This window comes from Miscanthus floridulus, chromosome 6 (assembly GCF_019320115.1).
Source record: "Miscanthus floridulus cultivar M001 chromosome 6, ASM1932011v1, whole genome shotgun sequence".
Classification (NCBI taxonomy): Eukaryota; Viridiplantae; Streptophyta; class Magnoliopsida; order Poales; family Poaceae; genus Miscanthus; species Miscanthus floridulus.
This window is the reverse complement of record NC_089585.1, coordinates 7,012,453-7,080,520: the sequence shown is the minus strand read 5'-3', so window position 1 is coordinate 7,080,520 and position 68,068 is coordinate 7,012,453. Positions and strand designations below refer to the sequence as shown.

Below are 68,068 nucleotides of genomic sequence, written 5' to 3'. Positions count from 1 at the left end.
AGGTTACATCTAAGAAGCGCAAGTACCCCAACATAGAGACAGCGAGAGCAACAGCAGTCGCTGAGGCCGCAGAGCGTGCCGAGAGAGGAGGTGCTCATAGTTGTGTTGTCATTGTAGATCAGTAGCTTACACCAGCATAGAGGGCAGCAGTTGAGGAGGCTGAGCATCATCATGGTGGTCCACCTAGGACTATCATGATGGCAGGACATCATCTGGCTATTGAGGAGCCTCAGCCTCAGGGGGAGTCCTAGCAGGAGCCACAGCAGCAGCCCCCACCTGCAGAGCTTCAGCCAGCTTAGGAGACTCAAGAGGGCCAGTAGGCCGAGGAGACCGAGCTGACACCCTAGCTACATCGCTCTGGTCGTACCCATGTTCTAGTCTCACCGAGGCCACCGACATAGCGGAGGGGATCGCGTCCACTGCCTAGACCATAGGGTCCACCTCCAATGGTACATCTTGACTTGAGGGTTGCCATGGCCAGGCAGGTTCGGTAGCTGAGGTTTATAGAGTTTGAGGTGTGGTTTCCTCCGAGGAGGGATGAGAGAGCAGTAGAGGGTTTCTACACGCCACTGCAGGAGGATTTTTACAATGCTTATCTCAACAGTGGGGCAGTGTTTAGATCTCAGAGAGTCTATAGTATTGAGGCTATTGTGGCAGCAGCTGGAGAGCATATCCGCCCTTACTTATCATATTTGCTAGGGCTAACAGATCTGATTGGCCGGATAGGATTGTATGTACCATCTTGGGTTCAATAGTTCTATGCTTCGCTCTACGTTGACCCGTAGCATAACTTTATACACTTTGCATTCAGAGGCAGAGACTACAAGGTGATGAGTTTTAGGGCCAGGGAGATACTGAGGCTATAGGAGCAGCCTGTCAGGTTACATGAGGTATGTTATGGACAGCAGGAGCCTCCTAGGTGTCCTCATAGAGGGATGGTGCCCCTACAGATCTAGTGCGCCATTACTTCAAGGAGCCCTTTGGTGAGGGGTCAAGGAGGAACCCTAGTGACCTTACTCCTATAGCTCGTGTGCTAGAGGCTATCATCAGGAGGACACTTCTTCCTAGGTTGGGATACAGAGAGGGTCTGACTTGCCTACAGCTCTGGCTCCTCAATGCCCTAATGTAGCAGACCGTGTTCGATATTTGGGACCTCCTTCTATCAGAGATGAAGGATACTATAGCTGAGGGCTTCAAGGATCGTAGGCAGCTTCTATATGCACATTGGATCACATTTCTGATGCTCAAGGTTGTGCAGGTTAGGACCCCAGAGATGGTTGCCAAGTACAAAGGTGCCACCACAGAGTTTCTAGCTTATAACATGGCTCAGAGGATCAGGCATAGCACACCACAAGCACCCACTCAGCCTAGCTATCATCCAGATGTTCTAGAGTCAGCAGCTCAGCAGGACGAGATTATTAGAGGCATAGCCGCTACTAAGGAGGAGCAGCTTGAGGCACAGCAGGAGGTGACAGAGTCTAGTGATAGTTTGGATGACGACTATCTACCGATTCCTCATATGCCTCCATGTAGACATGATGCAGAGGCCAGTAGTTCTAGCTCAGCTCCACCTACACCACAGACGGACCCCACCTTAATTGCTATTCTTGAGCAGATGCAGCAGGATCAGGCACGATAGGCTCAGGAGACCACTACAAACTTTGCTTAGTTTTAGGCTCGTCAGGACAAGTTCCAGCGACAGCAGCAGATCCTCTAGCAGCAGCAGCAGCAGATGCATCAGCAGCAGTTACTCATACAGCAGCAGCTTATGGGTTTTATGCAGCATGTAGTAACAACACTTGGGGCTCCACTGCCACAACCTTCACCCTAGCTTGCTCAGCCTGCCACCACTTCGACGACTCCAACAGTACAACCTAGTGGGTTTCAGAGTCAGGGACAACCTCTAGCTCCATTTGCTTCTCCCATAGTATAGGTGTCCCAGTGGTTGTCCTCACCTGTAGTAGCCTCGCAGTTCACACAATATCATACAGGCTTCTCACCGGATCAGTCATCCTCGCTATTTGTGCCTGACATGTCGGTCTCCAGGAGTCTTGGAGCATCCTTCAGCGAGTTGATAGGCATACCTACATCGCCACATATGCATACCGATGGTCCTTCTACAGCAGCCCCTATCACCATGACTACTCAAAGGCTCCCTTCGTCTGTCGCCTCTTTAGATCCTATGACAGACATACCAGCAGCATCACAGACCGCACCTGCCCCAGCTCAGACCCAGACCGCTTTAGAGACACTTCTAGCCATAGAGGGTCAGTCAGTACAGAGCTTAGGGTCCGATGATGATGGCGCTCAGTTTCATCTTTCTCCTCGTACCTCAGCGCTCGGCTCATCTGCTGTAGCCCTGCTGATTGACCCCTAGGTTTTGGTGTTTGACGCCAAAGGGGGAGAGGGTTCGAGTATGTAGACTCAGGGGGAGCGACATTTAGGGGGAGCTAGTTATCTATTATTAGCTTATCTATTACATTTAGAGTTTCTATGTGTGTGATACATTATGCATCCATGTTTACTATTATATCTATGTGATTGTGATATATGACATGTGTGCTCTCTACTTTGAATTATTTATATGTCATATCATTTGTGTTATGCTCATTTGTCTTTGCTTTTGCGTTTATACTTCGATACAAATGAGCTTTATTACTTGTACTCATGCTTAATTCATATCCCTTGAGTACATTGTGTTGGCTTGGGTCATATAAGCTTGACTAACACTTTTGTTCTTATTAACAAAAGCTTATATGAATCAAGCCCGTCAAAAACCTCGCTCTTTCACATACTCGAGGTGGTATTGTCATCAATCACCAAAAAGGGGGAGATTGAAAGCATATAGGCCCCTTGTTGGGTTTCGGTGATTAATGACAATACAAGATTACTATGACTAACGTGTGTTTTGCAGAGGCAATTAAGTTAGATCATGGTAATGGAAATCAATTGGGCAATCAAGGTTGTCATGCCCCTACGATGGAAATTGGTTCGGTTTTCAAAGGATGGACGACAAGGTTAAGGATGACTAGTTCTAAGTGTCGATTGGAGTTGGAGTGACACTTAGAGTAGTTTAGGACTTTGTTTTTCCTTTGGCCATACTTTAAGGGGGGTATGGATGGGTAGCTTGACCTAGGTGAGTCTAGTGAGTTAGGTGTGGTGCACACTTGTTAAAACTAGCGCTAGGTAGCTCCACACCAGCCCTATGATCCTATGGAGCAAACTTCATTCTCATATGTTCAAGAGTTGGAAGTGAATGGAGGGTCAAATGCTGACCAGACGCTGGCTCCGGTGCGACCGAACGCTGGCCGCAGGGTCCAGTCAGTTCATTTGATCAAGAGACTACATTCGATATGACCGGACGCTGGAGTGGTCAAGTGATCGGACGCTGGGAGGCAGCGTCCGGTCGACTCTAGTAAGGTTCCAGAGAAGGAAATCTACGACCGGACGCGTTCGGTCACTACTGACCGGACCCTGAGGATCCAGCGTCTGGTCAAGTACAGTAAGCATCCAGTAAGGGTTTAATGCGACCAGACACATCTGGTCAGTGGTGATCGGACCCTACCAGCGTCCGGTCAACACTTAAACCCTGGAATACGGGTTGAACTGACCAAAGCGTCCGGTCAACATGACCAGAGCATCCGGTCACCCCGCAGAAGCTCATAACGGTTCGTTTTTCAGGCTGCCTTATAAATAGAAGCTCCACTCATGTGTGGAGTCACTTTTGCTCATTCCAATAGCTGAGAAACATGTTTGTGAGTGCCAAGAAGAGCAAGGTCCTAGTGAGGTGATTGAGATTCATGAATCTAAGAGAGTAGCCTCATTAGTGAATCAAGAGTAGCCAAGTGTTAATCCACCGTTCTCATTAGGCTTTGCGTGGTCAAGTGAGAGTTCATGATTGTTACTCTTGGTGATCGCCATCACCTAGATGGCTTGGTGGTGATTGGGAGCTTGGTGATCATCCGGCGGAGCTTGTGGGTGACCCAACTCAAGTTATGAGTGGTTTTGGGTGATTCGCCGCGATGGAGTGTCGAAAAATCAACCTGTAGAGAGCACTTGATCCTTGCGTGGATCAAGGGGGAGCTACACCTTGCGCGGGTGCTCCAACGAGGACTAGTGGGGAGTGGCGACTCTCCGATACCTCGGCAAAACTTCGCCGTGTTCCTCTCTCCCTATTTACTTTGAGCATTTACTTTGAGCAATTCAATACTTATCTTTACATTCATAGAATTACCATGCTAGAGTAAGTTTGAAACATAGGTTGCAAGTCCGTTGTGCGTTAGATTAATAGAAATACTTTTCTAGGCACAAAGGGTTAATTGGGCTAACCGTAGGATTTAATTATTGCAAGAAAATTTAGAATTAGCCCAATTTACCCCCCCCCCTCTTGGGCATCTTGATCCTTTCACTCCTCGACTAGCATCTCTCCACCCTGCCTTAACACCAATGGGTCTCCAAGCTGTTTGGCTATGACTTCACCATCGAATTTCGGCCGGGGCACCTGAACATGGTGGCCGACGCGCTGTCCTGGCGTGACGAGGCTGCTAATCATCTTCACGCCCTATCAAGACCATCCTTTGATCTCTTCATCAACCTCCATCATGAGCTTGAGGGGGACACAGCCATGCACGTGCTGCGGGACTCGATAGCCATTGACCATGGTGCCCCTTGGCATGTCGTGGACGGCCTCATTCTCCACGGCACCCGCGTCTTCGTGCCGGCGTAGTCGGCGCTGCTGCCCATAGTGCTGGATCTTGCCCACTCAGTGGGGAATGAAGGTGTTCAGAAGACCCTCCATCGTCTGCGTGCCCAGTTCTACATTGAGGGTGATCGTGCATAGGTGTGCGACTTTATGCACGCCTACGCCGTCTGCCAGAAGAACAAGGTGGACTCCCTTCGGTAGGCGGGGCTGCTGCAGCCCCTGGAGGTGCCCTCATAGGTGTGGTTCGACATCTCGCTCGACTTCATCGAAGGCCTTCCACGTGTTAATGGCAAGAGTGTCATTTTGACTATGGTGGATCGCTTCTCCAAGCATGCGCACTTTATCGCGCTCAGTCATCCGTACACAGCGGCATCTGTTGCCAAGGCATTCTTCGAGGCCATCGTTCGCCTACATAGGTTCCCCAACTCCATTGTCAGCGACAGGGACCCTATGTTCACTAGCAATGTGTAGCGGGATCTATTCAAGTTGGCAGGGGTCAAGCTCTGCCTCAGTACAGCGTTCCACCCACAAACTAACGGCCAGTCGGAAGCAGTCAACAAGACCATTGCCATGTATTTGCGCTACATCACCGGCGACCACCCCCGTGCATGGTTGGAGTGGCTACCCTAGGCAGAGTACTGCTACAACATGTCCTACCACACTGCCTTACAGACTTTGCCATTTCAGGTTGTTTACGGCCGGCCTCCGCCTGCCTTAATTCCCTATACTACAGGCACATCACGCACCGACACCATCGACGCGCTTCTCCAGGATCGAGACGCCTTCCTGGCTGAGGTGCGCAAATGCCTTCTCCAAGCCCAGGACTATGCCAAGCGCCACTACGATGGCCACCATCACCCCTTGGAGTTTACAGTGGGCAATTGGGTGTGGCTCCGCATCCTTCATCGACCGGTGCAGTCGCTGCTGCTAGGGCCATGGGGCAAGCTTAGCCCATAGTTCGCCGGCCTGTTCTAGGTGACCAAGCGCATTGGCAACGTCATGTACTGGCTATTGTTGCCAGAAGGAGTGCGCATCCACAACGTCTTTCATGTTGGCGTCCTCAAGCCGTTCCAAGGGACCCCTCCAATAATGCCCCCGGCCCTTCCTCCACTGCGCCACGGCCATTGCCTCCAGCAACCAGCACGTGCTCTACGTGCCTAGCTTCAGTGGGGCACTTGGCATGTGTTGATCCAGTGGGCGGCATTGCCTAAAGATGAAGCCACCTGGGAGCCGCTGGATGAATTCCGTGCTGAGTTCCCTACCTTCCAGCTAGAGGATGAGCTGTTCGTCGAGGGAGGGAGTGATGTTATGGTAGGAAAGGTGTACCACCATCGTAACAAGAAGAGTGGCTAAGGTAGTTGGGTGAGGGATTGCACCAGAGTGCGGCAACCAGGGCCAGGCATGGGAGCTAGGTTGGGCTCCAGCCGGTTCAATAGGAGATTAGTTATTAAGAGAGCTATTTTAGTTGGAGTTTGTTAAGTCAAGTTTGTTAGCCCTTAGATTTAGGAGAGGTTTGTTATTGGGTTGGTATAAGTGTCAAACAATCAAAAGGAATAAAGATCAGCCTGGGATTGAGTTATCTCACCTTGGGCCCTCGGGCATTACTATTCATGGTCATCTGTTGTCACCCAGTTCTAGCCAAGCACCGAACACGGCGCCGCCAGTTCGTCGCCGAGGTTTCAAGCCCTGGCCTTCCATCTCCCACTCCTATGCCCTCAGATCCTTAAGCTCCAACATGCATTCTCTTCATTTGCTTTTAGGAGAAGCAACGAGTCATCTGCAAACAAAAGATGAGTAATACTAGGAGCTCTTGTACATATAGATACCCCCTAAATTCTTCCTCTTGCCTCTACATCATTTATCAAAGCTGAAAATCCTTCAGCACATAGCAAGAAAAGATATGGGGACAGTGGATCCCCTTGCCTCAATCCACGAGATGGAATAATCTGCTCTGTTAGACCACCATTCACCTTAATTCGGTATGTAACTATTGAAATACATTTCATAATTCTAGTGATTCATCTCTCATGAAAGCCCAATTTTCTCATTATCTTCTCCAAAAATTGCCATTCCACTCTATCATAAGCCTTATTCACATCAAGCTTAAGGGCCGCATATCCCTCCTCTCCACTCCTGTTTTGCATATAATGGTTCATCTCATAGGCAATAAGCACATTATCCATGATCAAACGCCCTGGCACAAAAGCACTTTGATTTGGAGATATAATATCCAGCAAAATAATCTTTAGACGGTTTGGTAAGACCTTCAATGCAATTTTATAAACCACATTGCAAAGACTAATTGGTCGAAGATCTTTAAACCTTTCTGGGTTCTGCACTTTGAGAATAAGAACCACCACTCCAGGAGTTCGGCATCGGTCTACCCTCCAGAAAGTGCCACACCTCCCTGGTCACATCAGCCCCAATTGTGTCCCAGAAATTTTTGTAAAATATAGCCGGCATACCGTCATCTCCTGGTGCTTTCAGGTTACCAATACTTTCTAGTGCCAGCTTGATCTCTTCATCTAAAAATTCCTTCAGCAAAATATTATTCATCTCCGATGTGACACGAGCTTCAACACATTGCAACAAATCCTCCATGCGGCTTCTTGCATTATAGGTAAATAGCTCATGATAAAAAATTAGAGACAGCTGTTAGCACATCTCCTTCTTCCTCCATCACCCGACCGTCATCGAAGATAGCCCTCCGAATTCTATTTCTTCTCTTCCTTTCTATGGCATACTGGTAAAAAAATTGGTGTTACGATCACCCTTTTGCAACCAGTGCACTTTCGCCCTTTGTCTCCAATACATGTTCCTTTGTTCTTCTAGTCTTCCAAGTTTAAACTTCAATAGCTCCACTTTATTTGCAAGATTTTCAACTATGGCCCCCCTACGCCTCTCCTCTAAGGCCTTTCTAGTTCTCTTAATTCTCTTCTCTAAGTCACCCAGAATATTTCTGCTCCAATCTTGGAGATCATGGGCTACATCTTGCAAAGCCTCAAGTACCTTCCCTCCCCAAACCTCCAATGACAACTTCCAAGCATTGTTAACAATAGCCCCACACTTCTCCTCTTATATCCTTTGGGGTGTGCTCGATGGAACTATCCGATGTAGCCAATTTTCGGGGTGCTTAGTGTCTAGCAAAAGACGGTGCCTCCGAAGGTGTGTTATTTTGGGCGGTTCTGCCATAGCCGAACATCCCTTAATAACATAGCAAGATGGATTGCAATTGGATTAAGAAACGCTAGCATCTTGATTGTCATTTTGGTGAGGAGGACAACTCAAAGAGGCAGGTTTTAGCTGACTTAAATTCATTCTCCTAAACCCTTAATGGCGACTAGCGAATAGTGCAACTTCAAGTTTTGGAATGTTCTAGATAAATCAATCTTTGACTTGGTTAATGTCACCGTCCACAATGATTTTAGTCTTATATATGTAGAGACTAACATTTTTCTTCAAGTGCTAATCTTGATCTGCTTTTTGATTTGTGCCCTAACAGGCTCCTCCAATACTCTAATACCACGGTGGTTCGTACTTGGAAGAGGTTCATCAGTTACAGTCAGCATGAGCACCAGGGGCGGATCAAGAAAAACAAGTTAGGAGGTTTTTCATTATCTTCCATCTCTAATCTCTTCTAACAACCTTCCATTGGTAGCAGGGCTTGAGTCCACCCCGCCTCGGATCTCAGTGGTAGATTCGCCCCTACTAAGGACAAGTCTGCAACACCAAGCTACAAAAAACAAGGTCATTGAATGGTACGGGGATCACTCGAGAGTTACACCCATCACCATGCATGTCAAAGTATACTAATGGCTTATTTGGTTTGTGGGTTTGGTTCATACGGCATCGGTTTCACTTGGCATGTGTAGAAAACCCTCAAGAATGATTTGGGATCCCTTTGACTGTTTGACTTATGTGAGATGGCCGCAGTCATATCATGATATGGGAGGAGAGGCTAGAAACAGTCCCATAGCTCCATGAGCCATGCCATTAGCCATAGTAAGGGCAGTGAATTTGGTGCCACTCCAACACCAAACCTATTAACATGAACAACAAATTACAATCAATCATTGTCCATGCTAGTTTTTTATATATGCAACATCTTTGCAATGGTAATGAAACAAATAGACACATAAGAAATTTATACATGTAAATAATGAGGACATAACATAACTTGCGCCAATCTACATCCTCTAGTGCAATTATATCCACCATTTTAGCATTATATTGTAGGTCTAAAACTACAAATCCTAAGTACAACAATACATTACGAAACAAAGAAAATCAAGAGAAACAATTGAGGGGAATGGATACCATACCTTGCACGTGCAATTTCTACTCAAGATTATTAGGTTGATCTCCACCATGGCCAATTAGGCCCTTGATCCATGCCCTAATCGGGGGCGCTCAGCCTTTCTACTGGCTGATGGGCCCCCATCGCGCAGTGCCATAAAAGGACGGTGGGGGCTAGGGCACAAGATACGAGGTTCACCATAGCCGCTAGTGCCCTATCGTGTCCTAACCCTAGTCAGATCTAGAAGGGCACGCTATAAGCGACGGGAAGCACCATCTCCTTCGACGCCATCACTAGACCGCGTCTCCATGTCACTGCTACCTCGGCGGTGGTGCCATGGCCACAATTGCGCTCGACATGAGGTACACTCAATAAGTTTCCCCATCTAGCTAAGTATGACCCATTGATCTACGCCTAGGAGCACTTTCAGTTCCTGTCAATGGTACCAGAGCCATGGTTGCTAGTGGATAGATCCAGTTTGGGGTAGAAAAGAGAGAAGCAAATAGAAAGAGAGGATTAACCCTAGCAAAGAAGAAAAGAAATGGGTGGGCTCACCTTGAACCCGCCACACCACTACCAATGCCTCGCTAGCGCGTGGAAGAAATCAAGAAAGATGTGATCCAAATCAGACTAGAAACCCCAACCCTAACCCTAAACCTAACCGTAACCCTAACCCTAATAGAGAGGTCAGCGACGGGAGGGACCTACCCATTTTTCCTCGCCGCCGTCACCACCGTCGTCGTGTGGGAAGAAGCTCCACCGCCACTGAACCGGCATGTGGGGATAAGCCAAGCCGCGCTCATCGCCGTGTGCGTGAGCCTCGGCCGAGGGCACTGTCATAGGACCGCCCGACGACGGCACGCTCACCCACTGGGGAGCACACGCTCCGGTGAGGTGACCCATGGCGGTGCCGCACTTCGATCTAGGGTTTAGCGTGAACCCTCACTGCAGTGTCTTTAGGGACCAAGAGCACCACCATGGTGCCGCTCGACGGCGCCGCACAGGCGTAGGGCACCACGGCGACGCCGCCACCTCCTGCCTCGACCTTGAGTGCGGCGTCTATGGTATGCAGCAAAGAGTAGCTAGGGTTAGGGTTAGGGTTAGGGTTAGGGGAGCAGAGCCACGTGGGGTCAAGGGCGACGGCGCAAGGCCGCTCAACGGTAGCGCGCTTAGCCTCGGGCGAGCGCGCTCACCGGTGAGGGGCCCCATGGTGGTGCCACCATCTCCTACCGCTAAGGTTCTAGAGAGAGAAGGGGGAGAGAGCCGACCATCGTAGGCGAAGAGAGAGAGGCAGGGGAAGAGAATGAAGCTAGGGTTCAGAGGAGCGGCCGTGTTTTTGTCCAGCCAAAATCAGCGCGTGGCCATCGATCTCAGATCAACAGCGCACAACAGCCAGGCCAAAAACAGCCTAAGCGGGGGCAAACGGTCGGCTGCTTTCCTGGCCCAGGCCTATGTTGTGGCCTGAAGCGCGGGAGCGCGCAGAGCGAGCGTAGTGGGCCGGGCTGATTCCAGCTCGAGCCTAATGAACAATTTTGCTTTGAGCCTTTTTCCTTTTTCATTCTAATTTTGCATAATTTCTAGAAATGGATTAATGGCTCAAAAAAATTAGTTAAGAGAATTTTCCTATGGGTAAAATTCACCAATTATGTTTAAGTTTCCACTATAAAGTTTAATGTTTATTATCTTCTAATTAAATTTAAACCAACGGGATAATTTAATTCGAAGAGCAGTTATATTTAGTAAACTATGATTATATTTATCCTCTAATTAAATTAGAACCAATGGGAAAATTTAAATTAGAGGAATAGTTTGTTTTTTGTTTAAGTAAGATTATGGTATTGTTATTTTCTGACCAACGTTGATGATGACAATATTATAATGAATTTAAGTTTAAAGTTTAAATCTCTGATAAATTTTACACCAACGTGGTCAATTTTTCAAAGAGTAGATAAGGACCAAGAAATGCTCCTGAACTAAAAGAATGTATTTCATTATCAAGTTTCCGCTGCAATGATGTTGATTATCTTCCAATTAAATTTGAACCAACCAGAGAATTTAATTTTGAAGAGTAGTTATATGGATTTCAAGTTAATTTATGAGTTTTATGCATTAATTCTGTTTTCTGCCCAATGGTAATGTAGAATTGATGTAGAAGCATATTATATGTTTTATTTTTTAACCGACGAGATCACTCGGCTGTATGCCAATGGGCTGCAATGCTAGGGTATGTGAATGAAAAAGGCTTGAGTCAAGCCAGTTTAGGACAGTTTTTTAGTTAGTTTACTAATTTTCTGATTAAATTGGAACCAACGGGAAGATTTAATTAAAAATAAAGTATAAGTGAATGTTTTAGTCATCATGACTAAGTTTTCATATAGATTTATCCCGCATAGGGAGAAGTTTTGCCACAATACTTATGCTAGTCAATCCTACATGGCGGGAGAAGTTTTGTGATGATTTACATGTTTTGTATCCCGCATAGCGAGAGAAGTTTGGATGGCTCTTATGTTGTCCTAGTATTGATCGTGGCACAATAGAAATGCATCGTCATGGTCAATACTAACTTAAAGATAAGAAAAGATGCAAGCGTGACTTGCAAAAGTTCAGCTAATGAAAGTCCTCGTTGCGTTCTTGAAGTGAAATAAGGAAAGTGTATTCCTAAACGGATCAAGAAATAACTTTGTTTACATGACATAATCATGTGAATGAAGTAAGTTATAAGTGTCTCCTCGTTCATAGGCTTTCTGAATAGTTCTCAAAATTATGGTAGTAAAGTTTATGCCATATTTCGAGGGGGTGAATATTAAGACCAATTAAGAAAAATACTCTTTATTAAGAGTGAGATAAAGATCAATTAAGAAAGATACTCTTCATTAAGAGTGAGATAAAGATTCATTAAGATAAATGTGACCGTCGGAGGAGTACAACAGTCACAATAATGATACTCCTAAGCAGAGAAATAGCTAAATTCCTAGACCTTTTAAAGTTTTGATAGAAAGATAGTGTAGTTAGCCTCAAAGATGTTGAGGTGGTGCTTAAAGCGCCATATGAGGTTTTAACAGATTAAACCCAAAATAAAATATTTGAAGATACACTATCTTTAGAAAAGATAGGAAGACCTGGGGGGCATGGTATGTAGAGGTATGTAGAAACCTAAGACTTGAAGAGAAGGCGTGCCCACTCCAGTAACTCAGGAGCAACAAGTTTCTCAATACCTATTGATGTTATATGACTAATACAACACCTGTTGTTAACTCTTCGAAGAAGATAAATAATGTAAACAAGGATCTTGTGACACAAGAGCCTGTAGAATCAATTGCCTCTTGGCAATAAAGAGCAACAACAGTCCCATATGAAAGTGCCAGTAGCTGAGGCCCCAGAAGGTCTCGAAGAATTAGTAAACCTGCTTTCTGATGACTATGAAGTCTATGTTAGTAAAGAAATTCATATGAAGAGTGATCCCACCTCATTTGAAGAAGCCATGAGAAGCGTTTACTCGTTTAAATGGGAAGAAGCTATGAAAGGTGAAATAAATTCGATGAATACCAATGATGTTTGGGACTTAGAAGTAATTCCTAATGGAGCCAAAACAGTAGGCTGTTAATGGGTCTATAAGATAAAATATGACTACAAAAGGAATGTAGAAAGATATAAAGCACGACTTGTAGCAATATGCTTTACGCAAAGAGAATGAAAATATAACAATGAGAGTTTTCTCTCTAGTCTCATGTAAGGATTCTTTTAGAATTATAATGGTGTTCATGGCACATTACGATTTAGAAATACGTCAGATGGATGTAAACACGGCATTCCTCAACGGGGATTTGTATGAAAACGTTTACATGGCATAACCCAAAAGGTTTTATCGTGGAAGAAAAGAACATATGGGATGCCGCCTGTAGAAATCCATTTATGAGTTAAAAGTATGTCTCTAGAGAGTAGTATTTGAAGTTGATGAAACGATAAGAAAGTTTAGGTTTTAAAAAAATGAGAAGGACAATAGCGTTTATGTAAAGTTTAAGAATGGAAAAATCTTTTTCCAGATCCTGTGAATAGATGACATTCTACTCACTAGTAGTGATGTTAATCTATCATTGGAGAAGAAGTTTTGTCCTCAAGTTTCAATGTGAATGATCTTGGTGAAGCGTCATAGGTTTTAGGAATCAAAATTCACCGAGATAGAAAAAAATGGGGTATTAGGACTATCGCAAAGGCATACTTAAAAAAGATTCTAAAGAAATAAAGTATGCATGCGAGTAAACCTACTCCTACTCCTATAGTCAAGGGTAATAGATTTGAGAACTTTAAGTGTTTCAGGAACCGATATGAGATCGATCACATGAACATGGTTCCATATGCTTCAGCTGTTGAAAGCTTGATGAGTGTACAAGTACAAGTGAGAACTTACCCTGACGTAGTGTACGTATCCGGGATATTTTGGCAGAAGTCCAGTCCAGATATAGATCACTGGAATGGAGTTGAGAATGTCTTGCAATTTTGCAAAGTATCATAGGCCTCATGCTGAGTAAGAAAGAACAAGTACTCTCAAATTGTTGAGGGTACAAATATTAAGTCTTGGCGAGATGTGTAGTGAAATCCACAGCAGTTGCTATCACTCGCTGTTGGGGTATTATTGTGGAAAAGCTCCAAAGAAACAATTGTGGTGTCATCAGTGATGCATACCATAGTATAGCTTGACGTGAGGTTTAAGGAACAGGCAAAAGAAGTTAAGGGAATTTGTACTCGATTTTAACAATGGTAGACAATAGCAATAACCATTTAAAGTAAGTTAATTTCTAAGACAACGGGTCAAGTATGCTGCCAAACATATTGACACTAAGTTCTATGTTATAAAGCAGAAAATCCAGAATCATTTTGAAAGCATTGAGCATATAAGTACCAAGCAAGTACTTACGAATCCGCTTACCAAAGGTTAACCCAGTATGTTTAGAGAATATACGGTCGACATGGGTTTACGAAAAAGTCACACCACCCAATATGTTGTGACTATGGTATGGCAGTGCTCATGACGTGACTGGTCCTGCCACGAGTTACCTAGCTCCACAACATGCCAGCGCGTCAATTTAAGTCACGGCTTATGCAATTATGCGACGCTACTGTCTAGCCTAGTCAGCAGGAGCGATAGCACGATAAGAAGAGTTATTTCCTGACAATATAGTTGTGGCCATGCTATTTCTAACACTGTTGTATTTTTGGCTAAAAAAATCGGTCAATCATTAACACGCGTAGCTCAAGTCATCCTTAAGAAAACTATATGCCAGTCAAGATAAACATGTGGATGGGGAGGAACGTATCGTCAGATTGTAAGGTACATACACTGTACGTATCCGGCACCACCCGAAAAACAAGTATCCACAGACATTATTAACAAGTGCAGCCCGTGCCTGTACATGCGTCTGCATCGTATTTTGTATACTCCCGTGTATGCAGGCCTAGTTAGAATGAGTATGCAAATATAGTAGTAGCACACGTTACACGCCACAGGACGCCACTAATCCACCAGTAATCCCGCGCATAATGGCATAGCAAAATGGATTCATAAGATTTAAGAAATCGCTCGCGTCTTTGTCATTTTGGAGGGGAGGAAGAGGAGGCGACCAAGTCAGACAGCTAGCCAGGTTCCGGCTGACTTAAATCTATTCCTGATGGCGACGTGCGAACCCAGTTTCGCCCTTCAAGTTTTGGGAACATCTCTGTCATCGATTGACTTGATTAACGTCTCATCAGTCTCTTATGCAGAGACACTAATAAACGTTTTAATTTCCTTTCAGTTTTTGTTTTCTCAGGCCGGAACTCCGATTTGTTTGTTTCCTGGCCAGGTTCGCTTGTGAGTGGTGAGTGGTGACTGTTTGGAACACAGGGAAAGCCTCGGTCGTTTTGGTAGGGGACACACACCAAGCCGCTGCAGAACCAGGAGCCGGGCGATGCAAGTTGCTACGATGAAAAAGAAAAGCATGGCACGTGGCTTTCTCCTGCCGGAACATTGAGAGAGGCGGGCGTCATGACAAGGAGCCGGGCGGTGGAACCTCGCTGTCGACCGCCGCAAGTCCAGTCCCCTTGCTTAGTTTAAGCGTAGGAGAATATGTTACACTATAAAACATTATTAGGGTAAATCCAAAATGGAGCTTAGCTACGCGCCTTTTATTGGCGGCTTCCCTGCTCCATTTGATTGACATGACCTGTCTAGTTTAACAAGGTCTGGTGAACTTTCGGGTCTCAGAAGAAGCTGGGGTGCTTGTTTGAGTGGATATGATTACTCGAACGCCGCTCCTCGCAGCAAAAAAAAAAGAGGAAAAGCAGCAACAGCAAGTTCAATTTGGCTTTCCTTTGGCTCCGGCGAGGACTGACCACCGCGGCCAGGCAGCCGGCCGGCAGGAGTGCAGAGGGGCCAGGATCGCGTCGGGCAGAGCAGCGGCCGGCGCAACCGATTCTCTGCCGGACCCGGACTGCCAGACTGCCACGCCCGCGAGCAACGGCCGGCCGGACACAGCCTGCTGCAGCGGCAGGGCATCTCATCGTCATCGTCTCTTTTATGTATCCAATGCACAGCCACCAATCCTCGTGCATGGCTTGCCTACTGATGTCTCTGGTTTCTCTCAAGTTGGCTTCTGATGTTTATCCAAGGCTAAGGAAAAATTCAAACAAAGGAGTAAGCAAATGACCGTGCTTGGTTATTCAAAGTCCTTTGGTACATGCGATGCTCTCTTTCTTGCCTGCTCATGTCAGCTGATGCGACCATATAATTCCTTGGCGGATCAAGCCAAATGCAGGTCATTAGGATATACACTAGCCCTCATTAGGATCAAGCCACATGCTCTTCATCTGTCCCTTTGCAGTTGCACGGGCCCCACCCCCGTGCATCCAGTGTCATCTGCTCTTGTTCTCCCTCCGGTGGCCCCTTCCTGATTTTTTTCAGTTTCCTTTCAGGTCCAAAAGAGAAGAGGACCGAGATGGACGACGCCTCGCTTCCCTCCTTGTGATGTCTTTTTCACCAGCCCATGGACAGGGTCACAGGGAGTACCGGAGTAGTATGAGCAGGTACTGCACCGTCCAACATGCGAATTCTGTGCTAACATAGGAATTGACACCGCCATTCATCACTGATCCAGTGATCTGAATACCTGATTCGCACATCACGCGTTCACGCCACTATGCCAGGCATCACACAGCACTAGAAAGACACCAACATTCACAAGATGGAGAGTGAATGAAAGTGAAAGTGCGAGTGAATTGCCTTGGTAACTGACAGTCAACGAGGTGAATTTGAGCATCCATGCATGGTGCCCGGAAACTGAAGCTTGCTTGCTTGCTCCCAGCCCATCGCTCCGACTCCGACTCCGACTGGCAAACCAGAAGCCATCATTTTCATACGGGAAGGGACATGGAAAGTTAGCCATTCATCCTGGCCTAAAGAACCAGTAATTTTACCCAAAAATGTGATCTTTTTTTCTATTCTAAGCGATGGAACATATATCTGGGCTAAAGAACTAATAATTTTACATTTTCCAGTTATGGAGTCACACCTAAATCTTCCAAAGCAAACGAGTTAATAAGCACGCAAGAACATATATTTTTTCCCCTGTTTGTTTCTGGAATTCTAGGCGCAAGAACATCTGCATGAGTGTGAGAACACAATTACGCAACCATTAGTACCAGCCACGTTTTCAATCACAGGTAGTTTTTTCTTTCACCGGTGGCAACTGGAAATTTTAGTTTCGGCTGAAATTTGTGGCGAAGACAAAACGCGCGCGGCTAGCTTTGCTTTCATGCAGCGTCTGATCACGAGGCGACGACCCCGACTCCCGAGAACATGCACCATGGTACTACGGATCCTACCGATATCACGAAGATGCTATACCGGCGACAGGCTTGGATCGAGAGGGTAGTAGTAGCCGCCGGGGAGCTGGATCTGGTCAGCGGCGGCGCCGCCGAGGTCGGGGCCCGCGCAGAAGTCCAGCAGGAAGAGGGACGCTTCGCCGGCGCCGTTGTCCGCCGTCGACCAGTTGGAGGCCGACGACGCCGCGGAGGCGGCCGAGGTGGAACCGTCAGCGGCGACGTCCGCGGCGGCGAACGGGTCCCCGAGCACCGGCGCCAGGAAGTCGTCGCAGGTGTACGCCTCGGTCTTCACGGTCGGTATGGCGAGCGACGGGAACAGCGACGACGCGTGCGCGGTGGAAGCTGCAGGCGCTGGCAGCCGGGCGTGGGGTGGCGGGGACGGGGCGGAGGCGGCGAGGAGGCGCTTCTTGAGCTTGGTGTTCCAGTGGTTCTTGACGTCGTTGTCCGTCCTCCCCTCCATCTGCGAGGCTATCAGCGACCACCTGCGCGTCGATCGGTCAAAGAGATGCTTGGCATGCATGCCATCAAGAAAATCAAAGAATCGGGGAGGTCGAGGACTCACTTGCTACCGAGCTGGGTGTAGAGGGACATGATGACGGCGTCCTCCTCGGCAGTGAAGCCGCCGTGGCGGATGTCCGGGCGGAGGTAGTTGAGCCAGCGCAGCCTGCAGCTCTTGCCGCACCTCTTGAGCCCTGCATGCGACGCGACCGGCAACGACGACCCGTCGTCAGTGCATCTGTTCATGGTAGTACGGCACATGCACTGCAGTGTGCAGATACCAGCCGTTGAAATAGGAGGAGGAAGGGGGAGCACATGGTCGATCGCTCACCGGCTTTCTTGGGCATGGCGATCCAGTTGCCGCCGCTGCCGTGGCGCTGGACGTAGCTCCGCAGCGCCTCGTCCTCCTCCGGCGACCACGGGCCCCGCTTCACGGCCGCCCTGTCGCAGCACGGCGTCCGCCCCATGGACGACACACGCGCACACACCTCCCTGTCGGCCCACGTCCACCAACGGACCAGCCCGCGGCCTCTTCGTGCTCCTCCTCCTCTCTGCTAGCGCAAGACGAAGAGAACGAAGAGAGGATACAGGCCGAGGCAGAGGGACAGAGACGGCAACAAGACTAGAGGGCGGGCGACTGGCAGTTGTGTTGCAGCCTCTAGGTCGTACTTGTACCTGTCCTGCGTTCGTTGGCGCCATGAGCCATCCGTCGGTCCCTCTCTCTTGCTCTTTCTCTACCACTGCGGAAGTGCGGCGTGCAGCACACAGGTGCTGTCGTGCAGAAATGGCACGGCTTGGACAAACGCAGACGGCCAGCTGGGGGTGAAAAAGAAGAGGAAGAGGACGTGTCGGGGAAAAGACGTGTGGTGTGGATGGACTGGCCGATCTCGCAGCGTCGTTTCCTCTTTCGAAATCGATTCTCCTTTCCCTTCTCAGCTTCTCTCTCCCCCTGTCTCCTTGCCTGGGCTGTTTTCTGCCAGTTTCAGACACGGCCTCCTCTTGGCTCTTGCTGGTGCAGGGCGATCATGAATTCAGGATTCACACAGGACAGGACTGGACTGCACTCACAATTGTCGATTTGCTACCGCTGCTGCTCAGGGATTCGCCTTCACCGGATCAGCTTTCAGGGCCCACAGTTGATCAATCACAAAGCGCCAGCCCCAAGAGGAAAAGTGTTTCGGCCTCTGTAAATTGTAACATCCCTTTTGTTTTGTTGTAGGAAAAAGATGGTAGGGACTGTGAACCTTTATATTACAATATAGGAGAGAAAGTGTTGTCACTGCACGCCTGGACGAAGCTAATCCTTTATCTAAATAAATTTAAAAAAAGGGCGGGATGGTTTTAGGGTACGGTATCAACTAAAGTACTAGCTCTATTTCAGAGTAATTGACAACTTGGGTTTTTACTTTCTGCAAGCCTTGACTAACCGTGTCTTGGTTAAATAAAGCGAGAAAAATACCAGCAGATTCTTTTTTTAATCAAAAGCACTCCAGGCATGCTATACATTTCCGGCTGACTATTATGTAAACATATGTGTAAAAGACGAGCAGTCAAATTGAAGGTTAGTACTTGAGAGATACTAGTACATCAGTTCTAAAAAAAAAAGATGCAATTCTAACTCTATCTTTAATCAAACTTTCTAACGATGCTTATTCTATATTAATATTTGTTATAAACTTGATGTAAAACTTAAGTAAATAACTTGACATGGTATGTTTTGGGGGTGGGGGTGGAGATCAAGGTTAAAGCTCGGTGCATGCATGCATGTCTGAAGGACCGTGGGCCGTGGCACGGCTCCTGTGCGTGCAGCCTGCAGGCTGCTCTCAGTTTCTGCGCCTCAACCGGACCAGACCAGAGGCATATCCTTTGCTCCGTTCCGTGTCCACTGTCCAGTGTCCTCCTTCCTCTATCAGTCTATCTCATCGCTCATCCACAGTTCCACACACCATAGCCACCAACTGTAAACACGAAGCATCGCCATCTTGTGTTCTGTTCTTCGCGCGGTCACAAATTCTTCTCTTTTATTTTTTATGAAGCTGTGAAAACGCGTTAACGCGAAGCTGTTAGCATGAATACGATGAAATGAAAGGAAATAAGAACGGTGACAGATGTACATTTTCTTTAGAATTCTGCGGGGAGAACCCCTGTGTCCTGAGTCCATATCATCATTTCCTTGCAAAAAAGAAACCCACGTTTTCATCGCACGGTTTTTGCAACGGAATCACACACACACACGCACACGACCTGGCACCGGCAGCAGTGCAGCACATACAAGTCCATACTCCAGCACAGCAAGGCCCCAAGTCCTGAAGTCCCGACAGAAACAAACGACTTTTAGGTACGATCGAGAGTGATTCGTCAGCTAATCAATGTAGTGTGTGATTCCGTCGGGTACCATAAGAAGGGGTCCCCTAAGCAACAACTGAAAAAATCGCTTAGACCCCATCAAAATCAATGCCTAAGAGACAAACTATTGGCTAACCTCTGGTCTTGACCGAGACTACCGACTCTCCGCCTCGCTCAAAGCCTCGCACGGAAGGCCTCGAACGGCCTACCAAATCTCCACCTCGCTCGAGGCCTCGCACGAGAGGCCTCGGACGGGGAACTGATTCTCCGACTCGCCCGAGGCCCCGCTCGGAAGGCCTCGGACGAGTTATCGATTCTCCGCCTCGCTCAAAGGCTGGCTCGGCAAACAACCTCGTCGCCTCCGCCTCGACCAACTTCTCGGACAAGATGTCATGTCCGACCAACGCGTTCAACTGCTACCGCGATATCAGTCGAACGACGGCTCAAACGGAGTGGTCGACGACACGCCAGTCGCATCGAAGCCATGCCGTCCGAGACAGGACAAAGCAGGGGTTATCGGCCGGTGTGCTTAGCACTGTGCCCACGACTGACACCCATACCGCACTATGCTGCCTAACTCCAACTGCTCCGAGGACAACGCGGCATGGGGAGTTAAGCTCGGGTCCCTGTAGCCACGGAATCAGTGTACGGGACCAACTACTCCCTCCGGCCTTGGCAAACCACTTCAGGGCCTCGGCAGCCTTGGGATTCGTGCCCGCCGAGCCCCCCACGATGGCTCGGCCTCGGCACCAATTGAGCCTCGGCTCTTCACGCGGTCAACACACAGCGACCGACACGTCGCCCGCCAGGCCCTACGTCAACCTATCACTAGAGTTCCCACGTTGCACAGGATCGGATGAGATCGGCGCATTGCTCCAACACTTCAAGGACAAGACCACTCCATCGACCACGCCGCCACAGTAACAGGCTACAGGGCTCGGACATGCCGCCTCTGTTCGCACGACGCCACGCAGCTAACACATGTATCACCTCTGTCCCCCCCCTTCAACTATAAAAGGGAGGGACCAGGGCTGTTTCCGGGGGGGACCCGAGGTCACGATATAGACGAACACGTACAGGAGGACAGACTCACTCCCACGCTCGCACGCACCCAGGCATAGACGGGTTCACAAGGTAGACGAACATATGCTCGATACTCTGTAATGTGCACGCTTCCCCACCGCCTGAGATCAACATCTCAAGCAATCCACGCCGCTCCACGCAGAGACCTAGGACTAGCTCCCTCTCTCGCCCCACTTGTAACCCCCTACTACGAGTATTTCAGTGCAAGGAATACAAGATCGATCTCTCAGACTGGACGTAGGGCACCCATTGCTCGAACTAGTATAAATCTTGTGTCTCTTTGCATCACCATCCGGGATTAGGGGCACGCAGTACATTTTTACTAGTTGGTTGAGGGCCCGCCGGCCCAAGACACCTACAGTTGGCACGCCAGGTAGGGGGCTCTGTGTGTCAGCTTCATCATCCTAACGAGTTCCAGATGGTAGACCCCGTACGACCACTACGTCTCGGCACGGTGATCTGGTTCGGGAGCCTAGAGTTCATGTCTCTAGGATGTGAGTACGATATGATACTCCTCACACCCCGAGCCCCATCGACCGACGACGACATCACACATCAGCAGCCCAGTCACAGACGGTGCCCCGGTGGCCGCTCTCGTCGCGCTCGCCAAGCACGACGCGAGCAGGGCCACCCCAACACTACACGAGCTCATGGCAACGCACCACGTTCCGCTGGTATCCCATGCCCAGCTATTGGTACAAGGTCCCTGATTGGGGACCTGTCTAGCCTGAGCCTGGACAAGGGAAAGACGCCGATGGCGCACGGCGATGCCCCATCATCAAGCTCTGCCCCGCCACCTCCTGAGGAGCCGACTTCGGCGGAGCAAAGCCTAACGATGGCACCATCCCCGTACCCCTTCAGGTTGAGAAATGCCGCCACCACCTATGCTTCCACCTACGCTTCCGCTCACACGGAGCCCTCAGGGCACCACCAACGTTTCGCCCTCGACTTCGACACCACGACTTTGACCCACACCCACGCTAACTCCTCGGAGGAGGACGAGGCATGGGCCAGAGTGGACTTCTCTGGACTTCGTGACCCTGAAGCCATGCGCCGCTTCCTGGCCGCGAGCGACTACTGCTTCGGCTACTCCGACTCTGACGACGAAGGCACTTATGATCCCACTCGTGAGTGCTTCCACGTCGGACTCGAGATGCCAAGTACAGGCGATGAGGATGAGGGGGCAGGCAACCGTTCCCCGCTTCATCAAGGGGGCAGGCGGCGCCACACCTCCACGCGTTGTCCCACCGGTAGCACGGAACGGGAACCTTGCCCCTGGACAACTTCGACGCCCGGACCTAGAACAGCTCCGAGAGCTTCAGGCCAAGGTTGAACAAGACTGACTCCTCCTACAGCAGCTTCAAGACACTCTCGATCAGGAGCAGCATGGTCGCGGTGATGGTGGAGGAGCCCGGTGAAGGGCCCGCGACGTCCACCACCGCATTAACGACGACGAAGGGGGTGAGCAACCCCCAATCTTTAATTGCGCTAACCAGAACGTCGCGGCTGTGGCGATGCTAGTCCGAACGATGCTCGAGCCCTCTACCACGGAGGGGCGATGGGTCCGCGGCGAGCTTTGGGATCTCCTCGAGACCACTGCGGTGTAGCAGGCCAAGAGTTCCGCCTCCCGACGGCGTGGAGGCGCCTCGGACCTTCCCACGGCACCGCCTCGGTAGGATAGGGAGGCCTCGGTTCGTCCCGAGCCCGCTCGGGCACCAACAATCAATAGGGTTCCCTTGCTGCACGACCGCCTCAGCAACCGACGCGAGGCGTAGGGTGACCACGAGGTGGTCAGTAGGCGATGGCGCCACGACAATGAGGGGCCCGCCCGAGGCTACCATCCGCACCGAGGTGGCCGCTACAATAGTGGGGAAGACCGCAGTCCTTCCCCTAAGCCGTCTGGTCCTCGAGTCTTTAGCAGAGCCATCCACGCTACTCATTTTCTGGCCTGGTTTCGGCAACCGGCCAACCTCACGAAGTACAGCGGTGAAACTAATCCCGAACTTTGGCTGGCCGATTACCGCCTGGCTTGTCAGCTAGGTGGCGCGGACGATGACCTGCTCATCATCCGCAACCTCCCGTTGTTCCTGTCAAACTCAGTGCGAGCCTAGCTTGAACATCTCCCTCCCTCATAGATCCACGACTGGCGTGACTTGGTAAGGGTCTTTGTCGGGAACTTTTAGGGCACATACGTGCGCCCTGGGAACTCCTGGGACCTCAAAAGTTGTCGCTAGGGCCCGGACGAGTCACTTCAAGACTTCATCCGGCGCTTCTCCAAGAAATGCACTGAGTTGCCAAGCGTTGGCGACTCAGAAATCGTCCAGGCTTTCCTCTCCGGCACCACCTACCGAGACCTGGTCTGAGAATTAGGCCAGAATGTGCCAACCTCGGCGGCCGCACTCCTCGACATCGCCACCAACTTTGCCTCCGGCGAAGAGGCCATTGGGGCCATCTTCCCTAACAACAACGCCAAGGGGAAGCGGAGGGACGAGGCCCCTGGGGCCTCGGCTCCCCACGTCCCCAAAAAAAAGAAGAAGGGTCGCCAGGGGAAACAGGAAGTCCTCGAGGCCGGCCTAGTCGCGGCCGCAGAGCGCAAAAATCCCTGAGGCCCTAGAGGCCCCAGGCTCTTCGACGATATGCTTAAGAAACCCTACCCTTACCATCAAGGCCCAGTGAAGCATGCCCTCGAAGAATGCACCATGCTCCGATGTTACTATGCCAAGCTCAGGCTCCCCAACGACGATGCCAAGAGGCGGGGCGCCGGTGACAAGGACGACAACAAGGACAACGGATTCCCCGAGGTGCACAACGCCTTCATGATCTTCGACGGGCCTTCAGCGTGCCTCATGGCACGCCAGTGAAAGAGGGAGCACCGGGAGGTCTTCTCAGGTGAAGGTGGCCGCTCCCTGGTACCTCAACTGGTCTCGAGAGGCAATCACCTTTGACCAGGACGACCATCCCGATTATGTCCTGAACCCCGGGCAGTACCCACTTGTCATCGACCCCATCATCGGCAACACTCAGCTCACCAATGTATTGATGGACGGAGGCAGTGGCCTCAACATCCTCTACGCCAACACCCTGGAGCTCCTAGAGCTTGACCAGTCGTAGCTCCGGGGTGACACCAGCGCCTTTCCATGGCATTGTGCCGGGGAAACGCACACGGCCCCTCGGGCGCATCGACCTGCCCGTCTGCTTCGGTACTCCCTCCAACTACCGCAAGGAGGTCCTCACCTTCAAGGTGGTTGGGTTTAAGGGAACGTACCACGCCATCCTGGGGTGGCCGTGCTATGCCAAGTTCATGGCGGTCCCCAACTACGAGTACCTCAAGCTCAAGAGGCTAGGCCCCAACGGCGTCATCACTGTCGAGTCCACGTACTGAGCATGCATACGACTACGACATCAAGTGCATCGAGTATGCCGAGGCTATCATAGAGGCCGAGACCCTCATCGTCAACCTCGACCGACTCGGTAGCGAGGCGCCCGACTCCAAGCGTCGCGCCAGGACTTTCGAGCCCGCGGAGGCCGTCAAGCGTATCCCTGGTCGACCCCACCTGCCCCAACGATCGGGCACTGAGGATTAGTGCCACCCTTGACATCAAATAGGAAGCCGTGCTCGTTGACTTTCTCCACGCGAATGCTGATATGTTCGCATGGAGTCCCTCGGACATGCTGGGCATACCGAGGGAGGTCACCGAGCACGCCTTAGACATCTAGGCCGGCTCTAGGCCGATGAAGCAGCGCCTATGCTGATTCGACGAGGAAAAGTGTAGGGCCATTGATGAGGAGGTGCAGAAGCTTTTGGCGGCTGGATTCATCAAAGAAGTATCCCATCCTGGAGTGGTTAGCTAATCCTGTATTAGTTAAGAAGAAAACTGGGAAGTGGAGAATGTGTGTAGACTACACTGGTCTAAACAGAGCATGTCCAAAAGTCCCTTTCCCATTACCTTGAATCGACCAAATCGTTGACTCTACTGCAGGGATGTGAAACCCTATCCTTCCTTGATGCGCATTTCGGTTACCATCAGATCAAGATGAAAGAGTCTGACCAGCTCATGACTTCTTTCATCACACCATTTGGCATGTACTGCTATGTGACTATGCCATTCGGCCTCAGAAACACAGGGGCCATATACCAGCGGTGCATGACCCATGTCTTTGGTGAGCACATCGGGTGGACCATCGAGGCCTACGTGGATGACATCGTGGTCAAGTCCAGGTAGGCCAATGATCTCGTTAGCGACTTGGAAATAGCCTTTAGATGCCTTAGGGAAAAGGGCATCAAGCTCAACCCCAGAGAAGTGTGTCTTCGGGGTCCCCCGAGGCATGCTCTTAGGATTCATAGTCTCAGAACGCAGCATCGAAGCCAACCCGGAGAAGGTCTCGGCCGTGACCAACATGGGACCAATCCGAGACCTCAAGGGAGTACAGAGGGTCATGGGATGCCTTGTGGCCCTAAGCCACTTCATATCACGCCTTGGCAAAAAAGGCTTGCCCCTGTACCGCCTCTTGAGGAAATCGGAATGTTTTTCTTGGACCCCCGAGGCCAAAGAAGCCCTCACCAAACTCAAGGCATTGCTCACCAATCCTCCCATCCTGGTACCGCCAGCCAAGGGCGAGGCCCTCTTACTCTACGTTGCCGCAACGACCCAAGTGGTCAGCGCAGCCGTAGTGGTCGAGAGGCAGGAAGAGGGGCATGCTCTATCCATCCAACGACATGTTTACTTCATCAGTGAAGTGCTCTCCGAGACCAAAACACGCTACCCCCACATCCAAAAATTGATCTACGCAGTGGTCTTGGCTCGACGCAAGCTGTGTCACTACTTTGAGTCCCACCAGGTGACCGTGGTATCATCTTTCCCCCTAGGAGAGATAATCCATAACCGGGAGGCATCAGGTAGGATAGCCAAGTGGGCCGTTGAACTCATGGGGGAGGCTCTATCCTTTGCGCCTCAAAAAGCAATTAAATCTCAGGTCTTGGTCGATTTCGTGGTAGAATGGACCGACACCCAACTGCCACCTGCCCAAGTCCAGGTGGAATGCTGGACCATGTACTTCGACGGGTGCCTAATGAAGACCGGGGCGGGCATGGGTCTGCTCTTTATTTCACCCCTCGGAGTACACATGCGCTACATGATTCGGCTCCACTTTGCTGCCTCTAATAACGCAGCCGAGTATGAAGCCCTCATCAACGGCTTGCAGATCGCCATCGAACTTGGAGTATGGCGTCTCGACGTACGCGGCAATTCATAGCTCATTGTTGATCAGGTGATGAAGGAGTCGAACTACCATGACCCCAAGATGGAGGCGTACTGCAAGCTAGTACGTCGCCTTGAAGACAAGTTCGACGGTCTCAAACTCAACCACATCGCGCGTAAATTCAACGACGCCATGGATAAACTGGCAAAGATGGCGTCGGCACGGGCCTCGGTCCCCCCAAACAGTCTTTGCCAGGGACCTCCACAAACCTTCCATCGACTATGCCTCGGTGGCGGAAGAAGGCCCAGTGGTCGAGGCCCCCTCTATCGCCGAGACTCCTTCGGCCGAGCCCGAGGTCATGGAAGTCAACATGGAGCCTCCTGAGGCCAACTAGGGCACAGACTGGCGAGTCCCATTCCTCGATTGCCTCGTCTGAGTGGAGCTTCCCGCTGACAGGACTGAAGCCCGACGGCTTGCTCGGTGAGCTAAGACTTACATTCTTAGCAACGGCGAATTGTACAGGCGAAGCCCATGTGGCGTCCTCTAACGATGCATCACTACCGAGGTAGGTCGAGCCCTACTTTAGGACTTGCACGCGGGAGCCTGCGGGCACCATGCGGCACCTCGGACGCTCGTCGGAAACGCCTTCCTCCAAGGGTTCTACTGGCCAACAGTGGTTGTTGACACCACCAAGCTCGTATGCTCCTGCGAGGGATGCCAGTACTACGCATGATAGACACATCTCCCAGCTCAATCCCTCCAAACCATCCCTATCACATGGCCGTTCGCCATGTGGGGGCTCGACATGGTTGGGCCTCTGCAGAAGGCCCTAGGGGCTACACCCATCTGCTGGTAGCAATCGATAAGTTCTCCAAGTGGATCGAGGCTCATCCGATCAATCGAATCAAGTCTGAGCAAGCGGTGCTATTCTTCACCGATATCATCCATAGGTTCGGGGTTCCGAACACCATCATCACCGACAATGAGACACAATTCACCAGCCAAAAATTCCTAATGTTCTAGCGATGACCACCACATTTGTGTGGCCTGGTCGGCCATAGGACACCCCAGGACAAACGGCCAAGTAGAGCGTGCCAACGGCATGATCCTACAAGGCCTTAAGCCAAGAATATACAACCGGTTGAAGAAATTTGACAAGAAATAGCTTGCCGAACTCCCATCGGTCATCTGGAGCCTGAGGAACACCCCAAGCCAAGCCATGGGGTTCACACCATTCTTCCTGGTCTACGAAGCCGAGGCCATCCTCTCCACTGACTTGGAATACAGTTCCCCGAGGCTACAGGCCTACAACGAGCAAAGTAACCGCATCGCTCGCTGAAGACGCCCTCAACCAACTGGAGGAAGCCTAAGACGTTGCGTTGCTATATTCGGCCAAGTACCAGCAAGCCCTACTGACACTATCAAGCCCGGCGCATTCAAAGCCGAGACCTGAAAGTGGGCGACCTGGTGCTGAGGCTAAGGCAGAGCAACAAGGGCAGCCACAAGCTGACCCCACCATGGGAAGGACCATACATTGTCGCCTAAGTGCTGAAGCCCGGAACCTACAAGCTAGCCAACGAGAAGGGCGAAATCCTCACCAACGCTTGGAACATAGAACAGCTATGTCACTTTTACCCTTAAATTTCCAAGCATTGTACACATTGTTTCTCGAAATACAATTAAGAAGTGTTCTTTAGTTGCCCTATTTTTTCGAGAAACCCCCCGGGCCCATCAAGGGCCTCAGCAATATGATTACTTCATTAGGGAGACTCGGCTCCGCCTCTGCAGAGGTGCCCACTATGGGGCTCGAACGAGACATGACTCTGCCTCTGCAGAACTGAGCCTCCCTCGAGGCTAAAGGGGGGACTCCCCCCTAAGTCCCACGCACCACTTTTTAATTGTTTTTCAAAAAAAATTCCACGCCAAACCCTCTAGCACGCTCTGACAAATCAATTATAAAGAACCTAAGGACCGAATGTCTATCTTAGGGCCAAAAGGCCAGACAAGTCACGAGACGGCCTACGCCTCCGGGCTATGGCACTCCCTCACCACATTTTTGCCCTAGGGACAACTTAGGCTCCGAGGAAGTTTTTTGCGAATGATATGTTTAGAAACAAGACAGAGGGCAGAGGCTCAGAAATACAATAAAGAAAAACGATTAAGAAACGTAGACGCATAAGTATTTCAAAAAGGCCTCGATAGGCCACCAGCGTTATGATACTGTAACGTAATCCTTAATTTATTTACATGGCCTCTTGGGCCTAGGTTAGGGCTCAGGGTCTCCAGCATCGGCGGACGGCGGGGGAGGGACCACCACCTCTTCAAACAGCTTGGCCAGCACTATGCCAGGGCCCTCAGCTGACTCTATCAGCTTTGCGACCTCCTCGTCGGCCCCTGGCAAGACATAGCCGTCACTGACAGCCTCGAGGTCGACGCCAGCGTAGTGCGAGGAGATGATGGCCAGGGCACACTTGACGCCTGCGTGCAGCGCCCCCTGAAGTCGCTCGTGCACTTGGCCACTCAACGCGACCAAGCGGCTCTTAAGGGAGCTGCCCGACTGGGCCCCCTCAACCTCTAGGGCCTCGCACACGGTACGGGCGGCACTCTTCAGCGCGTCGTGCTCCCTGATCTTGGCATCAAGCACCGCCTACACTATGACAGTGGCCTCGGCTGCCCGGGTGACCTCCTTCTCCAACTCTTCGCCAAAACAAACATAATAGGGTTGAGCGCAAAGGAAAACAAGCCAAATAGGGGTGGAGGCCTACGGGACTCACCCTCGGCTTTCTCCTCCCAACGCTAGGCCTCGAGCCGAGAGGCCTCGGCTTTCTCCTTCTAGTGCTGGGCCTCGACTCGAGAGGCCTCGGCTTTCTCCTTCCAGCCCTGGACCTCGACCCGAGAAGCCTCAGCCACCCTGGAAGCCTCTTTCTCTAGCTCTGCATCACACCAGGGAGTTAGGAGTCGAACACAAGACAAACAAATAAAACAAGGGGAACAGGACTCACCTCCGACCTTTCCCTTCTAGACCACAGCCTCGGTCCAAGAGGTCTCAGCTACCTTGAGGGCCTCCGCCAGGGCACCTTTCGCCAGCAGGTGCGCACCCTGCTCCACCCCTAGCTGCCCAGCGAGGGCCTTGGCAGAGGCCATCGCTTCTTCAGCCCGAGACCAAAAGACGTCCCGATCGCCGGCCATCAGGGTCAGCTCTTCCTCCAGCTCCTTGACCCGCGTCGCTAAAGGGGCGACCTGCTCCTGAGCCATGGCTGGCTCAGCCTTCATATCGGCATAGCGGAGGCGGAGGTCCTCCACCTTCACGCTCCGCGCCGACTAGAACCTCGTTGGCGTTAGCGAGCAGACCCTTCTGTCGCTGGAGCTGGTCCCAGACATCCCTCTTCCTGTTGGAGGAATAATGACTTCCTGAGGGACTGGGTCTCGAGCTCCTAGATAGGCAAAACAGGGGTCATTCACTATGAGAAAACTTAGAAAAAGATGACATCACATGAGAAAAGAAGGCGTGAACCTAGGGTGACCCCGGGCAGATCGTTGGCCACGACGGACAGTGCTGTCCGCGGTGACCGCTCCGCCAGCTGGCGGTATTGCTCGAAGGAGTCCAAACGCCCCCCCCCCCCTATCGGCCACGTCCTCGAGGGCGAACAAAGGCTCCCCCTCAGGGTTGTCCCGGCTCTGCCACAGAACATGCGGGTGATCCCACCCGCGGGGCTTGGGTCGTACCCGCACAAGGGCCGAGCTTCCCTCGCCCGAGGTCGGAACCGGCTACTCCATAGTGCCAGCCGCCTCGAACATCGACCACCTCCTTTCGCCCAGGAAGTATCGCCGGAGGAGATCGCATGGACCTCCAATTCTCGGGCGCTCTCCTGCAACAGCGGCGGGCCTTGGACCGACGGTGGTATTGAGGCTTGCCCTGCCTCCGCCTCCACTTCCTGGGCCACCGGCTTCGCCGCGATCACGCCGGCTCCCGCCACCTCGGCCTTGGTGGTCTTGGGGGCTCCGGTCCCCGCCACCCCAGCCTCGATGGTCTCGGGGGCTCTGGTCCCCGCCACATCGGCCTCAGCAGTCCTAGGCGCCCCGGCCTCCATCGCCTCGGCCTCGGAAGTCCGGGAGGCCTCTATCCCACCCTCGGTGGTGTCAGCAACTGAGGGCGCCTCGGCCCCATCTGACTCACAGGCCTTGGCCTCACGGGGCATAGGCGTTTCCTCCCCCGCTCGCTCCGTGGCCGCCTCGGTAACCTCCCCCTAGGCGACCAGCTCCTTCGGGTCAGGCCCTCGCCAATGCCCCACCATGCTGTATGGTGGCCTGCACCTCCACCACCTATTGAGCGGTGGAGTCCGCGCTCACCTTGAGCAACTTAAGCGGCGCCAGGGCAGGCACCTCCGCCTTACGCTTCTGGCTAAAGGCAAAACATCCACTTGGTCAGCATACGGCCATAAAGCGAGCGGGAAATGATACGAACTCCGCTGAAAAAACACTCACCTCGAGTGGGGGTGCAACCGCTTCAGCACTGTGACCCGCCTCTACAATGGCAGTGGTAGCGGCGGTGGCACGGCCTCCATATCTACTGGTGCTTGCCAGAGTCTGGCGCCCCCTCGATCCTCTACGGGGGTAGTTGCGTCGCCCCCGCCGCCACCTGCTCCACCTCTGCCGTCGAGCCCACCAGGCTAACGGCACGCTTCCCTAACGCCCATGCCTCGAGCGTGTCGGCCTCGGCCCCGGGGCAAGCGATTGCCAACCCCGAGGCATCCTCTCCTCCACCTCCTAGAAGCGCTGGGTTGCTTGCTGATGCCCTGAGCACTGTCTCCCCGACATCAGGGAGATGGTCCAGGGGACCCCGCCCCATCTCGCTCTCATCATCTCCGTCTGAAGCATCTGTCGATAGTGACGGCAACGGAGATGACTCCATCGGGAGACCGTCTTGCCTCTGCTGCTGGTGGCACTTCTCTGGTCCCTCACACGCAAAGATCTTCCTCGTGCGCTTTGCCTCCTTGGCGTCCTTCTGCCTCTTCTATGCCTCGGCGTGTGCTCGGTTCACCGCCCGCCGCGCTGCGTCCTTAGGAATAGGGCGGCGGGGAGGCTCGCACGTCTCTCATTGCCTGTAGGAACGGCAAAAGCAAATAAAGGACCGGAAAATAGTAAGGAATGAGGAGGCCTCAGGGGCCGCTAGCAGCGCGTGACTTACTAAAGAAAGGTACCCCTACGATGGGCGCATCGTGAACGGGGTCAGACCACCGATCTTCAGCCACCCCTCCACCGTCTCTCTCGCCCAACGAAGAATCTCCTCAGTCGAAGAGGGCAGAGGCGGACATCCGGATGCCCTCGATCGGCTCATCCGGCCTCATCTCGAACTAGGCGCCACCGCTGAGCCATCAGCGGTAGCACCCTTCGGCGGTGGAAGGCCACCATGACCATAGCCGTCGTGAGGCCACAGCCGCGCAGCCTCACCAGTCCCTCCAGGAGCGGCTGCAGCTTGGGCTAATCCTCCTTCAGGACGCCATACCTCCACTTCTCCAGATAGCTCTCCACGATCCGCCCAGTGTAGGGGGGAAGTCCGCCATCGTCATTGCAGACGTAGAACCAGCTGGTGTACCAGCTGGCGGTTGGTTGACATGAGCTGGGCCGAGGATGTAAAGGTGCTGACTGGTCCTAGCACACTTGGAGAGTGCAGCCGCCGGCCCTCACCGCCTTCCTCGTGCCCGTCGGCTTGGTGGTATGCCCCGCCCAGAAGAGGTGGAGCCACAGCTCCCAATGGGGGGCAATCCCTAGATACCCCTCGCAGACGGCAACTGAAGATGGCCGCCTGCGCAATCGAGTTGGGGTTGAAGTTGTGAGCTCCACGCCATAGTAGTGTAGGGAGCACCCGCATGAACTGGTCCGCCGGTAAGCTGAGACCGTGCTCATGGAAGGGCACAAAGCTCACAATGTAGCCATCGCGTAGCCTCGGCTCCAGCTCGCCCGATGGAGCAATCCACTCCGCCCTATTGGGGTCGGTAACCGGACTAGAGAAGGTTGTCATCGACCAGCGACTAGAGCATCTCCACAGATACGTCGGACTGACCCCAAGCATCTGCCTCAATGACAACAGTGCTGGCCATGAGTGCGGTGGAAAATACAGCTACTGGCGGTAAGTCTCTCTCTCTCTGCCTCGCCCTTCTCCCTTCTTCTCCCTGGTGCTCCCTGCTCTAGCAACGGCTCAAGGGCGGCAAAAGCGAATGCAGGCAAGGTAAGGAGGGGAGGGGCGAGGCTCGTTGCGTATTTATGTAGGAAGGGGGCAAAACAGGCGGGCGACAAAATCGGGAAAGTTTCCCTCAGATCCGGCATAGTTAATCTAGATCCGATTTTACCGCCCACGTACCCACCTTCTCCTTATTAATCGCGTAAACTAGTTATGTCACATCCGCTGACACAGCATCAGCATCTGACCGGCGTAGCGGCAGGCGTTCGTTCCACCTCCCTGAGAGAACTGCCTCAAAAGGCACGCTTGCCGTTGTCAAACCGATGGGGGGGAATATCCCCCACCTGATTCCTTTTAGACGAAGGAACTGGGCACCGAGCCCGTTACGGTCTAGGGGTTCGAAGGCTGGGCCCCCGAGGGTTTCGACAGCCGCCCTAGGGCAACAGAGTTAGGGGTGGCTACGGGCGAGCCCATACAGGGCTGAGGCCCAAGCAAGCGAAATGCTTGGGATGCCCTAAGTCGTGTCCGAGACCGGACAAGGAGGTCTCCGAATAGGATCCCACCGTAGGGAGGCACCGAGCCACCAGAGCCCATTGAACGGCCCCGACACCCACTAGAGAAGCCCTCTGGTACTCTTGGAGTGCATCTCTGGACCACTAGCCAACCCCTATCGAATGGGACTCGGGCCTCTACTCGGACTTACCTGATAACAGCTCACCGAAAGTGTCACCGCTCGTGCCCACTGAGCGTAGCCTAGCATATTCCACCCCTCCTTCCAAACGAAAAGGATGTGCGAGGGTCATACAAAAAGCCAGGGGAACCCCTGATGGCCCTCTTGCTCCATACAGAGGCTAGGGGGCTCTCCCTGCAAACTTGCCGAGACCCAGCGACCCAGGCTTGCATGTGAGGGCTCAGCAAACAACTCCTCCTTCCGAACGGAAAGGATGCGCGAGGGTCGCACAAAAAGCCAGGGGAACCCCTGATGGCCCTCTCGCTCCATGCAGAGGCTAGGGGGCTCTTCCTGCAAACTTACTGAGACCCAGCGACCCAGGCTCGCACGCGAGGGCTCGGCAAACAACCCCTCCGTCTAAACAAAAAGGATGCACGAGGATTGCATGAAAAGCCAGGGAAACCCCTGATCGCCCTCTCGCTCCGTGCAGAGGCTCGGGGGCTCTTTCTGCAACCAGGTCGAAGATAAGCAACCCGAACTCATAGGGAAAAATGCGATAAAGGACACCGAGCCCGTTACGGTCCAGGGGTTCAAAGGCTGGCCCCCCGAGGGTTTCGACAGCCGCCCCAGGGCAACAGAGTCAGGGACGGCTATGGGCGAGCCCATACGGGGCCAAGGCCCAAGCAAGCGAAATGCTTGGGATACCCTAAGTCGTGTCCAAGACCGACAGGGAGGCACCGAGCCACCGGGGCCCATCGAACAGCCCCGGCACCCACTAGAGAAGCCCTCTGGTACTCTTGGAGTGCGTCTCTGGACCGCTAGCCGACCCCTATCGAATGGGGGCACAGGCCTCCACTCAGACTTACCCGATAATAGCTCACCGGAGGGGTCATTGCTCGCGCCCACCGAGGGTAGCATGGCGCCCTCCACCCCTTCTTCTGAACGAAAAGGATGCGTGAGGGCCGCACAAAAAAGACAGGGAAACTCTAGATCGACCTCTCACTCCGCGCAGAGGCTCGGGAGCTCTTCCTGCAACCGAACCGAGGCCCAGCAACCCGAACTCGCACTCATGGGCTCGGCAAACGCAATAAACCCCTCGCATGATGTAAGAAAAGCCCCTGGAGGAATAAATCCACTCCTCCTAGGCCTCGGGGGCTACACCCAATGGGTGCGCTCGCGCGCACCCACCGAGCCCTCGAGTACGAAATACCATCCCGCCAGGAGCTGCTGCGAGCTGAGTCTCAGTCAAAACCTCAAGGAGAGCGCTCACACTCTCCCTGAGGCTTAGGGGCTACTGTCGGGTACCATAAGAAGGGGTCCCCTAAGCAACAACCGAAAAATCGCTTAGACCCCGTCAAAATCAATGCCAAGAGACAAACTATTGGCTAACCCCCGGCCTTGACCGAGACTATCGACTCTCCGCCTCGCTCAAGGCCTCGCATGGAAGGCCTCGAACGGCCTACCAAATCTCCGCCTCGCTCGAGGCCTCGCACGAGAGGCCTCGGACGGGGAACTGATTCTCCTGACTCGGCCGAGGTCCCGTCCGGAAGGCCTCGGATGAGTTATCAATTCTTCGCCTCGCTCAAAGGCCGGCTCGGCAAACAACCCCGTCGCCTCCGCCTCGACCAACTTCTCGGACAAGATGTCACGTTCGACCAGCGCGTTCAACCGCTCCCGCGATATCAGCCGAACGACGGCTCAAATAGAGTGGCCGACGACACGCCAGTCGTATCGAAGCCATGCCGTCCGAGACAGGACAGAGCAGGGGTTACCAACCGCTGTGCTTAGCACTGTGCCCATGACTAACACCCATACCGCACTGTGCTGCCTAACTCCAACTGCTCCAAGGACAACGCGGCATGGGGAGTTAAGCTCAGGTCCCTGTAGCCTCGGAATCAGTGTATGGGACCAACTGCTCCCTCCGGCCTTCGGCAAACCACTTCAGGGCCTCGGTAGCCTTGGGATTCGCGCCCGCCGAGCCCCCCACTGATGATTCGGCCTTAGCACCAATTGAGCCTTGGCTCTTCACGCGGTCAACACATAGGGACCGGCACGTCGCCCGCTAGGCCCTGCTGTCAAGCTATCCCTAGAGCTCCCACGTCGCACAGGATCGGATGAGATCGACGCGTTGCTCCAAGCACTTCAAGGACAGGACCACTCCATCGACCACGCCGCCATAGTAACATGCTACAGGGCTCGGACATACCGCCTCTATTCGCACGATGCCACGTAGCTAACACATGTATCACCTCCAGTCGCCCCCCCCCCCTTCAACTATAAAAGGGAGGGACCGGAGCCGTTTCGTGGGGGGATCTGAGCTCACGATATAGACGAACACGTACAGGAGGACAGACTCACTCTCACGCTCGCACGCTCCTAGGCATAGACGGGTTCACGAGGTAGACGAACATATGCTCGATACTCTGTAACGCGCATGCTTCCCCGCCACCTGAGATCAACATCTCAAGCAATCCACGCCGCTCCACGAAGAGACCTGGGACTAGCTCCCTCTCTCGCCCCGCTTGTAACCCCCTACTACGAGTATTTCGGTGCAAGGAATACAAGATCGATCTCTCAAACTGGACGTAGGACACCCATTGCCCGAACCAGTATAAACTTTGTGTCTCTTTGCATCACCATCCAGAATTAGGGGCACGCAGTACATTTTTACTAGTTGGTTGAGGGCCCACCGGCCCAAGACACCGACAGATTCCTTTAGAACGAACAAAGCGTGGGATTCTTTTAGTTTCTGGTAATTCACTCTGGGCATAATTAGCCGAAGACCGAAGACCGAACCGAAAAGACCGAGACCGAGACCGAAAAGACCGAGACCGAAAAGTTCGGTCATGAGTTCGGTCCTGGCTCCCAACTAATCGAAGTAACCGATAGAAGTTCGGTCATATGTGTCGGTTAACCGAAGTGACCGAACTGACCGTAGCTCTTGTTTTGTACTTCTGTTATGTCATTATGTGTGATTGTGATTTGTGAGAACTGAGAAAGTTGTGTGCTAGAACTTGTCATAATAATGTGTGGTTTGTTTTATATATTGTGTTGTTATTTTTTTGCCTTCAAATAGCAAGCATGCTGTTGAAATTGCTATAGATTCTGCTATTGTTTGTGGCTGCTACTCAGGTCCGGTTAGTTCGGTCGTGACCGAGACCGAACCGAACTAACCGAGACCGAACTTCCTCGGTCTTCGTTTTTTGCAAAGACCGATCGGTCCCAGGTTTCTGATGACCGAACTGACCGAATGACCGAGGAACCGAACCGATCGGTTGGGTCTGACCGAATGCCCAGGGCGATCTGAAAGATCTTTTTTTCCAAATGATTACAGCCTATACTAGTCTTATGCAGGGAGATGAGGACTATCTGGTTTTGCGCCCATCATTTCAGGCACTGAGTCATGAGATTTAGTGATTTACTACCCTGGATTACTTCCTCCGTCTCCAAAGTAGGTTAATTTTCAAGAGTTATCATAAATCATTTTTTTTTTGTTTCACTCGAATTTATAGGAAAGAGCACCAATATTATGACCCTGAACATACTATGGAAATATACTTAATTAATAATGTATCTGCTCTAATGATATTAAGTTGGTATTATGTTTCGATAAAATAAATTAAACTTTGAAAATAAATTAAGATAATTTTATGAGTTAATTTATTTATAGATTTATCGGCTATGGAGCCCACCATCACTGCGGTTGTCTATCTGTTTCTGATCTCATCTCGATCAAAGAGACAAAATCTTTTTTTTTTCTGATACAAACAAAGAGACAAAATGTTGGAATAGCTAACGACTTTTTTTTAGCAAATGGAATAGTTAACGACTGTGTGCCCATGAATGAAAGTAATGGACAGGATCAGGTGGAACTTTGGAAGGACCCAGCTCAACATAGGCCCGAACGTTGGAAGGCCCAACTATACATGTTGTGTCCACTTTGAAAATTTGGGCCTCAGACACGCTGTCCTCGTGTATAGTTGGGCCGGGCAACTGGGAACTGGCAAGGGCCCTGAGCTACACGCCGCCGCAGTTAGGTCTATTTTGTTACAGGCCTGGACGGTGTTTGGGCTTGGGGAATTTAGCGGTCAGCCGATCACAGTATCACACTGAGCGTGAGCGTGAGCTTACAGCCTGTTAGCTGATTGGTTTCAGCCAGAGCTTATTAGTCAACTAATAGTATTTTTCTCTCATAACAAATCAGTGCTAGTCGAATTTATTAGCTCAGAAATCAACCAGCGAACATGCCGTTGAGCTGTAAGCCAGTAGCTGAAACGAATAGCACTTAGGAGTAGTACATGCCTACTAGAAACCTAGAAGATTGACACTTTCCGTGATTCATGACAGCATCAATTGAAAAAAGGCCCAAAGACCATCAGGGATGACAAACCTGTCCAGAAGTCGCAAGGTTGCCTAGTTTACGGCTAGAGGAAACAAAGCAGGCCCAAGACCAAGTAGCATGTTCGTCTGGTCATAAACGATCATAAATTTTCAGTCAAAATAGTATTTTTCTCTCACACCAAATCGGTCAATGATCATATCATCACCAGTCGAACAGGCTGAAGGTTGGCTACTGTCACAGCCAAGTTTGGCTGTTGGCAGCCGCTGCCTGTTTTTAGGAGTAGACAGTAGTGAGGATCCTCCTAATAGGCCATCTTATTAGAATAATAGACTAAACATGTATACTCGGTACTCTCTCTCCGTTTCAAAATAATGTTATTCTAAGTGAAAATTAAATTCTTAAATTTGACTAGGTTTATTATACAGATATATGTAATTATAACGCATAAAAAGTGTAAAACTTGATGTTTTGACTCCTTGAAAAATAGAAACAAAATTTTTAACTCCTAAAAATAGCAACAATTTTTAACTCCTAAAAACAAGAATGACACACTTTTTGAGACCGCATATAATCTAAACATACACTCAAGTACTGCTAGCAGGATATACTCCCTCCAACCTAAAATAAATGTGCGTCTCATTTTCTTGAGAAGCCAAACACTTTTAAATTTGATTAGTTATATAGAAAATATTATCAATATTTATATTTAGAATAGTTTCTTATAAAATATATTCTACGATTATACATCATAAATATTAGTTTCTTGAGTATATTATTAGAACAAATTTAAAAGAATTGACTCAGAGATGTGTTGGGAAAGTGGTATTACTTGCTGCTGAGCGCGTTGCTGTACAGTACAGTGAAAAGAATCAAAGGTACTAGCTCAACGAGTGCTTATTGCTGTACAGCTGAGCACGGGCCATGGAGTCGATATAGCAGAGAAAGACAGGTCGCGCAGATGTATTTTGATCCGACGCGACGCGAAAAAGCTTCGCGGAGAAGTATGAAAATACTGTTTATTAATTTATTGTTTAAAAATACTATTTATTTATTAAAATGGTGCGGCTCACAGGACAGTAACCGATAAAAGGGATGGACAACAGATCTGATTTGATAGAAGGTGACTGCACCACATAGAGCAACACTGACCGAAGTGGATTGGATCAATGCTTGGGCGTGGCCACCGGGCAAGCAATGCGCAAGTTCTGGGACACCCGTGCAGTACAATATCTGCATCCACATCCTGTCGCGGTGTACTCGAGTAAGACTTGTGCGGTTGAGAGATCAGGGCCATATTTAGATCGTAAAAAATTGCAATCCGATGAATAGTAGCACTTTCGTCTTATTTAGTAAATATTGTCCAATCGTGGATCAACTAAACTCAAAAGATTCATCTCGTGATTTCCAACTAAACTGTGCAATTAGTTATTTTTTTACCTACATTTAATGTTCCATGCAAGCGGCTAAAAATTGATGTGATGGAGAGAATGAAAAAACTTAGAATTTGGAGGTGATCTAAAAGCAAGACTTGTGCGGTACGAGTAATTTATTTTGGTGGAGTTATGGATAAAATCTACTGTTTTTAGTGGTGGTTCTGGCTGTTACCAACTCGATAAAAAATAGTCAGATGTAAAAGCCGGCTTATTCTGGGTTTTTTTTTCAGCCAGAACAGTATTTTTTTCTCACACTATTTCAGCTTTAACTTGTTTTTTAGTCAATTTTGGCCAAACAAACGGAGCCATTAGGGTTTGTCCTACTCATGTATTGGTCTAGCTTATCATGCTCGAATCGATGCGCAGCACAATTGGATTACACTATGTGACTCGTCTTCAACCTTTTCTAACCTCACAACAAATGTCGACGATACCCATCAATTTAAGTTGAGTCAATCTCTAATCAATTTCTATACAAAATTAATACTTTTTAATAAAATTTAATATAGACCTTAGAATTTAATTAAAATAGGTTGGGCCAAGCCCAATTAATATCTACCTCGATGCATCTTTCTCTAAATCTCTAACTAATAGTAAAAAGCGTGTTTCTTCGAACTCGTTTTCTTTCACTCCACCTTTTCTACTTCATAAACTGTTGTCGCATCCTCCACATCCCCTATGTTCGCCCTGTTCGCTTGAACTGTTTATCAGTCATGGTACAATATTTTTCTCTCACAACAAAATAGCACCAGCCAGCTTATTAGCCGTAGAAACCATCAGCAGAATATGGCGGTTATCTGAATTTATGACCCGTGTTCTTACTGAGTTAGAACAACTTACATGCATCGATGATATGGAGTTCGAATTAAAGATTTCATGAAATGCACGGACACACTTGCTAGTATAGTACAAATTTCTAATAGCAGGGAACAACCACATGATGATATGTATTACGAAGTTTTTTCAATAGTTATGCATGCATCAAGTCACTATAATTAAAGGTTTTCATAATTTTATAATATACAAAATACAACGATATGCGAAGGATGGTAAAAAGAACAAACATGCTTAAATTCTCATTTGTTTTGCAAGCTCAACTAACATATAGTACAACCTAATACTCATAGGTACCACACATGATTCTCAAATTGATTAACCAAAGTGAAATTAATAAATAGAAATATATAATCAGTGTATACAACCTAATATCTTCATAAACAATTAAGTGCCTCTATTCTACGTCCTGACTTCTTCTACCTATAAGCGGATGTGTGACACTAGGTGCTACTTCATCTGTCCCAGCATATATGGCATAATAACCTCTGGTTAAAGACAAAAGAAATCATATTTAATTCTCTCTCTTAACACTAGTACTAATGTATAGATTTACGTACGTTTAGAGAGACCATGTCTTTTATTATAGAACTTAAATAATAAATGAATAGGCTTACTTAGTAGTAACACTCAACACCATTGCATCGGGTCTAACAAATACTCTCTCCGTCCCCAAATAAATCGATTCCTCGAATTCGTGCCAGTCAAACTATTCCAAGTTCAACTACCTCTATAGAAAAAGAAACAAAATATATGACACAAAATGAGCATCTCATGAAAATATATTTTATGTTAAATCTAATTATACAAATTCAATACTATAAATATTAACGTATTTTGGGAGAAGAGGGAGTAAAAAACAAGGCTGCGGTTTGATTCTCCCGACTCTTAAGTTGTCCTTCATTCTTTAGGCTCATAGCTGATTAACAACCGTCTACTTGAGCATTGCAAAGACTAGTTATATGAACACACACACACACACCCACACACACACACACAACATTTATATTTAATAACAGCTCGAACATCAACATTAGCACTAATTAAATAATGAAAAAAGAAAAAAAACAATTACCTTGGAGGAGCCACGGCCCTGCTAGGCCCTCCACGCTGCTTGCCTCCGCCGAGCGTCATGTGTCCCTGACCGATGACCCCTGGGTGTTGTTTAAGTTGGGGTTAGGAATTAGTATTCGATATTGTAGCATTTTTGTTTGTATTTAATAATTATTATTTAATTATGGTCTAACTAGATTCAAAAGATTTGTCTCGTAATTTATAATCAAACTGTGTAATTAGTTATTTTTTTATCTATATTTAATACTCCATGCATATGTCTAAAAATTTGATGGGATGAAAAGAGAGTGAAAAAACTTGCAATGCCCTGATCACAGTGGAGCCGGCGGGCAGCACACAGATCAGACCCGCCGGCACGTACAGTACTCTATCGATCATTGGCCTTGCTGCCACCTGCCCACCTCACTCGTTATCCACGCGCAGCACTGCGCTCGCAGCATGCATGCACCCAGCCGCACCGGGCCGTACCTGGTACCATCCGTCCGTTACGGACGCCGGATGCAGCCACGGCCACGTGACCCGGTGCACCACCCAGCAGCTGGAGATGCACCAGCAGCGTCCAGCGCTCTCTCGCCCGCTAAAGGCCAGGCGCCCAGGTCACGATCTTCAGACGGTTCGGCACGCCGGAAACGATCATGAATTATTTAACGTTGATTAATTTAACGTGAAAAAAAATATTATTTTAATTTATAATCTATGATCCGAATGAACAAGCTCAAGCCTTATCCGCTCGATCACCTCTGACCCCACTCCCCCCACAGAGATCTCTCTCTCTTTTTTTTTTCCTGGACGACGTCGAGCCGAGGGGCCATGCCATGCATGCACCTGTCGTCCTCCAGTCCACTGCACGGCGGCCCCGCCAGCGATTGGTAAGTACTGGACCTCCTGCTGGGCGCCGGTGCCACGCCACCCCGCAGCCGAGGTGGATATAGCAAAGAGATATTTCCGCGCGCCAACGTGGCGGCCTAACCCGTTCCGTGATTCCGTCGCAAGTGGGCGATCAAGTTGCGCGTCGGCGTCAGTTTGTCCGTTCGTCTCCGTTTAAGAACGTACCAGCGCTTTCTATCGGTGTCGCTGCAATGCGCAAGTGTCCGTTCGCGGATGCTCATGCATGTACAGGTGGATAATACTGGATAACCACCGTGACTCAGGCCGGTCCACGCGTCGCCTCGCTAGGCGAGGTCCTGCCTGCATCGTGACCCCGGTCCCGGGCGTGCAGCTCTAGCTTGTCGGATATCTAGGGTCAAGCCAGCCGGTTCAGTTCACGGCCTCAAGTCAAAAAGGTGCTGCTGGCTCTGGAGACGTGAGATTTTGGTTGCTCGTCCGTGCAGCTTACCTGAGGCCATGTTTAGATTGAAAGTTTTTTCAACCTGATAAATAGTACCACTTTCGTCTTATTTGATAAATATTGTCCAACTGTGGATCAACTAGGCTCAAAAGATTCATCTCGTGATTTCCAACTAAACTGTGTAATTAGTTATTTTTTTACCTACATTTAATACTCCATGCAAGCGGCTAAAAATTGATGTGATGGAGAGAGAGTGAAAAAACTTGGAATTTTGAAGGGAACTAAACAAGGCCTGAGGCTGAGGTGCAAAGGCCCCGGCAAGCACGTTCCTGGTCAGAGGCCAGAGCGATCGATCCAAACACTCATGGCATGCGAACTGCGTAGAGTCCGTACGCGGGCAGCCCTCTCCATCGGTCGCTTTTCTCATCCGTCCATGATCGATCGGATGAGACGATCCACACACACCAACAAGTCGCTTTTGCCTTCGCTGCGCCTTTTTCTGTATGGGCCGTAGATTACGGCTCTGTTCGCGTGCTCTTAAACCTGACTTGATTCGTTTTTTTTATATTCAAAACGTATTTTCCTGTAACAAATTTCTCCGGAACCAGGCAGCCGAACACCCCCTTCAGGTGATTAACGTCTTGACGAGTGCAGTGGGGTTAATAGCCGGACGGGTAGGGCCTCTGCTGCTGGTATCGATGATATCTTCTGCCGCTCTGCGCCTGCGTCTGCATCTGGTCACGAAATCGGAGGACACCAGTGAGATCCCTTCATCACAGTACTACTGCATGCCTTTGCTAGTGAGATCTCATGGTTCCTGCATGCTACTAGTACTATGCATGCCGTTGCTCTTTACTCCGATCCCTTCATCACACCGGCGCTCTTTCATTACACCGGGCGGCCCCGTCAGAGAGAGACAGCAATGACTATCGACTTCAGTCAGAAAATAGACAGGCAGAGACAATCGACTGGGGAAAAAGGAAAGGAAAGAGAAAAGGAAGCTGTGACGGCATCAGCGTATTCGTTTGGCCGTGGCATGTCTTAGGGTCTGGTTCTAAATAAATCATTTACTTATAAGTTAAAAAGTGAAATAAGTGACTTATTTTATTAAATATCATCAACTTATAAGTTACCCCTATTTATAAGTTATAAGTTGGTTCACCCCTGCTTAAAACTTATAAGTTACTCTTTTCTGCATGGGGCTCACACCTTTAATGAGTTTATAAGTCATCTACAACAAACAGGCATTACTTATAAGTCACTGGTTTTGAGTCACCTGACTTAATAAGTCACCTGACTTATAGAAACCAAACAGGCCCTTAAACGATCGTAAATTTCCAGTCGGAACAATATTTTTTTTCTTACACAAATCAGCCAACAGTACTTTTTCACGAACCAACAATAATATGAACCAGCCAACCGAACAGGCTGCATGTTCGACAAACTTACGGCATGTTTGGTTTCAAATAAGTCACCTACTTATAAGTTAAAAAAGTAAAATAAGTGATTGATTTTGTCAAACACCACCAACTTATAAGTCACTCCTGCTTATAAGAAATAAGTTGGTTCACCCCTGCTTAAAACTTATAAGCCACCCTTTTCTGCGTGGAGCCCACACCTTTCACTTAACAGGCACGAGCTTATAAGTCATCTACAACCAAACATGCATAACTTACAAGTTACTGATTTTCAGTCATCTGACTTAATAAGTCACCTGACTTATGAAAGCCAAATAGGCTGCGAGAGAAAAACACTGTTGTCATGACTGTGAAGTACAGCTGATTCTGACCGATAAAGTCAAAGCGAACAGGGCTGACGAAAGTGCACTGTAGTTGTTTGCTCAAGGCACCTTAATGGCACATTTCAGAGAGACGAAAGAAAACTGTCGTTGTTCTGCTCGTGAACGCTAAGGCTCCAAAAGAACACCTCAAACACTCCCGTACATTTTTAAAAAGTTTAATGAAACTTGTACAAACTAATATCAACATTTAGTAACCTATGTACAAAGAGATTTTAATATAAAAATATATTTATGAGCAACCTATAATTTATATATATTGATTTAAGCTTGTGATTTAAAGATTTATTAGGCTCATTAGAAAGCGAGAATTGACTAGCACTACGAGTATATTTTTCAAAAGGAATTATAAAGAGATACTCCTACTTAGAAACTAGGAGAAGGTAAAGCTAGAAAAGGGTAAAACAAACGAGGCCATCCTGTCTCGTGGAACCAGACAGGCTGCTCCACACATGACGCACCACCGCCGCGCAAAGATCGCGAGCCCCAGCCAGCCCCACACACCCTGCTCCACTCCAGCCAGGCAACGCAGATCGATCGAATCAGCAGATGCATGATGATGCACTGCAGCGAACCGAACAGGTTGCAAGCAATGCATCTTGCCCTGCTCCACAACCCTAGGTAGGCCTCCGTCCTGCTCCCATGTGTCCCAAAATATCTGTAGTTTTTGTTTTTGGGAAAAAAAAACTTTTAACAAGATATAAATATTTATGGTACATTAGAAAGATTTTTAAATCTAATTTTTAATAAATTTATTTAGAGATATAAATATTGCACATATTTTTTACAAATTGATTCAAATGTGTGGCATGAAAAAAAACGACTGCTAATTCGAGACGGGAGTAAGAACCTGTTTGGCAGGCTCCTTGCCCAACGGCTCCGGCTCCCACTACACTGCACAAAACTGTAGATCACTGTAGCAGCGAAAAAAAACGGCTCCAGCTCCGACACAAATGAACGGAAAAAAAAGAGGAGCCAGAGAAGCCTTCGACACAAATGAACGAGAAAAAAAAGGAGCCAGATAAACCTCCAATTGGATGATCCGACGGCTCCTCTACAGTGGTACTACAGTAGCAGTAGCGGAAGCCGGAGCACTACAGTAGCAGTAGCGGGAGCCGCAGGAGCCCCTCCAAAGAGGTCCTAGTGCTTTCAGCCCCCGCTACGCGTACAGCACCGTCGTAAGCTAGAGACGGGGGAGATGGCCACGCCACCAAACACAGTGGACGGACACGCTGTGCGGCCGGCGCGCGTGCCGGAGAACGGGAGAAAAGTCGCCGCGATTCAGACGTCCCGTCGATCGGAGCAAGCAGCCGAGCAGGAGGCCGGGCCGTCCGGACCGCTCGTTGCTGGCCATTATTGCTCCCCTCGGCCTTGCCCAATGCTGCCGCGTTAGATCTGGACGACGCGACGTCCATCACCACCCCGGCTTCGTCCCCATCGCCGGGTCCACCGATTCCCCGGCTCCGACGACGGCGACAACTCTGCACCGCGCCCTCGCCGTACAACTGTACACGCACCGACGCTCTACTGCACGATCACAATCTACAGTATATGCGGTCTGGTTCAGGCAGCGAGCACGTACGCGTGGACACCTCCGAACTTTTTACTAGCGACGAACCACTCGTTCCATGGCGATCGGAGCTCTCGGAGGGCCCGAGGGCGAGGAGGGGGGGGAGAGCGTCTGTCTGTGCGCCCAAGGACCAGCAGCAGCAGCGTCGGGCAGCGCATGTGCAGCGGCGACCCTGGCGTCACTCGGCGGTTCACAAGATTCACTCGCGGTCTCGTTTTGACTATGGCCGGTTGTAAACGATCTCGTAAACGATCCTAAATTTCCTGCCTGCCGGAAGCATCAATACAAGTCCAGCCACCCGAACACGCTGAATTTTCTCGCCCGCCCCAGATATCGCTATATTCCGAGGCCGCCCCAAGTAAACAACACACCTCCAATGGTACACAGAAAAAAGCACGAGGCTCCACTAAAGACGACAAAACACATTGATCATTAGGGCGATATAATAAACATCGATTTCATTAAACCATTTACTCGAGCAAAAGATTACATGGGGAATTCACCTCCAATAGCGGGTGAAATTTCGGCAGCTACTACTACGATATGTAAGTACAAAATATGCTGTAGGGAATGCTTGCTGGGTCTTAACAAACAGATTACATCAACAAAATGGGGTAGTAATCCACAAGCAGGTTGCAATCGCCAACTAGCCGATGCCTAATGCATAAACCATGAACTTGAAACAACATCAAACTAGCATGCATGCTGCGGAATCACAGAAATACCAAGCAGCGGCCGCCGTGCCGGCTGCAAATCCGGCCGTCTTCTTCGTCACCATCGCCCACCCCCCCCCCCCCAGCTTCGCCTCCTCCCAACCACCCCTATGCACAGAAGAGGACACAAACCTATGCACAGAAGAGGGACACAAACCACCGCCGCCGCCGCCTACATCTACACTTCTTTTTCAGCTACCTCAAGAACGCCAAAACAAATCCACCCCTCCTCCAACCACCTAGCATCCTCCGTCTACCAACCAACCGGAGAATATACACAGCGCGACAGATATGTACAGGGGGATTAGCGGAATTAACTGGAAGCAACAAAAGGGAACACACGGAACCATTTTTTTTTGGATGCCATCCTTGTCTATTACGGCTTACCACCACCTTTCTCCATGCCCTTTGCCATTGAACGACCGGCCGCCGCCTCAGTTGATGAGGTCGGAGACCCACCCGACGTCGGGGCCACCGATTCCGGCAGTGGCGTCGCCGGAAACAACGCCTTCCCTGCTGAGCCGCTCGAACACCTTCGCGCGGAGGGCCCGCCCGGACTCCACCCTCTCCACGGGCTCCTCGTCGCCGCCGAAGCTGACGTCAAGCGGCTCCAGGTTGGCCATGTAGTCCAGAGGCGGTGGCGAGGGTTGTCGGCGTGGCTCTCGGGGTGGAGGGCAGGCTGTAGAGACCGCCCGCCGTGTGCGATCCGTACGCGACCGCGCACGCCGGGTAGCCGCCCCACCCGCCCGAAGGGGACGAGTTCGCCTTGCTGAGGCGGAGCTGGTGGAGAGTGGCGAGCACGTCGTTGACGGGGGACCCGACGCCCGGCCAGGACACGCGGCGGAACGCGGCGGCCCCGTCCGGCGACAATGGCGGGGACTCCGACGGCGGCGACTTGGGCGGCGACATGAGGGTGCTGGTCGGCGACGAGGACACGATGCTCTTGGTGAGGTAGCTCTCAAACGCCTGGCGCCGCAGCGGGGAGCCGTCGTAGGACTCGGCGAGCGGCGAGCACGCTGCGCCCCGGGGGCTGGACTGCTGGTGCTGCGTGGTCGGGAGCACGCGCAGCTGGTCCGGGGTGTGCGCAAAGAAGCAGACCCGGCGGCGGCATCCGGTGCCGTCCTTGCAGGGCTGGGTACGGTAGCGCGCCGGGTGGAGCCAGCACTCGAAGACGCCGTGCGCTAAGTCGCAGTTGTCGCCGCGCTTGCACCCGCCCTTGCGGAAGTCCGGGCAGGCGGTGCCGGAGTAGTGGTACTTGCGCGGGTCGCGGCGCCGGGCCTTCTCCCCCGGGTGCGCGAAGGGGCACTCGGTCCAGTCGTGGCTGCGCGCGCGGGCGCACCGCCGGACCTTGAACTCGTACATGCGGAACTCGTCGCAGCCGTAGCCGTCCACGCCCGCGGCCATGGCGGCCTGCGTCCGCCGCCGCCTCGTCGTCCGCCTCGGCGCCGGCGGCGTCGTTGCACGGCAGGTACTGGCGCAGCGCCGCGAGCAGGTACGGCGTCATCTCGTCGCCGACGCCACCGACATCGACGCCACTCACGGGGACGTGGTGGGACCACGGCGGCACGCTCACGCCTTCGCCCATCATCATCATGGTGGCTAGGTTCGGGCTCTGTTTCCCTCCTTCCCTCGACTCGTCTTTGGTCTACGGGAGATCTTGTGAACTGGGCTTATCTGTGTGTGTGGAGAGACCGGGGGCAGTGCGCGGGTTGGGGACGAGGGAGACGAAGGCCGAAGGGCTGCGCGCTTATAAAGCAGCCCGCTAACCACGGTCGCGCCCTCGGGCCACGAGCCGACCGCGGTTAGCTTACCGGGGTTAAGGCAGAAGGCGGAGTCCCCGCGGCCCACGATTTTGGGGTGGCCCACGGTCAGTGAGGATCGCGTGATGGGCGGACGCGTGGTGGACGTGGAGGGAAGGTGTCAGGCATGCGGAAAGCGAGGTGGGGGACGGGGGCGCCCGCTTCGGGACACGTCGGGAGGTGTTGGGGGGCTGCCCTACGATATTTGCGCCCCGGCAAGACGCTGACCCTTCTGCGCCTAGGGGTGCCGCGTCCCAACTGGGGGTCGGGTCGGGTCGGGTTGGGTCCGTCAGGCTGGGAGGGTATGGACACACAGGCTGCCCTACGATATTCCTGTAGGTTCTGGAAACCTGGGGTGGAAGCTGGCCGCTGCGGGCTGGCGCCTCTGTTTTGGACACATGCAGATGGCAGGGCCCGGGGGCCCCGGGGGCCAGGGAGGGAAGGCATCCACGGCGCTGTTGGGTTCGGTGGCGAGTGGCCTCCCCAAATCTAGGCAGGCCTGTCCTGCCGCTGCTTTTCTTTGGCGGTATACTCCTTTTGATACGGGAGGGTCGGTAATTCTAGTATATCCACCGCTTTCTTTTTCTTAATTAATTAGTTATTACTGCTTGTCGCTATTTTTTATTCAAATTTGAGGCGAGATTCAATTTGTGGCGCCTAACACAGCAACGCTGTCCCTGAATAAATCAATTTTAGTCCGACCAAAGCAACAAAGTACGAACGAGATGCACAAGGTGCAGCGTATTTTATGACAAACAGCCGGATTAGGACTTTTTTGGTTTATCTCTAATTCTATTTGGCTGCACTCGTATTAGCTTAATTCAGTATATATTGATGGATTGAGATAGAAATTAAATATCTTAATTTTCTATAATACATGTGGAGCGAGGTAATTACAAATGATCAAACAGAACAGGTGCGCCACATCAGACTTATAGCACTTCAGTTTTTATACATCAGTACAAACTACGCATGCTATAAGCCTGCTCTACCTCGGAGTTATTGTCACAAGCGCTACTCCGTATCACATTATGTTGGATTTATTTCTTGCAAAAAAAATCTAGTGACAACCATAAGTCAAGCAAGGAGGGATGAAATACATGTTTTAGTCGTGATAAATTTTGAGCTCCATATCGAAGACACAAAAAATTGTACAAACTTTGGCCCTATTGTTCTAATATATATATATATATATATATATATATATATATATATATATATATATATATATATATATACACACACACGCACTGGTTGCCTTAAATTTTTAAGAAGAAACAACAAGAGCAAGAGTAGTTACATGCTAACAATTTTAGGAGACAATAGAACCTTATAAAACAAATACAAATATTAGAGGTTTTGTGACTGAATTTGAGACACTGCACATATTTTTCCTTCTTTTTTGTTACTCTCTTTTATTTGTCGATATCTAATAACCTAGTACCAATGTAAGTACCATGTGAACTTTTATGCTATTGTGATAGTTTTTTTAGTGATCAAGTACTCTATTGGAACTTTTCGTCGTATTTGTTTATGTGAGTTATTTCCTTCGTTCTAAATTGTAAGTCGTTATGGCTATTTTATATACACGTATATGTAAGTCGTTTTGTCCTTTCTGGATACATAGCTTTTGTTGTGCGCATATACATATATAGGAAAAATAATTATGTACTTCCTCTGTCCCTAAATAAATAGATTCCTAGAGTTGTCTTAAGTCAAACTTTTTAAAGTTTGACCAAGTTTTTTGAAAAAAAATGTTAAGACTTTTGGTATCAAATTAGTATCATTAGATTTATCATATGATATATTTTCATGAGGTGCTCATTTTATGACATAAATGTAGTTACTCTATTCTATAAAATTAGTCAAATTTAAAGTTTGACTGACATGGATTTTAAGAATTAATTTATTTGGAGATGGAGGGAGTATTAAAAACAGAGCGCCTTGCAATTTATAACTGAGGGAGTATATTACAAGCACTGGTTGTACCCATTCTATGTATAATTTAGCATGCATTGTTATTGCCATACCATTACTCATTAGATGATTAGAGGAATATTGTCATTATTGTCAAACTATAAAACCAATGTATGTCCGTTGCTCTTGCTCCAATTGCTAACTACATGTAAGCGGTAAAATTATTGTCTCACATTTATGTTTCGAGCAAAACCAATGTATGTGGTATTTTTGTGGGGATGCTTGGGATTCTTTTCTAGTACAAGTGATGAGCTTTCCTAGTTTTTCCCCTTCGATCGTTTGGCTTGTTTGTTAATACTATGAAATAAAATGAGCCCTCTCCCAGTGTAGTTGCAGGAACAGCCTTGTTAGCTCTGGAAACTTCTGGAATGATAGCAAGCTTGTTAATCGAGCGGTTGGAAAGCAGCAAATGGAATGGCGCAATCCAGCAGCCTCGAATCAAAGGGAAGACATTTGCCCTCCGTGACGCCATCCGACGCTGGTCCTCTCCTCGCGGCGGGAGGCCACGTGCCACGTCGGCACGGCGGGAACCCACGCCCCCGTGCGTGACCCGCCACACCAGTTGGTACGTGGATGTGGGCGGGGCGCGGCGCGCGCGGGGGCCCCGGCCGGCCCACCTGCTCGTGAATTTTGCCCAGGAGTGCTCTCTTCTTGTTGGGAAAGCCTTGGCGTTTTGGGGATAAGACCAGGGGCTGGCTACTCCGGTGGTGCCGCGGTGGCAATGGCATCCCGTGGGAACTGTGAAGTGAGGCCCGTCCATGGTGACGACGGTCTCACCAGCAAAACCAAAGCCAGTCTCACCCACATTTGTTTGGACTGGTGTAAAATTTTATAGTTCCAGTAGAAGCGCAGGTGGGAACCGTTTCAGCCTGTTCGTTTCGGCTGAATTGACTTATAAGTCATGGCTGAAAATACTACTGGCTGGTTTGATAAGAGAGAAAAATATTGTTCAAACCGTGGATTATAAGCTAGCCGAATAACCGAACCGAAACATGCTGAAACGGTCGACGGGGTTGTTTTTTGTGCGTAGGTAAGCAGTAGGCCTGGTGCATGTCCATAGAATCAGGCTACTCCTACAATGCTAACTGGCCCGTCGGATTGTCGGAGGTAGCTGTAGGCTTTGTGTATGGTATGAAGAAAACCGACGGACCGCATCGGATCGCGCCCGGCGGTGGCAACGCAAGTGCACGACCCTACGTCCCGTCCCCGACGCGCGTACGTCGTCGGCAAGTGGCGTGCAGGTCTTCACCGTCGACGTCCGCGGCGGAAACGTACGAAAGTAGGAAAGCAAACCACGGGAGGGGCGGTCGGGCACTAGGGGCGACCTGGTGCCCAGTCTGGTGTGGCAAGTTGGCGCTCGTCTCGTCGCAACGACGTCCGTCCGCCGATCGCCTGGGCCAGTGCAATCATCACCAATCCGCTAGCCGGTAGATACCACACCTACGTGACCGACACGCTCGGACGACCTAGTGCTCCTGTAGGACAGCGGCTCGCGCTACGCTTGCGGCTTGTCGTCACTCGCGACGTCGGTTACGTCGATGGCGGCGAGGGGACGACAAAAGCGGATCGGAGGGAGCCGACGAAAGCGAAACAGAAAAGGCCAACGGCCGCCGGTGGGATGGATGATCAGAGGCCGGCCGGCGTACGACGGCGCTCCACGCGGCCAGGTCAATCATGAGGTGTGGCGGCGTGGCGCGCCGCGGCCTACGGGACGGCGGACGGCCGGGCCGGGCTGGTACTGCCGCGCGCAGGGCCCAGGCCGTCCCGCGCGCCCGCCTGCCCTTGGACCCTTTGGACAATTGGACAGCACAGCACTCCCCCCGGAAACCCGACACCGACACCTCCCGGCGCCGCCGCAGACGCGGAGACCGCAGCGAGCGCTGCCGCTGCTGTGCGAGTCTAGCCGTCCGCGTGCATGGATGTCGTGTGATCCGATCCGAGTGCTGAATGAACTGGACTGAAATCCTACTGCCATCTCTCGGCGTCTCAGCGTTTACTATTTTGGAAGCTTGATTTGGTTTGCGAATCGTTTGAGGCGGCAATGACCATCATGATGATGAGATGATCCAACGCTTACGGTCGTGTTGTGTGGTGTGTGAGCGAGCGAGCGGTCGCGCTCCAGACTACTACTACACGACAAGGACTTCGTCCTGGTCCAAGAAGCTATCGTGGCAGGCAGGATTTTTAGCAAAAACCAAACGAAATGAGTGCACGAGATATCGATGTGGCCGCTGCTCTTAATAGCTGTACGGAGTACTCCGTGGCAGCACGGTACCGTACTAGCCGTGCTACTGTATGGGCTGTGGCGATAGTTGAATCCCGTGGCGTGCCGTTTCCATCGGTGCTTTGAAGAGGCGCACCGTGCGTGCTGCCACACGATACACCGTACCGGAGCGCTGGAGATAAATGCTGACCAACAGGGGGAGCAGGGCAGGGCAGTAGTACGTTGCACGCACGTTAAGATGGCCCATGCTACACTAACTGTACGCCACTGCCTCCACATGCCTGACGCTTGACGCCCTTGTCCAGTTTGGTGTGCAATCGTCCGGCCATTGAACTCGCCCGCCGAAGCTCACCGCGTGTCACGTGAACCCTGAGCCGCCATGACTGACTGACTGCTCCACGCTCTCGGGGACTGTTTGGTTCGTGGATTAGGCAAGAGTTGACCGGCTAGCCAGCAGTCTACTGTAAGCCATACCAGATTTCATTGTCACAAGTGCTTCGCGATCAGGAATTCAGGATCGCTGTTGTGCGCCACTGCCTCCACATGACGCTTGAGCGCTTGACGCCCTTGTCCAATTTTTAGACGGGAGACGGGTTGGTTTGGGGCTGATAAGTTCGACTGGTGTTGGTTTGTTGTAAGAGAAAAATACTGTTAGCTGACTAATAAACTCTGGCTGAAACCAAACAGCGAATAGGCTGAGTATATGATGTAACGCCATGAGGTGTCCATTATGCCGTCGCCCTGGCGGACTGCCCCGTGCCGGCGTGCCGGGGCGGCTTTGCTACTGGCACTACTCCTAAGTCCTAAATGCTACTCCTACTACTACTACCATGCTGCTAGCTTTTGGCCGACTCCAGCTCATCTGCTGATGGGCCGTGTCACGTCGAGGCCGAGCAAGCAAGGCACCTTTGCTTGCCTTGAGCGCCTTTGCTTGCTCTGCTCCCCTGGCTAGGTTCTTGTTCCCTCATTCCCTAACCACTTTGAGTGACATGAACTAGTACTCGTAGAGCTCATCATTCCAAACTGCCCGCCTGAGCTCTGGATCTGAGGACCTCCCGCAGCTTTGCATCAATTCCGGCCGCCCGGCCTTATCCTCCTTCAGTGGCATAGTACGCTGCAGTTCATTCTAGCAGCCGCTTGAGTGAGAGCCAAGACTCGTGATGCGCCGCACCACACGCAGCAGTTGCTAGCTCCTGGACCGCGAACACGCCTCTGAGGAATCGTGGCAGAGGCGCGCCCGTATAGGGGGCCCCGGCCGCCCACCCGGGCCGGCTCTTTGCTTGGTGCGGACTCACTCCGGACCGGAGTTTCGCGAACGTTGGCTGCCCCTGCTCCGAGGCCGACCGGCCGCCAAGTTGGGAGCGGTCCATCGCGTCGCCGGCCACACGGCGCGCGGTGCAGTGCATGCACCGCGGGCGGGGCATCGTACGGCCCGGGTCCCCAACCCAACCCACCCGCCCGGGCGCAGGTCGAGTCGTCCCGTGTGGATAACTGGATAGGATATATAAGCGCCTGCCTGCAACGGAGGGAGCATGCATGCAATGCAATGCAATGTGGCCGATGGATCCGAGTCCGTTATGCCCGGTGCAATGCAACTGGTGCCGCTTTTTTTTTTTTTTGTTCTATCATCATCAATCAAAGCAGCCGCCTGGGCCAGCGCCAGCCTGCCTGCCTGCCCGCGGAGGTGCGAGCGCGACGCGGGGCCGGGGCGTACGTATAATTGACTGCTGGCCGTAAACGATTCTGATTCGGTGCGAGAGAAAAATACTATTTTGACTTGAAATTTACAATCGTAGACGAGCAAGCCCCTGCCGAACAGGCTGGATCAGATCGAGCTGGGGCACACGGACGGCTGGATCGGTCGACGAAATGTTGTTGTACTGCGATACAGGGTACGTACGTGCAGAGGGATTTATCATGCACCGACCAAGGACGGCACAACCAATACGTACTTGGTACTAGTAGTTCTCATTTGTGTACGCGTGGCGTGGGGCTGACCCACCGGCTAAAGATCGGAATAGCCGTTCCCGAGATGTGGATCGCCCGTGTGGTACAAACCTTTTTTTTTTTGTTCTTCACAATTCAGGACTTAGAGGATCAGCGTGGACACTAGCGTAATGCAATGTTAGCGCCTGCAATAATCTTTCTATGCCTGTCTCCTAGTAAGCCCTAGGGTAGGCCCTGATAACGAAACGAAGTGCTGTATTTTAGAATGCAAAGGTAAAGGAAACAGGCAGGCGGAGGATTCAATTACAAGACTTGGCGAGGTGCTTAGAGCCCAAGATTTGACCGGCCGGGTTCCCCAGCACAAGACACCCACCAAGACCTGCTCGGCTGGTCTATCTCTATCCTCTCCGTCGTCCTCTGCAGCAGCGTGGCTAGCTTTGTCCTGTTCCCAGTTCCCCCCATCACATGGCCATGTACCCTGTGCAGCTTACTTTATGTACATAGAGGCAACATGTATAGACACGATAGCATTAGCATGCAATAGCCGCCACTAGTCGTCGCTCAGAACAAAAGCAACGCGGCTGCCTTGTTTAGTATGCTAAGTACCGCGGCAGCCGCTGATGCCAAGTCTAACCAGCTAGTTTGCATGCAGCTCGTCCATTCCATGTCACAAAAGCGACCAGTGGCCGTTTGCTTAATTGCATCCCGCATTGAGATTCTGATGGAGCATGCGTGCACGTGTGCACCAGCCAAGTGGGGGGGGGGGGGGGGGGGGGGGGGGGGGGGGGGGGGGTTAGCATTTAGGTTACTGCCCGCAGGTGAGGTACAGGCACTCGATTACTCGAGCGCAAGCAGGCAGGCAGGAGATGCTTCCTTATCCTGCTGCTATCTTCTTCGCCACATCGAGCGATCTGCCTCTATCTCATGGCCCGCCCATGCATGCAAATGCAAAACCTCCTGTCATTAAGATAAGATATTCGGCCTGTTCGCTTGGTCGTATTTGGCTTATAAGCCATGGCTTATCAGCCAACAAATAGTATTTTTTCTCACGTCAAACCAGTCAACAGTACTTTTAATCATGGCTTATAAGCCAAACAAGCCCAAACGAACATGGCGAATTGTTGGGGTCCTGATATAAGTATACACTTGGGTTGCATTGGATTGGATAATACGGTAGCTTAATGGAAAGCCAACCCCGTTGTTGTTATTATCTTTATATATCTTGCTCCACAACAAACTAAAGCCGCATCATTGCCCTGTTAAAGAAAGAAAGAAAGCAGGCTTCAGATGCACTCTGAACAGATCGGGATGTCAACATATCTGCGCAGCCCCAGCATAATGGGCCAAGGTTTCGCATAGTTAACCAGTTTAGGGCCGTCAAACTTGAGGCATGCAAAGAAGAGTCCAAGCTCCTGGATTTCGACCAATGGCCGCTTCAGTTCGTGGACGCAGTTATATGGCGCAAGGAGGATGGAGCTGTCCCGATTTCAATCTGCCTCTAGGCTAGCAGCTCTTGGAGTAGGAGTCGTCTACTAGCTGCTGCGACTGCGAGAGTGCTAGTGAAGCCGCCTGTGGGCTTGTGGCTATCTCTATCTGCCTCTCAGCTTTTCACCAATCACCAGGGACACGGCGAAGGTCAGGTCGTCACTCGATCGTGGAAGTGGAGTGGGTAACTGAAAGTAAATTATGGAGCAAGTAACAGCGACACGCGATTAGCGATGTTCACACTCACACTAGCGGTTGGTCGATGGAGACATGGCTAGGCGTCTACTACGCCTGGTTGCTGTGTACGAAGCAGACAGGCAGAACGTCAACTAGAGTATAGAGGAGTGTACGTATATATATAATAATAATAAAACCACAGCTCTGCCGAGCCTATGCCTTGGGTGCCAAGATTACTAGTGGTATTGTAGCATCTAGCTATATATATTGCTAGACAGGGACATCAGTGCTGTTGAGCGGGTGAAGCGGTCAGTTTGGGCACAATAATTGGTCCCATAGCGTTGCTTTGACTCAGAACCAATCTCATCACTTAGCAGAAGGAACTGTCTATTTGGACACTCAAGCAATTTAATACAACAAATCACACAAACGAGACAACGAGAGAAAAACGCTACGTAAAAAAACGTTTTTTTTTAGCAGCGGGATAAATTTTTTTTTTAGAGGTGGCTGACGATGGAGTCGCTCCTACAGTGATGTGCTCGGGAGTCCAGACACCAACCGCCTCTACAAATAAAATAGCAGGGGCGGCTGGTGATACGAGCCGCCCCTACAAATGAGTTTGATTTATAGGGGCGGCTCACTCACCAGTCGTCCCCGGCGTTTCTATTTGTAGGGGGCGGCTGGTGATTGAGCCACCCCTACAATTGCCCCCATATAAAATACCCCGATTTGTAGGGCCGGCTCAATCACCAGCCGTACCTATTGAAAGGTCCTAATGGCTAGAGGGGGGTGAATAGCCTAATAAAATTTCTACAACAACACTTAACAAAGTGGTTAGACAATTATGAGGCGAAGCAAGTGTTGCGCTAGCCTACTTAAAATGCAAGCCACCTACTACAATTCTAGTTTAGATAGTGTCTATTCACACAATAGCAAAGACACTATTCTATGTTAGTGTGCTCTCAAAGACTAACTAAAGAGCCACACCAACCAAGCAAGCAAGCTCTCACAACTAGCTACACTAAAGAGCTTGTCAACTAGTTTGCGGTAAAATGAAGAGAGTGATTAGGATAGTTATACCGCCGTGTAGATGAAGTACCAATCAATCACAAAGATGAATAACAATAGAGACCAATCACCTCGGAATCAATGATGAACACAATGATTTTTACCGAGGTTCACTTACTTGCCAGGCAAGCTAGTCCTCGTTGTGGCGATTCACTCACTTGGAGGTTCACGCGCTAATTGGCTTCACACGCCAAACCCTCAATAGGGTGCCGCACAACCAACACAAGATGAGGATCACACAAGCCATGAGCAATCCACTAGAGTACCTTTTGGCGCTCCGCCGGGGAAAGGTCAAGAACCCCTCACAATCACCACGATCGGAGCCGGAGACAATCACCACCTCCGCTCGACGATCCTTGCTGCTCCAAGCCGTCTAGGTGGCAGCAACCACCAAGAGTAACAAGCGAAATCCGCAGCGAAACACGATCACTAAGTGCCTCTAGATGCAATCACTCAAGCGATGCACTTGGATCACTCCCAATCTCACTATGATGATGAATCAATGATGTAGATGAGTGGGAGTCCTTAGGCTAGGCACACAAGGTTGCTATGCCAATAAAAATGTGCAAGGGATAGTCCCTTGAGCCGGCCATGGGGCTATATATAGATCCCCCATCAAATAGAGCCGTTATACCCCTTCACTGGGCAAAACGTGCTCTGACCGGACGCTCCGGTCATACTGACCGGACGCTGGCCCTCAGCGTCCGGTCGCCCGATGGACGCCACGTGTCATCGCCTTCAAACGTTGTTCGTCAGATTCCAACGGCTACGAAGCTGACCGGACGCTCCGGTCAAAACTGACCGGACGCTGAAGCCCCAGCGTCCGGTCATTTCCAGTAAGCTCCCCGAGGCATGTTTTTTCGACCGGACACGTCCGGTCCACCTTGACCGGACGCAGACCAGCGTCCGGTGCTCAACCCTACCTACTGTGCCGTCTGACAGCTCGACCGGACGCAGCCTTTTAGCGTCCGGTCGCTGAGTGACCCAGCGTCCGGTCAGTAGACCGACGCCAGCATCATTTCGACCAACTCCATTTCAATTCTAACTTCTTCACCCTTGCTCAAATGTGCCAATCACCAAGAATTTTGCATCCGGCGCAATAGAAAATAGACATATCATTTTTCCAAAAGCGCCGAATCCCGCCTCGCAAGCTCGGTAGGAGGGAGAGAGGGACCCAAACCCATCTCAACCCTGCAAACACCTTGTGCACATGTGTTAGCATATTTTCACAAATATTTTCAAGGGTGTTAGCACTCCACTAGATCCTAAATGCATATGCAATGAGTTAGAGCATCTAGTGGCACTTTGATAACCGCATTCCGATACGAGTTTGACCCTCTAATGTAGCTATCAAACCTAAATATGATCCATCTCTAAGTGTCTAATCACCAAAACAAAATAGCTCTAGTTATTCCTTGAGCTTTTTTTTTTCTCTTCTTCATTTCAAGTTTAAGCTTTGATCTCGCATGCATCACATGGGAGCTATGATCTTATTGCTTCTTCTACTTGAATGCGCTACTATGTCAGATACCTGATAACTAGGTTAGCACTATGGTTTCCAATCCCAAACAATTGAGTTTCACCTATAATGACCCACATATAGCATAACTGCGGCACCTTCTTTCTCCTCGGGTCACTCACTCCAACTCGTGAAAAAAAGATGGGAGGCTTTGGGCACCTCCCAAAAATTGCTCTACTAAGGGGAGAATGTTTTGGTCTCAAATCCTTTGGTGGAGAGGTTGTAGAAGGTAAGAAAATGCTATTCCACATTTTTTTGAAGTTTTAATGGTTGGTTAGTGAGTAAATAAAGTTTTATTTTTCTCTCTCTTCTATGGTGCTTGAGCTACTTATGAAGTAAATTAGACCTAAGTTTTAAATGTACTAGGGTAAATTAGGGAGGAGAACAAGATCATACCCTTATTTGGTCTATGTTTCTTGATTTTAGTAAACAATTGATTAGTTGTATGCATGTTTCATGTGCATGTAGATCTAGATCTAGGATTTAGTTTTTTATTAATTTCGTTTCTGTAAATTTATGTTTGATAAAATTAGACTAGGGTTTGTATGAAAGATATTGGATAAAGTATAATTGTTGTCTATGAAATTGTTTATTGTAATCAATAAATATGTATTTTAATTATTTATGGATAAATTGACCATTAATTAATTTTCCTCTACCATGGTGTGTTTGTATGCTTCATGTAATTATATTAGATTTATATTCATATATATCGGAAGTATATACAATTATTCTCAAGTAATTATTAATTTGATTTATTTTTATATATATCTGAATAAATAGTCCTTTAATGTTTGTTTTGTTGTTGTTGTAAAAGATGGAGTATAGAAACTCTTGGATGTATGGTTCGTTAAGGTTCAAGGTAGGATTCCGAGAAGAGGTGGATAAATTTATTGAAGCCGTAAAAAAGCATGCAACGACATTGAAAGAGAATAAGGATACAATTATTTGCCCCCTGTAAAGATTGCAAGAACCATATGGCATGGACAGATGTGACTATCATCATATCACATTTGATTATGCGAGGATTTGTTGAAGACTACATAGTGTTGATTCATCATGATGAAACGATTATTGTTAACGACGAGGATAAGGAGGAATACGATGACGAAACCATAAAATCTCTGTCCTAATATTCAGCAGAGCTTGATGCATGAATGGATTTAGAGTTTGGCAATAAACAAGGTGGTGATGCTGGTGGTTGGGATGGTAACGAGGTGGTGTCAATAATGATGGTGGAGCACGTGTCGGGGATGAAGATGATTTAGAGGACATGATTCGAGCTCTTGGACCAGAGATTTTACTAAATTGCTCGAAAGGTCTAGAAAATTTGGAAAGGGTGACAAAAGCATCGAAGAAGACTGTGTGTGGTGTTGAAAAGGGCTGTCCGACACATTGGACATTGCTACGTTTTGTGTTTGAGCTGCTCATCCTGAAGGCTAAGTACGGCTGGTCAGACTGTAGTTTCAATGATCTATTGCATCTCTTGTCATGGGTGCTGTCACAACCAAACTCAGTTCCCGTCAACACATACCAAGCAAAGAAGGTCATAAGTCCATTGACAATGGGGGTTGAAAAAAATCCATGCATGCCCCAACCACTGTATACTTTTTTTTGGTGAAACATTTAAGTCACTGGATAAATGTCCCCGGTGTGGGGCCAGCCGGTACAAGAAAAATAACATTTACGGTGGGGACGAAGCCTCCACGGGAAAAAAGAGGAATAAGAAGGGTACAAAAAAGGTGGTACAAGAATCTCAGCCCCCAGAGAAAACTGCATTAGGCAATGATGCAAAGCAGAGAAGAATTCCTGCCTTGGTAATGTGGTACCTGCCAGTGATCGACCGCTTGAGACGTATCTTCCTAAACCCTAAAGAAGACGCACTCATGATATGATGGGATAATGAGCGCAAGGTGGATGATGATAAGATTGCACACCCGGCTGATTATAGTCAGTGGCAAAGATTTGATGAGAAGCATAAAGAATTCAGCGATGACCCAAGGAATGTACGGTTTGGCTTGAGCACCGATGGAATGAATCCCTTCAATGAGAGGATGAGCGACCACAGCACATGGCCAGTGATCTTGACCATGTACAACATCCCAATATGGTTATGTTAGAAGAGAAAGTACCTTCTCCTCACTATTCTTATTTCTGGCCCTAAACAACCAAGCATTAATATAGACGTGTTCCTCGAGCCTTTAATGCAAGAAATGGAGAGGCTATGGAGGCATGGGGAGCAGATGTACGATATGTTCCAAAAGGAGGACTTCATATGTAGAGCAATAATATTTGTTACTACTAATAATTACCCTGTGTTGTTTGCTTTGTCTGGACAGATCAAAGGGAAGACGGGATGCTTAGTTTGCTTAGATGGTACTACATGGGTGTACCTGGATGCATCCAAAACTGCAACGTCTAATCAACTGAACTGCAACAACAAATGAACACTAAATCCAAAAACTCACCGGCGAGAGAAATCGACAATGGAGAAGACTCGAGCTCAGACTCTGCTTCCTGGTCCACATCAGACTCTACCCCCCCTCCGGCTATAGCTCGGCCTCGGCCTTGGCCTCAACCTCCGCCTCTGCCTCCGCCTCCACAAACCAAATGAACACAAAATGAACCAAAACGGGGAAATCCAAACACAATCAGGTAAACAGCAACGAGATCTACAACATCTGTTAAAAAAACTGAATGAAAACTCACCAACGAGATCAGCTTTACTGTAGCAGAAAGAAAAACACAGCCCAAGGAGTAGTAGTAGTGAGGTCTTCTTTAGTTTTGGGGTGTAAAATTTTGGGATATCACATCAGGTGTTACATGGGGGTGTCGTATGGGGTGTTCGAATACTAATAAAAAAACAAATTACAGAATCCGTCAGTAAACCGCGAGACGAATTTATTAAGTTTAATTAATCCATCATTAGTGCATGTGTTACTGTAGCACTTATTGTTAAATCATGATCTAATTAGACTTAAAAGATTCGTCTCGCAAATTAGTTGCGGTCTGTGTAATTAATTATTTCTTAATCTATATTTAATACTCTATGTATGTATTCAAATATTCGATATAATATGATGTAAATTTTAGGGTGGGAACTAAACCAGGACCGAAGCGAAAATCTGCAGTCCGGAGAGCCCAAGCCTCAGCCTGCCCTCTGCAATTGCAGCACATACGGAGTACCTCAATAATAACCGATCGCTGATACGATGACACGGCAATGCAAAGATGGAGAATCGTGCGGGGGTCGATGCAGATAGGCTCAAACCACCCATTTCTGATCCATACGTACAGTGCTGGTCCTAGATTATAAGGACCCTCCGATAATCTCGTCGTAACAACCTCTCTCAACCATGTATAAAATCTTATAATATATAGGCGCTAATTTTACTGGTAAAACGAAAGTAAATTCAATAACATATTTTTAATTTAACATGTCTGATAATTATCGAGGAACAATATAGATTAATAAATATATTTATAGATGTATGATAATTATCGAGGAATAATGTAGATTAAAAAATAATATATTTATTTTCTTTTTTCACCCATGATAAATGTTTCTTAGGTAACATTATAAAATTCTAACATATAAATTAGAAGAAAAATATGACTATATGGGTACAAAGTACTAGAAGTCTGGAATCCTATACAAATAATTAATTTGAATTAAAAATAAAAAGGAAAAAAATACCTTAGGCCTAAACAACTAATCGGGGATCGCATTTCATAAGAAGAAAATAATCAAGATGTCGTCGTCGTGGAGCCCTATCTGGTTGCCGTCCTCGTGCGTCGTGTTCGTGTCTCCAGTAGTCTAGCTCTTCGCGGCGACGCGGCTCACTAGCTCCGCGTGTGTAAGGCGCACGTCCCGAACTTACGATCAGAGTGTGTTGTGTGCAGCGTGACTACTCGCCTCCTCTCTACCCGAGGGCCGTGGGAAAAGGTAACTAAAAAAGAAATGTCAATGTTGTCTTTTTGGACCGCCTAGCCAGTTCTATGTCTCTCTTCTTATTAGTTTGCTAATACCTAATAAATTATAGAATCTAAGGGTTTATATACCTGAACTTAAACTCCTCCTACGCTTGAGCTCTCGGCCGTAGCACCTCGTGGCACTGCATACGTATGATGGGTGGATGATGGCAGTAATTGGTAAAAGGATTTGCATGGTTCGTTGAAGCATTTCCATCCACCGAGGTAGCAGTGGGGCGACGGATGGAGCCTGGATCCGGAGGTCATTTGACGTAACATCTCGCAGAGCTCCCCCACCACGTGACAGGCACAGACCGACGGCGATGCTTTCCTACGCGGGCACAAAAAATAACTTATTCTGTACCTCAAAGTGGCTATAGAATATATATAACTATTATTCTGTAGGTGGCTAAAAAAATAACTTATTTGGTAACCACTTTGAGTTATGATAATTACTGTGTTAATTTAAGAGATTATAGTAACTCTTTGCTAAGTGGTTACTATAACGTTATGGTAAATATCTCCATGTGTTATACTAAACCATTGGGATATTTACCATAACGTTATAACATGTGTTAATACATATTTACGATAGCTGGGTTATTATAATATATTGGGATATTTACCATAATGTTATAGGAAACCACTTAGTAAGGAATTACTATAATTTCGTAAATTAACATAGTAATTATCGTAACTCAAAGTGGCTACAGAATAAGTTATTTTGTAGCTAGCTATAGGATATTAGTTCTATATATATAGAACTACTGTTCTAAAGTTGACCATAGAATAACTTATTTTATGGCCACTTTTAGTTACGATAGTTACTATGCTAATTTATGAGATTACAGTAACTCCTTACTAAGTGTTTTGCTATAATATTATGGTAAATATCACCGTGAGGTGTAGTAACACGAGTATCGTAAATGCATATTCATGTTATCGTAAATTGGTGCAAACATTATCGTAAATTAAGGTGGCTATAGAATAAGTTATTCTATGGCAGCCTTAATATATATATATATATATATATATATATATATATATATATATATAATTTAGGGTAGCTGGCTATAAAATAACTTATTCTGTAGCCACTTTAAGTTACGATAATTACTATGTTAATTTACGAGATTATAGTAACTCCTTACTAAGTGGTTTACTATAACGTTATGGTAAATATCCCCATGTGTTATAGTAACTCAACTATCATAAATATGTATTGACATTATCGTAAATTAGTATATAAAATTATCGTAAATAGAGGTGGCTATACATAACTTATTTTGTAGCTAGCTACTAAATATAATCTCCATATATATATATATATCTATATATATATATATATATATATAATATATATATATATATATATATATATATATATAGGGAGAGGCTATTCAGTAGCCGGCTACAAAATAAGTTAGTCTTGTAGGTGCCACCTCCATGTACTATAATTTTATATTACTAATTTAACATAATAATAAATACATATTTAACGATAGTTGGATTACTATAACACATGGGGAGATTTACGCATAACGTTATATTAAACCACTTAGTAAGGAGTTACTATAATCTCGTAAAATAAATATAGTAATTATCGTAACTCAAAGCTGCTTGAGTTTAAAATAACATAGTAATTATAGTAATACCGTATATATATATAATATATATATATATATATTAATATTATATATATATAGATATATATATATATCTATAATATACCAAACTAGCAAGCCGGCGACAGTTTATGGTCCAGGCGTAGAGTACTGTCAAGTGTCAAAAGGAAATGTGCCCAGGGCATCGTCAAGCTCGGGCTCAATCCTCGTCAGCAGCGCCCTTTATCCTGAACGATCTTTTTCTGTCGGATTCTGTTGGTCAATCCGTCCGCGTCTGACAAGCCCAGCTCTACCTACACACCAGTGAGTAAGCAAGAGCATGCAGGCCGACGTGTCATGGCAAGGTGATAAGACCAAAGCCTGGGTAACGCTAATGCTAATGCACGGACAAAGCGTCGTTATGGATTGTAACCCACGCAAAGGCAGGGGTCCGGCGGGAGTCAGAGTTAGACGGAAAGGAAAAGGTCAGTTAGGCTGTTAGGGTTAGCCGGTTAGCGCGCAAATCATCGTCCGGCTGACCAGTAAAGCAGAGACGACGGAGACCTCTGATGAACAGGTTGGTCTCGGACGGATAAGATCTAAACCGTTGGAATGGCATAGCACTGCTCCTTGGTCACGTACACCAAAAATACATAGGGCTAGATACCTAGTGGATCTTATTCAGTTCTCTAAATATTGTTTCTGTATTGATCTGCAAACTTAGTGAAAGTAATAACAAAGTTAAAGATGCAAACTTAAGACAACAAAGTTAGAATGTACTAGTGACTTGTTTATTCAGAATGGAGAAGCAGTGTCGCCTAATGTTCATTGAAGCATCAATTACTGTTTCGATTGTTACCCACAGGCAACTAATATAACATCAAAAGGTTATCTTCTAAATCATCCGTAGGTAACACGAAACTGAACTGCAAACAATACTCGCGTGTACTTTGCCGTCATGCTACACGCTCAAGCTCATGGCTGGCTGTTTGTTGCTAGCTACTCGTGGAATGTCTAAGGTCTCGTTCGGTTAGTAGGGAATGACTCCCTGAAAAAAAAATCGAGCCAGAACAGTAGGCTTAATTTGTATAAGAATGTAAATCTAGAATGAATCCAGGGCCACCCAACAAGCCCTAAACCTTTTTTTCAGCCTCTCGATCTTCTGCTTTATGAGGACGCCACGATGAGACTAGTACTAATAAAGTAGCAGTGTTAACAGTAATCAGTCCTGATCCAACCACGTAGGCATGCACAGTGTAGCAGGAAGCGTAATAAACAAAGAAGGAAAGATACGGGTCATCAGTGAAGCCGGTGGATTGGATCGCGACGGTTTTGATTTTGACCAACGACCACCGTAGCTGGCGGTTGGCTAGCCGCTCGTCGTAACGGCGGCAGCTCCGCCGCGTGGGCGGGTGGGGTAAAAGCTGTTGGTTCGATCTCCATTGATTGGTCTAACGGTTAATTAGGCTTTTGGATCTGCGTTTTGATCGAGGACGTCTAATCACTCTATGGTTGGTGGACCCTGTCGCACAGCACCATATAAGGGACGTGGAGTCAGGACACAAGGTACGAGGTTGACCTGAGCCGCCGTAACCCGTCTACAGAGAAACCCTAACCCGATCTAAAGAAAGCGGTGCTGCCAATGACGGGAAGACCCACTGCCTTTGCTGTCGCCAATGGAACGCGTCTCCACTGCACAGCGCTCAACTACGACACCGTGCCACCAGCGGCCACGTCACTGCGGCGCCATGGCTACGACTACGCTCGACATGTGGTACACCAAGCAAGTTTCACTATCTAAGTTATGCATTTACCCATTGATCTGCACCTAGAGGTTCTAGAATTTCTATCAATGGTACCAGAGCCAGGCTTTCTAGGGTTTAGATCTAGTCTGGGGTAGAAAACTAAAAAGAAATAGAAAAGACAGAGAAGTAGAGGGCCCGATCTGGTTCGGATTAGAACCCTAACCCTAGTCGGGGTGAAGAAATCAGAAGAAAGAGGGTTCAATTCAGCCGATTTGGATCGACCCAAACACGAACCCTAACCCTAACCCATAAATAGTAGGCGGGGAAGATGAACAGTGGGTTCGTCCAAACCCTAACCAGCCAAACCCGAACCCTTGACCCAAACCCTAATCTAGAAGAAAGAAAGAAAAAAGAACTTACCGGCCGAATCTGCGACCGGGAAGGGGAAGAAGCAAAGAGACAGAGGGTTTGAACCCTAACTCAAACCCCAAGAACTAACCCGAACCCTAATCCATTGGGGAAGAAAAATAGTAACCGATCCCTAACCCTAACCCCAAATCGGACAAGCTCCAAGAAGAAAAGAAAGAAGATCCAAAAGAGAAGAAGGGAAAAGTGGAAGAGCTAGGAAGGTGGCTTACCTAACAAAACCCTAACCCTAACTCACGACGAGGAAGGGGAAGAGAGTGAACGGACAAGGGGAAGGAGCTCCTACCTGGGGTCCGCCCGCTCCGTCACCGCTGGCCGTCGCATGGACGCCGCGTGGGAAGTCAACCCCAGCCGCCAGGATGGGAGAAGCGCCGCCGCACGACCCTCACCTCAGGAACAGGCTAAAGGGCACCACCGTGGTGCCGCTCGACAGTGTCGCGCGTGGCTTCGGCCGTACGCGTGCGCTGGCGAGGGGTGCCACGGCGGAGCCGCCATCCCCTACGTCGCGTCTGCCTTGAGCTCGGCTGCACTCTGTCGCTCGTGGGGCTAAGAGAGAGAAAGGGGAGAAGAGAAGTGAGCTAGGGTTTTGGGAGCCGGCGCCGCATCGTCGTTTTTGAGCCGACGAGACGCGCACATGGCCGTCCGATCTGCATCAATGACGTAGATCAACCGGGCCAGATTAAGCCTAGACGGGAGCACGCAGCGGGCGACTTTGCCGGCCCAGGCGCGGGTTGCGACCTGGGAGGTGCCGCGGGCGCGTGCGGAGGTAGTTGGGCCGGACCGTTTTGCTGGTTGGGCTGAAGTACAATATTCAGTTTGAATCCATTTTTTGTTTTTCTTTTTCCAGTAAATGTTTATCTCCTGAAAAATGATTAATGGCTCAAGAAAATTAGCAAAAGAAGTTTTCCTATGGGTAAAATTCACAAATTATGTTTAAGTTTTCGCTGTAAAGTTTAATGTTGATTATCTTCTAATTAAATTCGAACCAACGGAAGAATTTAATTTGAAGAGCAGTTATATTTAGAAAATTATGATTATGTTGATCCTCTTATTAAATTAGAACCAACGGAGAAATTTAATTAGAGGAGTAGTCCATTTTTTTGTTAAAGTAAGATTATGATATTGTCATTTTCTAACCAACGTTGATGATGACAATATAATAATGAATTTAAATTTAAAGTTTAAATCTCTGAAAAATTTACACCAACGTGGTGAATTTTTTAGAGAGTTGATAAGGACCAAGGAATGCTCCTAAACTAATAGAATGTATTTTGTTAACATGTTTTCGCTGCGATGAAGTTGAATATCTTCTAATTAAATTCGAACCAACGGGAGAATTTAATTTTGAAGAGTAGTTATATAGATTTCAAGTTAATTTCTATGTTTTATGTATTAATTCTATTTTCTACCCAACGGTGATGTAGAATTGATACAGAAGCACCTTATATGTTTTTATTCGACGAGATCACTCGGCTGTATGCCAACAAGCTACAATGCTGGGGTATATGAATAAAAAGGCTTGAGTCAGGCCAGTTTAGGACAATTTTTGTTAGTTTACTAATTTTCTGATTAAATCGGAACCAACAGAAAGATTTAATTAGAAAATAAAGTATGAGTGAATGTTTTAGTCATCATGACTAAGTTTTCGTATAGATGTATCCCGCATGGAGAGAAGTTTTGGCATAGTAATTATGCTAGTCCATCCAGCATGGCGGGAGAAGTTTTGTGATGACTCATATGGTTTTGTATCCCGTATAGCGAGAGAAATTTGGGTAGCTCTTATGCTATCCTAGTATTGACCATGGCACAATAGAAAGGCATCGTCATGGTCAATACTGACCAAAGGTAAGAAAAAGATGCAATTATAACTTGTAAAAGTACTGCTAATGAAAGACCTTATTGAGTTCATAAAGTGAATTAAGGAAAATGTACTCCTAAACGGGTCAAGAAATAACTTTGTTTACATGACACAATCATTGAATGAAGTAAGTTATAAGTGTCTCCTCGTTTACAGGCTTTCTGAATAGTTTTAAAATTATGGTAGTAAAGTTTATGTCATATTTCGAGGGGGAGAATATAAAGATTAATTAAGAAAGATACTCTTCATTAAGAGTGAGATAAAGACCGTTGGGGGAGTATAACGGTTATAACAATGATACCCCTAAGCAGAGAAATAGCTAAATTCCTAGACCTTTTAAAGTTCCGATAGGAAAATAGCGTAGTCAGTTTCAAAGATGTTA

General features: G+C 49.0%; 2 protein-coding genes and 1 pseudogene across 2 annotated transcripts; all 3 read right to left on the bottom strand.

Annotated features, from left to right (window-relative positions):
* Positions 1–16,646: 16,646 nt before the first annotated feature.
* LOC136457533 (transcription factor RAX2-like) lies at positions 16,647–18,141 on the bottom strand. The gene is made up of 3 exons (XM_066457563.1): positions 17,686–18,141; positions 17,419–17,548; positions 16,647–17,338 (listed from the first exon to the last, which is right to left on the bottom strand). Exons 1-3 carry the CDS (start codon positions 17,819–17,821, stop codon positions 16,873–16,875), a joined length of 732 nt encoding a protein of 243 aa, XP_066313660.1. The 5' UTR covers positions 17,822–18,141; the 3' UTR covers positions 16,647–16,872.
* Positions 18,142–28,248: 10,107 nt separating this feature from the next.
* Positions 28,249–30,181, bottom strand: LOC136460156 (basal body protein 10-like). The gene is made up of 3 exons (XM_066459972.1): positions 29,831–30,181; positions 29,037–29,303; positions 28,249–28,476 (listed from the first exon to the last, which is right to left on the bottom strand). The coding sequence occupies exons 1-3, from the start codon at positions 30,179–30,181 to the stop codon at positions 28,249–28,251; spliced, it is 846 nt and encodes a 281-aa protein (XP_066316069.1).
* Positions 30,182–45,615: 15,434 nt separating this feature from the next.
* On the bottom strand, positions 45,616–47,620 carry LOC136461578 (zinc finger CCCH domain-containing protein 2-like; annotated as a pseudogene).
* Between the last annotated feature and the right edge of the window lie 20,448 nt (positions 47,621–68,068).

Bases quoted from the DNA above. Each gene is read 5' to 3' on its own strand.
- LOC136460156 (XM_066459972.1), bottom strand. From the start codon at position 30,181: ATGCCCCGTGAGGCCAAGGCCTGTGAGTCAGATGGGGCCGAGGCGCCC. The intron at 29,304-29,830 runs GTCCATGCGATC...ACGAGGTTCTAG, and splicing joins AGAGCGCCCGAGAATTGGAG to TCGGCGCGGAGCGTGAAGGT. The intron at 28,477-29,036 runs GTAGCTGAGACC...GAGCGACTTCAG, and splicing joins CCCTGGCGGAGGCCCTCAAG to GGGGCGCTGCACGCAGGCGT.
- LOC136457533 (XM_066457563.1), bottom strand. From the start codon at position 17,821: ATGGGGCGGACGCCGTGCTGCGACAGGGCGGCCGTGAAGCGGGGCCCG. The intron at 17,549-17,685 runs GTGAGCGATCGA...CGTCGCATGCAG, and splicing joins CGCCATGCCCAAGAAAGCCG to GGCTCAAGAGGTGCGGCAAG. The intron at 17,339-17,418 runs GTGAGTCCTCGA...ATCGACGCGCAG, and splicing joins TACACCCAGCTCGGTAGCAA to GTGGTCGCTGATAGCCTCGC.